The sequence below is a fragment of the Panthera uncia genome, assembly GCF_023721935.1.
Source record: "Panthera uncia isolate 11264 chromosome B2 unlocalized genomic scaffold, Puncia_PCG_1.0 HiC_scaffold_24, whole genome shotgun sequence".
In the NCBI taxonomy this organism is placed as follows: domain Eukaryota; kingdom Metazoa; phylum Chordata; class Mammalia; order Carnivora; family Felidae; genus Panthera; species Panthera uncia.
The window spans coordinates 104,393,737-104,465,417 of NW_026057580.1; the positions used below are offsets into that span (position 1 = coordinate 104,393,737).

The 71,681-nt window shown below is 42.2% G+C and overlaps 2 protein-coding genes across 3 annotated transcripts; one reads left to right on the forward strand and one right to left on the reverse strand.

The window, feature by feature from the left end:
* Positions 1-501: 501 nt before the first annotated feature.
* Positions 502-46,313, reverse strand: RMND1 (required for meiotic nuclear division 1 homolog). The gene is made up of 12 exons (XM_049653059.1): positions 46,204-46,313; positions 40,069-40,586; positions 29,687-29,795; positions 27,852-27,927; positions 24,394-24,433; positions 22,120-22,220; positions 19,104-19,210; positions 18,133-18,197; positions 17,346-17,422; positions 14,867-14,987; positions 1,184-1,300; positions 502-716 (listed from the first exon to the last, which is right to left on the reverse strand). The coding sequence occupies exons 2-12, from the start codon at positions 40,570-40,572 to the stop codon at positions 675-677; spliced, it is 1,359 nt and encodes a 452-aa protein (XP_049509016.1). The 5' UTR covers positions 40,573-40,586; positions 46,204-46,313; the 3' UTR covers positions 502-674.
* A 314-nt stretch (positions 46,314-46,627) lies between these two features.
* On the forward strand, positions 46,628-60,032 carry ARMT1 (acidic residue methyltransferase 1). 2 transcript variants are annotated; one of them, XM_049653060.1, is made up of 5 exons: positions 46,628-46,771; positions 48,766-48,871; positions 49,283-49,527; positions 54,775-54,940; positions 58,282-60,032. In XM_049653060.1, the coding sequence occupies exons 1-5, from the start codon at positions 46,728-46,730 to the stop codon at positions 59,047-59,049; spliced, it is 1,329 nt and encodes a 442-aa protein (XP_049509017.1). In that variant the 5' UTR covers positions 46,628-46,727; the 3' UTR covers positions 59,050-60,032. The 2 variants fall into 2 exon arrangements, with proteins under 2 accessions (XP_049509017.1, XP_049509018.1); XM_049653061.1 differs by lacking the exon at positions 48,766-48,871.
* Positions 60,033-71,681: the final 11,649 nt, after the last annotated feature.

Sequence of the window (71,681 nt, forward strand, 5' to 3'; positions counted from 1 at the left end):
CCTCTTCTGCCCCTCCCCTGCTTGCACTCTCTCAAAAATAAACAAAAAAAATGTTTACCAGTTCAAGATGGTAAGCACATAAATGTCAAGTTCTTTATGGCATTTTTTCATTTCCCCAAAATATGTGTGAAATGAAAAGTGTTTGTGGGAAGAATATTCTGACTAGGTAGGTAGTGAAAGGATGGACAGTACTGATTAATGAAGAGGAGAAATGTCAATGAGCAGTTATCCTGAAATTATGTCATCCAAAGTAGGTAAAGAACATTCCACTGCTGTCATCACAAACCTGTATTTTATGTATTTACTCCCAACACTCCAGAGTTCCTGTATGGGAACTTAGGGCTAGGATTGGGATTTCCTGGAGAAAGATGATGGGTAGTGTCCAAAATCTAAGCCTTTTGGCTTTAATAAGTATCTGCCTAGATTTCTTAGGTACTAAGCTTTCCACAGTTCTTTAAAAATACCTTCCTTTCAGCTTCTCAGTTAAAGACCTCAACGCCAGATTTGTCATAATTTTTATTCAAGCAGCAATACATTTAGGAGCTAAAAAAGATCACAACTTTTTGATTAAAAAAAATTAAATACCTACTAAATAAGAGATTCCCCCAACAGTGAGCATTTATTTTTGATTGCAGAACTTTAATATCCCTTGCACTGATGCTTTTCTTTGGCCATCACTTGATCAGGAAAAATACTCGTCCCAATTCAAACATTACCTTAGGGTGATAAAATGAGATTTATTAATTTCATAGCAAATCATTTGTACAAACTAAATGACTTTCCAAGATTGTGATTAATGAAAAATGCTCCTGTAGTCTTTCCCATGTGGCAAGCTGCAGATCTGAGGCAAAGGGCCTATAAATTTGCAGCTAGAACATTCTGTAAATGCTGTCTTTAAAAATGGAACTTCTCCAAAAATCACACTTGGTGCATTTGCAATATTGCCATAGCCACTTGAAACTTGCCTCACTTCCAAATAAACTCAGTAATTAGGACAAAGCCATGTTCTTCTCCACTATCATTTTCTATGTCACATTATTACTTTTTTAGATTTTTAATTTTTATTTTTTTAAGTAATCTCTACACCCAAAATGAGGCCCAGACCCACGACCCTGAGATTGAGTTGAACGCTCCAGCAAGAGTCAGCCAGGCACCCTTATTTTCATTTTGAAAAGATCCTTACCTCGATGGTGATCAGAATGACGATCATCCACTCCAGGCGGAGTGCCCTCTTCTCAGTCAGGTGATTCCTCATTAGATCGGTCAGCTCCATGCAGTGTTGAAGTTTCTCATTCATGACCTGCATCAGAAAAATCTTAGGAAGTGTCCTGTACTTATATTTCAACAGGCCTAAGAAAAGGGTCACATCTCAAAATTCTAAAGGCTAGAAATAGGTATACTCTTGTTCCTTAGGCCTCTCCCCTCCCTGCCTCTTGTGACTCTAGAGACATTTTGTAAAGCACGGATTTGACTGCAGAAGTACTCTGCATACTGGAGCTCTTACAGCCCAAGATTTTGGAGTCCTAGCTTTTGGTAGCTGCCCTTGGGTTTTTAGCAGTTAAGAAAGGCAAACCCGAAACATGCTCTGTGGTCAGAACATGCTTTGTGGCCAAAACATGGCCTGAAGATGACAAACAACCATTACCTTCTACTAAAGCTGCCCATCCCCCCAAACTTGACCACTTGACCTGCTGCATACTTGCCACTAGATGGCACTGCTTTCAGTGCTCAACTGCAGAGGTCCTGGTTTCCGATGCCTCGCCACAGGCTGGTTGGGGTGGGTTCAGAGTCTTTGAATCTAAGACTTGGATGTGACTCCTGGTAGTTATACCTCCCTAATCTCTGTATTTCACCTTCTTTTGGAAGTTGGAAAATCTGGAAACCTTTAAAAAATCGTTTCCCTTTGATAACTTTACGGGGTGGTGTGGATCTGGTCTGGAAATTTGAGGCCATCCTCACAGATGCATGTTTGGGGATTAATGGAAATGTGTCAGTGTGCCATATGTATAAGGATTCTGCACAGAGCGTCACATCGCCTTAATCATGAGAGCACGTGGGACCACACTCAAGCATACATTTACCATGTTTCCAGGCTGGACATTATGTAGTTTCTCATCTGTATAAATGTTTAGGACAGTGCCTCCTTTCCTCTCCTTTCTTTCCTACTTTCTTTCCCCCCTGTTCCTACTGGCTGTTCAATCTTGGTCTGTAAACTTGCTCATCCCCAGGCTTGCTTCTCTCAAGACACTGGCCCCACCCTCTTCCATTTTCTTTCACCTTTGACTAAACTGGCATTTCCTTCCTCCACCACCTCATCACTCAGTTTATTCTTCAGCCCTTAGAAGCTGCGTATTACAACCCCCCTGAAACCTCCAAATGTCCTAATTGGTAAATGGCAACTTTTCTTGGTTATAAACCTGTTAAACATTTGACGCCACCTTGAAATACACACTTCCTTTGACTTTTTCTCCCCTAAGAACTAAGTTTTCTACCTCTGACCATCATTTTTTTCTGGGGTTTCTCTACCTCCTCTTGCTTTTAGATAGCATTTCCCTAAGTCCTGATCTTGTCCTCCTCGTCTTCTAGCTCTGCACTCTGCTTGCACGATCTCACCCACTTTGGTTTGTGTAGATGCTCCCTAAACTTTGGTCACTTGATCCCACCATCACCCCCCCCCCATCACTATATGTGATGTGTGTGTTCCAGCTGCACTATTACATGATTTCCAAAGGCTCTGCTTAATATGTCTATTTTAAAAGCAAAGGGTCACTGCCATAAATGGACAACAGTTCGACGTGAAACTATGCTGCCAACAGGAGGCTGAGCCTGACACCTGGGGAAGTGGGAGAGTCACATCCGTTAGACGGCCTATCGAGAACCGCGACAGCCAAACTAAGTGTTTCTCCTGAGAGAAATTGCTCGGACTTGCTTCGATGTTAATTCAGGGTCCTTGTATCACCTAAATTCATCTCTCGAACAAGTGTTATGTATCCCACATTTTGGGAAAGACTTAACTATTTTCTACTCCCAAATATAAATGTTTAATGCTGGTCTCTTCGACTGAATTTCCTTTTTAAGTAGGCTTCATGCCCAACGAGGAGCCCAACTCAGGGCTTGAACGCGTGATCCTGAGATCAGGACCTGAGCGGAGATCAAGAGTCGGACACTTAACCGACTGAGCCGCCCAGGCACCCTTCTCTGACTGAATTTCTTTCTATAAAACATCTTCCGGGTCTCCTGCCCACACCTCAAATTTAATGTTTCTCAAACGAAAACTGACATCCTGTTCAAGTCTATCCCTCGCCTTGGGTTTCCTTTTTCCAATCAGGTCCTTATCTTCCCAGTCACCTGGGGTGGAGATGTTTGATCTCTAATCCCCACTCCCTACAGTTAGCCCCTCCATGGACAGTCTTGAATCTACTCCCTACTTAGCATTCCTTAGTACTACAGAGGGAGGTCTTCATCAACTATTCATTATTCAAGAAAGGATCCATCGCCGTCGCGCCCCCCCCCCCCCCCACCCCCCCCCCCCCCCCCCCCCCCCCCCCCCCCCCCCCCCCCCCCCGCAGCATCAGTTTTCATTCTAAACGGCTGTTCAACAGCTTTGTAAGCATTTTACCGTTCACTGCCTTCTTGATAACATTATCCCAGATCATGTGGTCCAATCGCATTTTAGACGGTGGGGTCCTGAGCAGTGTTCAGAAAGCCTTCCAGCCTGCTCTTTCCTCGGTGCCCCTACAGCACCTTGTCCCCTGGTGTCAGGCACTTCATTCTGCCTCACAATCCTCTGCTGTCCACGCGGCACCCTCCCCTCCTGCCCCCCACCTTGGGGGGTTCCTCTTGCACGAGTTTCAACCGTGCGATACTGCCCGTCATGATGTCAGCACCCACCTGGCACCTTCCCCAGACCTCCTCCCCAAGGCCCCAGGGTGGAAGAGCTGGGGAGAAGACCCAGGCTTAGCCGACCATAATGCCCAGTTCTCTCACCGCACGGCTGGTCAAAGCTTGGACACCTGTCCCGATCCCTTGAAGTTGCCAGGCAGACCGAAATGTCAACTTGGACATTCCCTCTCCCCACACCTGTTTCCCCCCATTCCCCAGAAGGCCACGGAGAGGCAAGGAGGAGGCCAACCTGGCACAGAAGGTGCTCAGGAGAGAGAGTCCCGAGTGACCCGTTTGGGTCTGTGCGAGACATGCATGCCTTGCTCCCACACTCCGGCCTGGTTTTTCTCGGCAGTACACGGTGATAAAGCAGCGCTGAAACTTTTCCCGTGGTTTGTGCAAGGGAGTCCCCACTAGCGCACGCTTCCTACTTCATTTCGCTATAGCGTCCTTCACGTTACATGCACACACGAGGGAGAACACAGGCATGGCATACAGAGGTGGTAAATGTGAAGTGGGCCCTAAACAGGTAGGTGCTGGGAGGACAGGGCGGGGAGCTACAGGAAGGGGGCCTGGGGAAAGCATGTCACACAGGAAACCGCATGGACGCACAGCACGCTGGATACTTGGAAATACTTGGAAGTGAGGTTAAAAAGGTAAGTTAGTGCCCAACTGCGAGAGATACCGTAGACCGTATGCCGTAGGCACAAAAACGATCCCCCAGGGGCATTCACACCCTGATCCCTGGGACTTACGCACACGGCCTGGAGAAGGAGAGTTACGATGGCATATAGAATGAACGCTGCTGATCAGCTGACCTTAAGACACGGAGATAAACCTAGATTATTGGGGGAGGTGGGGTTCAGCGTAGTCACGGTGGAAACGGCGAGAAGAGCTTCAAGTGATGCCACATGAGGCCCCAACTCGCCTCTGCTGTGTGGCAGGGGCTGCAGGCCAAGGGACGTGGGCAGCCTGTAGGAGCCGGAGAAGGCAAGGAAAGCCTTTTCCTGCCCGGGCGCCTCCTGAAAGGAACGCAGTCCTGCCACACCTTGATTTTGACTCAGTGACTCTCCCGTCAGACTTCTGACCCACAGCGCTGTAATCCGATGCGTTTGCGGTAAGCCAGTTGGCGGCAACTCGTTACGGCACAAGAGAAACCTACTCCACCACGAGGTAACGTTGGGATTTTATTCTGTAGGCGCTGCGGGTCCTTTGTTCCGTCTTCAAATGTATTTACTACACTGTGCCGGGCAGAGGAGACATCTCTGCCTTCCAGCTAAAGGGTCCAGCAAAGAAGGTATCGGAACAGTCCGGGAGTGTTACAGGTGGGGCCTAGAAGGGAGGCGTCAGCATTGTAACCACCCACCCCCCCCAGTGTGGTCACCAGCCCAGGGCCTGTCATCTGGACTTTCAAGAAGTATCCGTCAATGAATGGATTCGTAGGACAAAACGACAGGATGGTGTGCCTGGACGTGGAGGGTGAATGAAGCAGAAAGAGGAAACCACTATGCATTTCAATTTTCTGCTTGACTGACAGAGAGATGAGGCTGGTGGTCCCGCCACGAGCTGAAACGGACAACAGGGAGGTTCAGTGTGCTCTGAGAGAATGCCACGGGTTGCATTCTGCCATCTTAACCACTGAGTAGTTCTACAGACATTTACTGCGCATGTGCTCTGGGTGAGGCCTTGCCGAGAACTGGGACTATAACGGGTAAGAGGACCATCCTGGTCTCCGACCCCAGGGAGCCTACACGCTGGCGGGCAGCGACACACAGAAGTGACTCTCGGAGGGATGCTAGGAGATCCGTGAGTGTGGAGGACGTGTGGGATTTCGCAGGCGATGAAGCAGCAATGGTAACAAGGCAAACAGGAAACTGAGGTCAGATATACTTATTTGGAAATCGTCAGGAAGAAATGGGCGCGGAAGTCACGGAAGGAACCCGCGACAGGACTCGGGGCCGCCGACGGACCGGTGTGGTGAGGGGCCCACCGCAACCTGGCTTTCCTGGCGCGACTGCACTTGTGCAACCCCTCTCCGACTTCCCCACTGAAGCCCTAATAGCGGCTGAAAGGACTTCGCCTCCACCCTCAACTTTTTGGATGGCTTTCCGCACATCTCGTGCCTATCACTCTGATTTTTCTCAAGACTCTTTCCCCTGGGAAAAAACCCAACAACAAACTGGAAGAAGGAACAGCTTCTTCGTGACACCACCACTAACTCTCTTTGTCCTGTACGTCTTCTTGGAACACTGTAAACCTTGTTCAAGGGCAGCACCGGTTCTTAATTTTTTTGGTTTTTTTTTGTATCACACACAGTGCCAGCATTGCATTGAGCGCGCTAAGGAACGTTAAATTCTTTTATCTCCTTCTAAATAATCTTCACATAACTAGTCTTAACTGCCTTTGGCATGCTAAGAAAGTACCCTGAGAAATGTAGTTTGGGAACTTTCAGGAATGCTTGCTAACTCACGTGGAAGGTTTGACACCAAAGAGATGGCTCAGAGTGGGGCTGGGAGATGATGAACAATTAGCTGTAATGACTCAATCAAGCCACGTAGACGACAGTGGTAGTAACAGGGCACCTATGCTATTGGGGAGACTAATTTAATGGAATGAGAGGAGAGTTCCATAAAAACTGTCAGTTACCAAAGGAATTCTGATGCGCGTTGTAGTTGCTATGTAAGGAGTTTTCAGAAACAGAACATCCAAATCCATTATATACAATGGAATATAGTTCAAACCCACGTGGCCACCATGCTTAGAAGGCATTTACCTACTAGAGGTCCCAGTCCACCTACCTTGCTTGCCCTCTGGGCCCACGAGCCAAATCATCCCTCTGTCTCCGGTGTGCCTACCATATATTCAGATATTTGGGGAAAGCAGCTTCTATCCCCTTTGCTGCTGTGTTGTAAGGAAGGAGGGGGAATCCCACGAGTATAGCTCCAATTTCATAGAAGTCCCTTTCCCCCTAATACATTGCTACTTCTACTTTTAGCTGTCTTGCCCCAGTTCCTAACATAGAATCCAATAGAGATGTGGTAGAAATATGTAATTTATAAAGATAATTAAAATCAATCTTGAATTTTAGCTCCTAAAGAAAAATTAAAGTGAATTTTCAGGGACTGTTGGTATTACACAATGTTTGTATCCCCCTTAAATTCTTATGGTGAAGCCCTACCCCCTAAGGTGATGGTATCTGGAGATGGGGCCTTTGGGAGGTGATCAGGTGGAGGTGAGGTCACGAGGGTGGGGCCCCTACGATGGAATTAGTGTCCTTACAGGAAGAGGAAGAGACACCGGACAGCACTTTCTCCTTCTGCCACGTGAGGCCACACTGAGAAGGTGGCCACAAACCAGGAAGAGGGACCTCAGCAGGAACCCAGTCGGCGCACGTGAGCAGAACACTCAGATGCAGCGTGTGAAGTGCTGCCCCTGGGACATACGTACAAAGAACTCCAGAAGCACAGAGGCACAGACCCGATGGGAAACCTTTCCTAGGAGGCGACCTTTGGGCTCCTCAGGCAAAATGCAACCAGAGATGGTCCTGGCCCAAAAGCATCAAACGAATCAAATCACATCGACTTGAAAGAACTTAAGCTAGAGATAGATGATGGTGCCACATTTAAACAGACCCTTATTCTGATGAACTGCAACGTATGCATCCTCCCTGTGTACTCAGTTAAGGACTGAGAAGCCAGTAGTACTGTAGTTAAATATAGTTCGTACGAGATTTAAAAAAAACAAACAAAACTGCCACAGAACGGACCTGTTCCGGGACTTTTCCAATTTGGGGACTGACTGGACCCTACCCCACCTGCTCTCTGGGCTGCACAGTCAACCTTCCCATGGTGTCTCCACGGGAGGAGCTCTGTGCCCAGGGAAGCCCCGAGATACCCCTCCTGGTTTAACAGAGTATGATGCACTGGCACTCTCTCCAGGTTTTCCCTTCCTTCTCAGCATTTTGATTCTTGTCCAGCTAGTTGATTATTTCATTGCACTTCTGTCTTCATTACTGACCCTCCTTTGACATTTCTCATCTTCAACTCTGGCTTTCCTGTTGAATGCCGTGTTCATATTCAGTTCTTGAAAGACATCCTTATCTTGATACTTCGGTGAGCCATATGCTCAAACCACGTTCCTAATTGGTGACCATGATATTGTTTCTCCTTTCCGGTACTCCTGTCCACAAAGGATACGTGAAAGACACCTTTGGCATCAATATCACAGAACCGTGGTTTGAGGGAAGACAGGATGGGGTGGGGGGAGTGTGCCTGAGCTCAAGCTTCCAAGCAGCTGGTTATCTTGGTCACTGCTCACTTTACTGACTCAATTAAGCACAGCAGGCTGGTTATCAGAAGAGGCAGAGAAGGTCTGCATCTGCTTGGTGGCAATGGCTTTGGACCCCATCACAACGATCATGATTCCACCAGAAGTCTCCATTCCAAGAGAAAAAAGAGATACCCAAGAGCAGTAACTTTGAGTGCTCTCCGATTTGCCCCCAGTGAAGTTTGTCTCATCAACACTGATGTTTTCCGTTAGTGTGTCATTAAAGAATTCTCATAAGAGACTTTATTTTCAAGTTAACTTTACTGAGGCATAATTTACATACAATAAAATGCAGCCTTTCTAACTATACATTTGGAAGACTTTTGACAAACAGATATCCTTGCAACTGTCCCTGCAATGTTTCCATCATCCCAAAAAGTTCCTTTGTGCTCCTACAAAAACTAAGGTCCCATCCACCCACCCATCCCGAGCTCCAGGGAATCAATGATCCACTTTTTGTAACTACAGATTCGATTTGCCTTTCTAAATCCCATAAATACAGCACATCTGTTTTTGTGTCTAGATTTTTTCCATTCGGCATAATGATTCTGGTATTTATCCATGTTGTGGCATGTATTAGTAACTAACTTATTGCTGAGTGGTATTCCGCTGTATGGATATACCACAATTGGTTTATCCATTCACTTACTGATGGGCACCACCTGACTTCTTCTAGTTTGGGGCTATTATGAATAAAGCTGCTACGAACATTTGTGTATAAAACAGCGAGAGGACACGTTTTCGTTTCTCCTGGGTAAAATACTTAGGAGTGGAATTGTTGAGTCTTCTCGTAAGACAATGATTGGTTTTATGAGAAACTGCCAAGCCATTGTACCAATTTATATTTCCACGAGTAATGAAAATTCCAATTGCCCCCCATTCTTACTAATACCTGGTATCAGTCTTTTAAATTTTAGCCATTCTAATGGGTGTGTAGTGATATCACATTGTAGTTTTTAAAGTTTTTTTGTTTTTGTTTTTGAGAAAGAAATATAGTGAGCAAGCGGGGAGGGGCAGAGAGAGACGGAGACAGAATCCCAGGCAGGCTCCACCCTGACAACGCAGAGCCCGATGAGGGGCTCGAACTCACAAACCATGAGATCATGACCTGAGCTGAAGTCAAGAGTGGGACGTTTAACCGACTGAGCACCCCTCACACTGTAGTTTTAATTTGCACTTTCTTGGTGAACAAGGACACTGAACATCTTATTCATGTTCATACGGCCACTTGCATTATTTTCTTTTGTGAGGTGTCCAAATCTCTCCCCCATTTCAAAAATTGGGCTGTCCTTTTATTACGGAGTAGAAAGACTTCTTTAGATTTTCTGGGTAAGTCCTCTGTCAGGAATACATACTGAGAACATCTCCTCCCAGCCTGTGGCTTGTCTTTCATATACTTAGCAATGTCTTTCTTTCTTTCTTTCTTTCTTTTTTTTTTTTTTTTTAGCAATGTCTTTCGAGGAGCAGTAGTTTTTAGTTTTGACCAAGTTTTCCCCCCAAGGTTCATTTTTTTTTCCCTAAGAAATCTTTGCCTGCCTGAAGGTCAGGAGGCTTTCTCCTATTTTTTATTCCTAAAGTTTTATAATTTTAGTTTTTATATTTTTAAGTCTCTGATCCATGTGTGTGAAGTAAAGAATAGAGTTCTTTTTTTTTTTCTTTGAGAGAGAGAGCAAGATCATGCAAGTGCAAGCAGGCGAGAGGCAGAGAGAGGGAGAATCCAAGCAGGCTCTGTGCTGTCAGCACAGAGCCTGGCTCGGGACTCGAGGCGGGGCTCCATCGCACAAACAGTGAGATCATGACCTGAGCTGAAATCCAGAGTTGGATGCTTAAACAACTGAACCACCCAGGTACCCCTAGAGTTTTTGTTTTTTTTTTTAACTTATGGCTATCCAATTATCCCAGCCATTTGTTGAGCTGATTTATATTTGTCAAAAATCAATCACCTAAGAAAAAACATCAATTGCCTATAAGTGTACAGGTCTGTTTCTGAAATCTACTCTGTTCCATTAATCTATATGTCTATTCTTATGCCAAGAGTCAAATGTCTTGATTACTGTAGCTTGATTTACCGCAAGCCTTAAAATCAGATAATAAAAGTCCTACAACTTTGTCCTTTCTTCAGCGTTGGTTTGGCTAGTCTAGGCCCCTTGCATTTACATTTTATAATCAGCTTGTTACTTCTAAAATACATTTTTGAAAAGCCTGCTGGCATTTTGCTTGGGACTGAGTTGGAATCTACAGGGTAACTTCCAGAAGTAACTTCTTCATAATACTGAATCTTCTGTTGTACATACATGGGATATGTCTTCATTTAATTTCTCAGCCAACATTTGTAGTTTTCAGGGTACAGATCTTTTCTTTTTAATTTATTCCTATATAATCTGAAGTCTTGACCATATTGTAAATGGTATTTCAAATATTTCATTTTCCAATTGTTCATTGGCAGTATAGTTAATTTTTTATATAGTGACCCTGGATTTTTTAACCTTGAGAAATTCGCTAATTAGTTCTTGTAGCTAGCTTTTTTGTAGATTCTTTAGGACATTCTACATACAAGATCCTGTTGTCTGTGAATGAATTGTTTTACTTCTTCTCAAGAGATTTTAAATCTTGGAGCTATAAATACAGCCACCCGCAGGGACTGGTGCCTTGTCTAGCTGGCACGGCACAGGGCTTTCTCCACATGTCTAGGGTTCTAGAGACTGGGTTAGCAGCGGATTCTCCCAACGGCCGCTGTGTAACAGTGGTTACGTGTCAATCCTTTCACGGAGAGACTCAATCTCAAACCGGCCTCGCTACTGGAAGAAAGAGTACGCTCAGCATCCTCCGAGTAGAGGGGGACGAGCCTACACAGCCCTTCTGTTCTGAGAGTTTTATGCTTGCACTTGACCATTTGGTTGTCCACTTGGTTGTCAAGGTATTCTTCGTTCAAGGTGTCCTCGGTTGTAGACCCGATGCCAAGAATTCCATCTTGAATAGTGAGAAGAGACACAGAAAAATGGCCACGTTCCAGGTTAGAGATCAGATGGTTAGTCTGTTATCATCCTTCTTGCCCAAGCCAAGTGGCAGCGGCAGCTGGCTTACGGAGGATCCTGCACGTGGGAGCAGTAGGTGCTTGCTGGCAGTGCCTTTGGTGGCCTGAAGCAGGGGATCATTGAAGTCGCAGCAGCAAGAGGATGACGTGGGTCACAGCGCTTACCAAGTAGGCTTCTAAAACGTTCTCTTTCAAAACCTGAAGTCTATGTTAAGCAGACTTCTAAGACGTCACCCAAAGATCCTTGTCACCTGGAATTTACACCCCTGTGCAGTCCCCTCCCCTGGACCGTGGGCTCCCCTTGTGACTTGTGTCTGACAAAAATACCGCAAAAGCAAGCAGGCTGTAATTGCTGGCGAGGCTATGAGAGACTGAGTCTGTCTTGGAGGTGCTCTGCCCCCTTCCTCTCACCCGCTCGCCCAGACGAAACAGGCTGCCTGCTCTACAGAGAAGACAACGGGGCCGGGAACGGAGGGAGGCCTCTGGCCACGAGCTCAGGAGGAGCTGAGGCTTCAGTCCAACGGCCTGGGAGGAACTGAATCTTGTCGACGACACAGGGGTGAACTAGGAAGTTCGCCTTCCCAGCTGGTCCCGGAGATTACTGCAGCCTCGTGAGAGCCGGAGGCCCGGGCTGAGCCGGACCCGGATTCCGGACTCCTCAAACTCTGGGACAGTAAGTGCTGTTTGAAGCCACTCAGGTTTGCAACAAGTTTTTCGCAGTGGTAGCTAACGAGTATAACCACAGGAGAGCCCTCAACTCTGTAAAGCTTTGGGCATCCCTTTTATAGCCCCTGGACCTTCAGCCTGTAGGCACAGTCCACAGCTATGCAAGTCCAATGTTTTTCATGTCAGACCAGACATCTGGATTGCCAGATCCTGTCTAGGTAGACTTAGTACCTAAAACCGTATTGGAGGCCACTGAAATTCGAATCTTATGGTATCAATGATCAATCTTTTCGCGGTAGCTAAAAGCAACACGGTTTAGGGTGGGCCTCGTGCCCTGACCACTGGCAGCGACCTCTACTCACCTGTGCTGGAAGACGCCCATACAGACAGAGGTGGTAGCAAGTTCAGGGACAACTATAGTTGGTACTACACAGGTCAGTGACAACTACACAGACAACTTCGATGTTGTTCTTCAGGGGGAAGTGTCTGGTGTGGGGGAAAATATGTAGATACCAGAGCTGCCATAACATTCAATGAGCCATGGTGGGTTTCTGAAGTTGTAAGTCATTTATTTTTGACTGGGCATCGGATGCACTGGGGAAGTGGTAGGAAAGAAGACTGAAAAAGAGGAGGAAACATGAAGGTCCTTGTATATGAAAGCAAAAGCACTTGAACATAACCCTTTAGGCAATGAAGGAAATTAAAGGTGCTAAACTGGCTGGAGGGAAGGAGAAAAGGCAATCCACAGATAACTAACATCAAGATAAATCAGATACTGAAATTATCTGACAAGGATTTTAAAGCAGTCATCACGAAACTGCTTCAATAAGCAATTATGAACATGCTTGAAACAAATGAAAAAAAAGAAAAAAAAAACAAAAACCAAAGTCTCGGCAAAGAGAGAACATAAGAGGAATCATACGAAAATTTTAGAACTGAAAGGTACAATAAGCAAAATAAAAAAATTCAGCGATGTGCTCAAGAGCAGAATGAAGGTGATAAAAAAAAAAAAGAATCCGTGACCTCTAAGGCAGAGCAATGGACATGACCCCACACAAATGACAGAGACAAACCAGAACAGAAAACAAGCGAACAGAGCCCTGAATGTGTGCGGGAACGGGAAAGGAGCTTATATTCGGGCTTTCTCATCAGAAACCAAGCAGCTCGGAACTAGGTACCATGGCAGTTTTCGGGTGCTGACAGAACAGTCACCCCAGAACCCTAGAGCTGGGGGCGGCGGGGCGGGGGGGGGGGGTTACTGAGACAGTCTCACATGAAGGAAAACTAGGAGGGTCTGTTTCTGCAGACTTATCCTAAAGGAATAACTAAAGAATGTTTGTGAAATGGAAAAGACTAAAAGAAATCTTGGAACATCACGAAGGAAAAAAAGAACAACAGAAAGAACAAAAGTAGAGGTAAATGCAATAGAATTTCCTTCTCCTGAGTTTTCTAAATTACATTCGACGGCTGAAGCAAAAATTGTAACACCGATGGAGTTGTCACAATGTCTGCGGAACAGTTAAGACAATGGTACTGTAAATGGTGGAGGGTAAAGGGATGCAAAGGGTGGTAGATTTCTACACCTGACTTACTCTAGTCAAATGTCAAAACCAGCAGACTGATAAGCTATGTATGTATAATATAGTATCTAGAACAACCACTAAATATCTGTGCTGAGAGACACAGTAAAAAATACACAGATAGATAAACCAAAATGGAATCCCCAAAAATGTTTTAAGGAATGCACAGGAGGGCAGGGACTGATACAGGCAACAACTCGGATGGATCACAAAGGCATTATGCTCAGTGAAAACAGTTTTAAAAGTCGCATGCCGTGCGATTCTATTCACGTAACGTTTTCAAAATGACAAAATTACGGAGACTAGATCACTCACGGGCAGGGGTTAGGGATGGTGGGGGAGGGGAGGCGGTGTGACTAGCAGGGGCAGCACAAGATCTCTGGTGACACAACAGCTCTGCATCCCCGCACTACATGGTCATGTGGACGTCAATGTAATAAAAGGTCACAGAACTACGTGCGTATGTCGCAAAACATCCATTTTCTTTTCCACCCTCCTTCCCCACGTCGTTTCTCTCTATCATGACCACCTCCACCCATCCCATCATTCTCTTGATGCCTATGTCTTCTCAGTTTTGCTTCATTTTGCTTCTAAATGCTTACGTGATGGTTCTCACTGGATGGCTTCTTGCCCCGTACTCTCAATGTATCTTTTTTTTTTTTTTTTAAGTGTATTTACTTTGAGAGAGAGAGAACGACAGCAAGTGCGTATACATGGGGAGGGGCAGAGAGAGAGGGAGACAGAGCCAAGCAGGCTCCAGGCTGTCAGTGCAGAGCCCAACTCAGGCCTCAGTCTCACAAACCATGATATCATGACCTGGGCCACAATCAAGAGTTGGACGCTTAACCAACTGAGCCACCTAGGTGCCCCTCAACATATCTTAAATTTCACTCCTCCACTCCCCTTGACCCCACCTGTCTAGGTACTGCCATGTTTCTACCGGGCACTGGCAGGCAAACATCAGTCATCCTTGACTCTTCCCTTTCCCTGGCCTCCCATTATCAATTACTTGATTTGTCTTGGAAGGTTCTTTCTTGAATTCATTTCTTTTCTTGCTGCCACCAACACAGTTCTGGGACCCAAGAACTCTTGCTTGAGACTTGATGAGAGCTTGGAAAGGTAGGCCTCCAAACTCTCACTTATCTCATCTAGTCTGCAGAGCAAGTATCAGAATTTCCTTTGATGCAATAAAGAAAATTTCTGGAAACTGTGCACAGCAGATGGGGAAGGGGAAATCTGGAGATCTGAATACAAGTCAAACAAGGTATTTCTCCCAAACAGTGAAACACATTTACTTAAATTTCAAATTTCTCTTCACACAGTCACACAAATTATAAACAGTGTTGTGTCTTTCTCAGTGAAAGCATAAAATACATACCTTAACTCTACGAGCAATGCTAAGGAACTGGCAAGTTTTATCATAAAGTTGTTCCAGGTTTTCTCTGTCCCAGTAGAAATCGGGAGTGATCAAGAAGTCTGAACTCAAGTTTATACGGTGTCTTAAAAAAACAGAAATTATAAAACTTTTTTTACCTTGAATGAAAAATCACAGTCTCTACTTTATTTCTTTTTACCTAGTACTTTATGAAAACATTTGTTAATGCTGTGTTTCTGAGAAACATGTAAATAAAAAAAAATTTACATAAGAATTTCAAAATCTGCAACCAAATTACCTCAATCTTTAATATTATTTATGAAGTAATTAGAAAAAAATCCCCTCATTTTGCTTTCATTCTGAGCTTTTTTCTGTTTTCATTAAAAATTTTTACAATATATACACTTTTTTTTTGTGTGTGGCTAGGTAATCATGTGGCTTAAAAATGACAGAAAAGGTACACTGGCAAATCAATCTCACTCCTATTCTTATCCCTCTTTCCTTTTCTCCCACCCATAACGGGTAACCAATGTTAGCTTTATTCTTCCAGTGTTTGTGCAAACACTGGACAAGTATACACACACACATCCTTCAATATCTACCTTTTTGCATAGGAGCCCTAAGCTTACTTTTAAATGAAAATTTAAGGCATAGAAATAACACATAAATGGTTATTCGCTATAAAAAAGAAAAGCCCTAGAGAAGAACTCAGAAAACAGTAGTCAGCCCTCTTACCCTAAAACACAACTCAAATCCTTCAGGCCCTGCGAATGCTTTGCTGTGTCCTTCCAGACCTTTCCTGTGCATACATTCATGTATGCGTGTGCACATATAAACATATATTTGTAGTACGATACATATCAAGATAAAGATGAATATTTATTTTTGTTTGTTTTACAAACTGGATAATACTATACATAATTTGGATTTAAGTTTTCACCCAATGTAACTTGCCATGTATCTATCAGAGATTTACCATGTTCCTTTTACTAATACACAAGCACTTTTATTATAAAGAGAAGAAAACTTAGGATAAGGACAGTAGGACTCTATAGAAACTGCTCACAAACCTAAATATATTTAACTCTAACTTCTGAGTTTTGATATGATTATAATCTGCTGTATCAAATTCTGCTTCTGTTACCAGAGAAGAGGATAGAAGAATCTCTCTACCCCACTTCTTGGAAAACTCAAGGCTTCACATGCGCTGCCTGGATTCTCCCGATGAGTGGGCTTTTATTTTGCTGGCTTCCTGAATAAGGGCTGCTGAGCTACGAGAAATGCACAGGTGATGAAATCCTGGAGCACTTCTCTCCAAGCCAATCTCTACGGAGAATGTGGAAAACAGCTCTCAAACTACGTACAACGATCTCGAGTAGCTCACGCCATATACTCTGAGGGACAAAACACCACTGCCTGGTGAGAATAAGGCCAGGATTCAGGGTGTTTCATTCCATGAATCCTGGGAGAATGACAAAGATGAAATAAACGGGAAACCTTTCCAGAAACTTATTTAAAATGATGCATTGATGCATTTTGTCAATTTTAAGATCCAGTTCTTTCCCATCTCTGAAAACGGAAGGCATCTTTAAAAAATGATGTCTTACGGGCGGCAGGTGTGACTTAGTGGCCATTGCTTTGATTTCCCGTATGCTTCCTTTTTATGTACGCCCAAGAGGGAATGCGACGGAATCTACACCCAAGTAAGGCTAAAAGTCATTTCGGTGTAAATGTTAATTCTGTGATAAAAAAGCATCGTATCATAGTTTAACTGGCAGCACTTGTCTCTGTTTCCCGCATATATAGGAATTCAAGTAAAATATATTATTTACTTTAAAGTAGTATTTATAATATTTATAAAATAAATATATTTTAATTCCAACGTAATTTGTAATGGTATATTAGGTGTACAATACGGTGACTCAACAATTCTATACGTTGCTCTGCGCTCATCGTAAGTGTACTCTCAATCCCCTCACCCAGCTCCTCTCTGGCAACCATCTGTTCTCTACAGTTAGAGTCTGTTTTTTGGTTTGTGTCTTTCTGTCCTCTGTTCATTTGTTTTGTCTCCTAAATTCCACAAATGAGTGAAATCATACGGTATTTGTCTTTCTCTGACTAGCTTTAGTTTGCTTAGCGTTATGCTCTCTAGATGCAGTAAGATGGTTTTCCTGAGAATTCCTGTCACCCAAATTCTAGAATATGCCTTTCTCCCTACAGAGAACATCTCCTGTGCCCCGTACGCAGGTTGACTGTGGATGGATCAGGATCTCTGTGCACATGCAGAACCTCATGCAGTGCGGTCCCTGATGTAGCCCCAGGGCTCCTGACCGGGAGGGTTCTGCCTGCTTATTTATCCAGGAGATAAATATAGCTGCAATTCCCATAAGGGTACGTGGTTGCTTTTTATTCTACAATTACAGGAGTGTTTCCTTCAGACTGTTAAATACATAAATTACTTTATTTACAGAGAAAATTCTACCTCAGGGCAAAGAGTTCACCCATTTTCTGCATAACTTCTTGATGAGATAGTTTCACTTTCTTCCCAGCTTTTAAAGCCTATTTGGGAGGGAAAAAAATACATTCGTACATACATGTATATCTCTCCAACAAGGACCAAACAGCACATTCTAAAGCAGTCACTGACTCCACGTAAATGACTGTCTTGGATGCCACTCTCAATCATTTCTCTTTGAAATTTCAAAATCTTATTAAGTAGAAATTTTACACTCCCTTGTCCCACCTCTAGGATCTACATTCCTAACCTCTTACTGAGAAAGCAGGGCCTCTTACCCTAAGAATAATTCAATTATTCATTCAAGTAAAAAACAAAATCACAGTAAACATGAGTGTTAGTGTACTTTGATATAACTTTACACGTATTTTTCAAGCCACTATTTGTCTCATAATTCAGCAAAACACTTTTCAATCAAGAAAACTGGTCATAATCCTACTCCTTAGAGGGGTCAGAGCTCACTTCTCAAAAAACACAGTTACATTAAAATTACTACACCATCAGAAGAAAGTAATTAGACTTTTAAGTTTTAAAAAGTAAAAACAAAAACAAAAGACAAAAAACAAAAAAAACAGCATAAAATTTTTTTATTTTATATGTAATGAGTGTTCTGTTTTTGCTTAAATTCAGTGTAGGTTTTCTAGTGTTTGTTACTACTTTATTGTACTCCTAAATATATTGTTGGGTGGGAAATTTGTATTTTTCCCAAACAGAAATCAATCCTTGAAAACAATCATAACATTGATATAATTACCTCTGGAATTGACTGAATAGACTCAACAAATTTGTCCAGTGATGCCTCCCAAATAGCCAGTTTCACTGGGGAAAAAAATAACAATGAAACTTTTTTTTTATCATCATACTCCTATTTCTACAAAACGCATAATGAATTGCACAGGACCTGTACCACCATTGCAGCCAAGTTTAAGAAGCACATGTGTTAACAATGTGACACTGAAACTTAAGAATAGTTACCATCATACAGGGGAGCACTGAGCGCTCTGCCATGCTGGCAGACCAAAGTGACACCTGGCAGAATTCCTGACTTTCTAACACTGGATCTCAGAAACCCAGGACTAGGAGGTCCACCCTGAAGGGAAGTGTGGCTGTGCAGAGGGGGCAGGACCCAGGCCTTCCTGGCCATCCTGCGGGCCCCCTACTCTTCTCGGGGCAGTGTGTAAAGCTCACGAGTCCCCGAAGACTCCGGGAGCAGTGGACAGGCCAAGCCAGCCACAGCGGTGGACAGGCCATGCCAGGCATGGCTGCAAATCTCTCAGAGAACTTCTAGTTTTATTCAGGTGCATGGATCTTCCAGAAAAAACTGAGAGCCACTGTGGCTCTCTGTCCCACTCCCGTGAGGAACTGGGTGCACTTTTCTACAGAGGCCTGCGCCCAGTCACAGCAGGCTTTCTCTGCCCGGATTACAGACAACCTGAGAGTAACGACCACATAGAAGAAGAGAGGGACGCAAAGGGAAAAACAATACCACAAAAAATATTTTTGGACAGGGCAAGCTTTATTGAAAGAATTAATAAAGAATGAGTAGCCTCAGCAGATACTCTGTTCCCTATGTACTATACGTTCTTTTCTCTTGGAAGGAAAAGAAATGCTAAAGCTCTGCCGAGTGTTCTGTGAAACATGCCTAAATCCTTACTAAATGGTTAAGCTTCCTTTGATGAAATGAAAACTATGCAACATATTCTCGGATAAGTAGCAATAACTTACCTGAAAGACAAAGAGCATTTGAGAAAGCAAATTTCTCTAGAATGGCGTCATCTAAATCTAGCTCCGAATTTAACCTGATTTCCCCTCTATGAAGTTTTGAGTGTCCCCTGTGAGAAGAAAATTAAAGAAAAAAAAAAGGTATAAATCTTAAAAAGCACTTTAATTTTTTTTCATTCTTTCTTCTTCAATTTTTTTATTTTGAAAAAGTCACTTTACACTCTTTCTAGAGGTCATTTTGGCAATTTAAACCAAGAGTCTTATAAATGTTCTTATATCCTTTGATCCAAGTAATTCCATTTCTAGGAATTTATCCTAAGGAAATAATAAAAAATGCAAAGGAAGATCTGTGTACGAAAAACTTTTATGGTTAAATGTTTAACAGTAAAAAACTAGGAAAAAAAAAAAAACGTTCAATAGGAGAATGGTTCATTTATATGAAGTCCACAGAGCAAAAATCAGCAAGCATGTTTTGATATTTCGTAGAAAGGGAATGCAATGATCACAATAAATTGCTAACTGATAAAAGGCTGCTCATACACACAGACTGTGATCTAAAATCACACTGACAGGGTGGGAAGGGCGAGGGAGATGGGGAAGCGGTGAAAACCTGAGGTTACATGTGAGGATTTTGGGGGGGCTGGGGAGTGACGAAAGGGTGGGAATTTGGGAACATACGCGTCACAAGCAAACAGGGAAAGAAGAGGGTAAACCATCACAGAGGATGGGAGGCAAGAGACAGACAAAGCGGTGGACAAGGAGGCCTGACGGGAGGGCAGCGAGGCAGAATCTGCTGACAAGCTCAGGTGGAGGGAGAAAGAAAAGACAAGAAAGCAGAGTCGAAAGGATGCTTTAATGAAGGAGCTCGGCCAACGTCACAGCACCGCACAAGGCAGCCAAGAGCTGGAATCACTGGCAGGACTCACCAAACAACTTGTTGACAAAACCCAATTACGGAATCTGGGATCCAAAGAGATCCCAGTTGGGGATTTCACTCCTCCGCAGACCGTAAGGTAACACCCGTGCACACGTGTGCGTGTGTGTGTGCGTGTGCGCGTGCGCGCACAGGGGCACACACGTCTGTCGGTGCCTAGTAAGGAACGGTTTGGTAGGGAAGTAGAGCACAGAAGGGAAGTTCGTGGGAACCACAAGACCGAGTGCTTAACAATAAAAATTAATACAACCCTTTAAAAATTTTTAATGTTTATTTCAGAGAGAGAACACATGAGCGCACACACGTGCACGCGCCCAAGTCGGGGAAGGGCACAGAGAGGGAGACACAGAACCCAAAGCAGGCTCCAGGGTCTGAGCCGTCAGCATAGAGCCTGATGGCCCGAAGTGGGGCCTGAACTCTTGAACCCTGAGATCATGACCTGAGCTGAAGTCGGACACGCAACTGAGTCACCCAGGCGCCCCTCAAATTAACAAAATTCTAGGGCTCCTCGGTGGCTCAGTCGGTTGTGTGTCTGACTTCAGCTCAGGTCACGATCTCACAGTCGGTGAGTTCGAGCCCCAGGTCGGGCTCTGTGCTGACGGCTCAGAGCCTGGAGCCTGTTTCAGATTCTGTGTCTCCATCTCTCTCTGAACCTCCCCCGTTCATGCTCTCTCTCTCTCTGTCTCAAAAAAAATCAATAAAGGTTAAAAAAATTAAAAAAAAAAAATAAATAAAAATAAAATTAATAAAATTCAATTAGTTCTTCGTCTGTTGTGTCTCTCAGGTTCACGTCCTCACTTTCAAGTGCGTCCACTCTGGGCCCAGGCCCTCACTCACTGGTCCGGTGCCCTTGGGCAGGACAAAACATCTCTGAACCTCGTCCCAAAAACTAGTTAACGTCATTTGGAGGGTTTTTGTCAGGATACATGAAAGGAAGCGTGGAAAGCACTTAGAACAGCGCTGGGCACAGGGCGAGTAGTTCACCTTTGCCGGCTATTATTACTTAGCTCTGATCCCATCTGGTCTTTCTAACGCTTGCTGGTGTCTCTTCCAATTTTCCTAAAGCTCTGCTTTCATCGCTTCCTCTAATACACAGGATTCTTTCTCCATATTCCACTAGACAGGTAACTCCAGGCCTTTCAATCCTGTTCACACAGCCTTTTTCTCTGTTCTGACATCTTTTCATGTTTCCCTGCTTGCTGAGACAGGAAAATCAGCTGGTACATTGCCTACCCACTCATCTTCTCTGAGGATGCTGTCAGGCCCCCACCTCCTGCAGACACCCCCATCTCTATAAGTAATTCTCTTAATTCACACCCTCGTCCAAACTCAAAACCAACAGGGAAAAAAATGGACTTACTCATGAGGACCTTTACTATAATAACCTCATAGGTTCTTTCTGATGAAGGCATAGTACTTCTGAGGAAGGTTATGCTATCCACTTGTTTTTGTTTTTGTTTTTTTTTAAATATTTATTTCTGAGAGACAGAGAGACAGAGCACAAGCAGGGGAGGGGCAGAGAGAGAAGAAGGCACAGAATCCGAAGCAGGCTCCAGGCTCCGAGCTGACAGCACAGAGCCGGACACAGGGCTCGAACCCACGAACCGTGAGATCATGACCTGAGCTGACGTCGGACGCTTAACCAACTGGGCCACCTCGGCGCCCCTCCACTACGTGTAGCCTGACAAGTTAAAAAAATTATGGGGGCGCCTGGGTGGCTTGGTCGGTTAAGCGTCCGACGTCGGCTCAGGTCATGATCTCACGGTCCGTGAGTTCGAGCCCCGCGTCGGGCTCTGTGCTGACGGCTCAGAGCCTGAAGCCTGTTTCAGATTCTGTGTCTCCCTCTCTCTCTGCTCCTCACCTGTTCGTGCTCTGTCTCTCTCTGTCTCAAAAATAAATAAACATTAAAAAAAAAAATTATGTTTACCTACGAATATTTATTATATCGTTTAGGCTTTGTATCTGTACCAGTAACTTTTTTTCTTAAAATGAGTCTCCAAATGTGTAAGTTGTTTCTTGTCTCCACTGCTTCCAGTCTAGTAATTCCAAGTGGCCTTTTTGTAAACGTGATAAAATGTTGCTCACTCTGTTTTGATGTAGTTAAGCTCTTCATTCTCCCAGTGCACCAGTGCGATTTCATAGGGCTGGATTTCATGTTTTTCTAAGACTTGCATCACATGCTTCATCTAGAAGAAAATGAAAAGTAAGTAACCTGAAATTATACCCGATTCTCTCCGTACAAAACTGTGTCATAGTGTTAAGGGTTATGACATTTGTCATTACGTTTGGTGACATTTCTTCTGTTTAGTTTTTACTTAGCAATAATCATGCCTCGGATAAACCTCACTGGCCACTCACTGCCACTGTGCAAAGCTCTTCTGATTAGTTTTTAAGGAAAAGGCAAATTTGTTGTGATATTAAACTCATTGGAATATTAACTTGTCTTCACATTTAGAAAACACATTAGCATAAAGAAAATTAAAATTATCACGTTCCACAACCGAAAGAAAACCACGAGTTTTATGGTTTGTATCTGTGAAATCTTTTTAAAAATGTGTAAGTCCCGGGGCGCCTGGGTGGCGCAGTCGGTTAAGCGTCCGACTTCAGCCAGGTCACGATCTCACGGTCCGTGAGTTCGAGCCCCGCGTCAGGCTCTGGGCTGATGGCTCGGAGCCTGGAGCCTGTTTCCGATTCTGTGTCTCCCTCTCTCTCTGCCCCTCCCCCGTTCATGCTCTGTCTCTGTCTCAAAAATAAATAAAAAAAAACGTTGAAAAAAAAAAATGTGTAAGTCCCATACTTATAAAAATTTAAACAACATAAAGGTATAAAGTAATAATCTCTCTCTGCTCTCCTGAATTCTTAATCCCCAAAGAAAACCCTAATTTGCTGCATATCCTTCCAGACTTTTAAAAATATGTGTTTTTTTTATATAAAATTAGATCATACTATGCATGTAAACATGTTCAATGCTACTCTCCTTAATGCAGAAACCGCAATTTATTTAACCTTCCTCAATGTCCCTCCACAGATTATTCCTACTCTTGAGACACTATTACAAGGTTGCAAATGCACCACCCTTATGTATCTTTGTGGTCTGATGGGGGTATGTCCTCAGGAATTGCTAGATCAAAAGACATGCACACTTACTATTTTGATAAATGTTGCTAAACTGCTCTCTAAAACGGTTTTTCCAATTTTAGAATCTAAACATTTAAGAAAACATTTTTTTTTTTTTTTTTTTTTTTTAAATAAGCTTCATGCCCAGCACAGAGCCCAAAGTGGGACTTAAACTCATGATCCGGAGGTCAAGACCTGAGCTGAGATCAAGAGTCAGATACTTAACCGACTGAGCCACCCAGGTGTCCTCAGCAGAGCATTCTTAAAAAATACTGGGTATTACCAGCCTTTTACATTTCTGCCACTTCAAACAGCCAATTTTTCTTATATTTATTAGTCATTTATATTTCCTTTTCTTCAGGAAACCCCACCTTACCACCGCCGTGTGTGTGTGTGTGTGTGTGTGTGTGTGTGTGTGTGTGTGTTTAGTGGGGGTGTATTTCCTTTTAGTAAAAGTGGGATTTTATGAGGCATATTTTTTTTTTAACTAGCCCTGATATTATAATGGTTATATTTTATAATCTGCTTCTTAAATTTAATTAGGCAATTTCCTAGGAACAGATATTTTTCTACATAATTTTTAAGAACTGCGGTATCACCCAGGGAGGTATCTGACAAACTTCCTACCATTACGTACTTCGGTTATTTCTCATTTTGCTACTGTAAACAGAACGCCGATGAACATTTCTGTACATCACTTATCGTGCATAAATGCAATTACTTCCTCTGGATAACATTCTAAATGTAAAACTTTGTTGAGTTAAATATAAAGCTTTGATCTGTATTATCAAACTACCTCTAAGAAGGTTATAGTAAACAAACTGTGATCGAGATAATGAAGAAACTGTTTCCTGTGAGTGAGAAAGTTCTAGAAAACTTGATCTGAGGTAAGACCTTAGTGCAGTCAAATGCCAGTGAACTGTGATTCACTTTGTAGATTATCATGTACAAAGTGTAACTAACTTCTTTCTGTCTGCGTTGTAGCTAGGCTGTTCTAATTCTTCACAAATTACTATAAGCCCAGAGGATGGAAAATGGAGGAAACTTATAAGCCAAAATATAATCATTTTAGAAGACAAATGTGCTAGCATCAATCACATAATGCAGAGCAAGTAAGCTGTGGATTTTCTGTTAATTTATCTTCCAGTGGCTCAGATTACTGACAATTAACAATTACAATTAACAATTAACAATTTTTTTCTCAGAAAAAATTTTACACTTTTATACTTTATATATACTTACAGTTTTGTCTTTCACATTCCAGAACACAGCAGCTCCTTCTCTGATTTAAAAGAATAAAAGAATCAATTAAGTTAACAGTGGAATACGTTAAGGCCATACGTAAAGCCATGCTTAGGTAGCTTCTAGAATATATCCCAAAGGCAATTTTTACAAATGTGATTACTTATTTGACATTATGGTCCCTAGATGATTTGCTAAAACAAAAGAGCTATTATTGAGCTTCTGATACAACCTGAGCTCCCCCAAATTCATGATTTCTCACATGGTTTGCAGAATAAATAACTCTTATTTTAATACTATATAATTTCATGGATCTGAACTGTTTCATACCTGGTTCAATTCTGATGTACAGAAATCAGAATAAGGAAATTTTTGAGACCCGTCTTAGCTCTCATTAGGCAGATTCTGCTATAGGAAAAGAATAAAGGATCATGCTTTTAATAGTTGTGGAATGAAGAGACTGATATAAATTAAAGCCAAAGATGGCTAAGAGTGCCCACAGAATAATGCCACCCATCCTTACAGCACTTGGACAACAGTGAAGCCACAGGAGGCCTCTGGACCTAGTTCTGGCTTTGAAAGAATTTAAGGTCTAACTTGTTTCGATTCCTGAAGTCTGACACACTGAGCTATTTTTGGTAGTAAATAAAAAGAGAGCCAGAGTGAGAGCAAGAGAGAGAGAGAGAAAGGTATGGCTCTTTTCTTCCTGGAGGAAGGAAAGGTGGAATTGAAAGGCAGGTAAAAATATGGTGGCTTCCTACCATTCTTCAAACATTTCCTTTTTTTTTTTCTAATTTAAGAGAATATTTTTTTGTTTATTTTGAGAGAGCGTGCATGTGTGTGCATGACAGGAGAGGGGCAGAGAGAGAGGAAAGAGAGAATCCCAAGCAGGCTCCATGCCGTCAGCCCAGAGCCCGATGTGGGACTTGGTCCCACGAACTGTGAGATCATGCCCTGAGCCGAAATCACCCAGCCGACTGAGCCACCCAGGCACCCCTCATTCTTCAAGTACTTCTTAAGCGAAGTGCTTAGCCTATGTGTGTGTCTGGGCTTAGCATCTGGGATACCAAGATGAGTATGGTCTGGTTCCTACCCTCACGGAACTCCCAACTTAGAAAAGGCCGACCGACAGGCCTCCAGCTGCAGCCCCACGTGGTGAGTGCCCTGAGAGGTATGCAGGGCACGCGCTGAGACGTACACGGGAGGACACAGTTCCCACGGATGAGCAGGGCTAGCCGAAGGAGCAAACGAGAAGCGGCGATATGGCCGAGGGAACACCCTGGGCTCAGGCAGAAGGCGTGAGGGAGCAGGGCAACATCTCAGAACAAACAGCTAGTTGTCTGCAGTGCGGTTGTGGACATGGGCAAGTACTGGGCAATCAGGTCGGAGAGGCAGGGAGGAGCCAATCTTGTGCCATGATAGGAGTCTGGTCAAGCTCTGCAGAATTTCTGGCAGGAGAGTGTAGTGATGAGAAAAAACGATCCTGCCCACAGACTGGCGGTGGGGTGAGATGGCAGGCAGGGGGTCGGGCAGCAAGCTGCGGCCACCAGCCGGTGGAGGGGACAGAAGGTGGATGCGATTGCCCCTTAAGCCACAGCCAGAGTATTAGCAGTTCAGAGCAGCCCCTCCAGGCAGATGAGAGGGGCTGGGAAGAGCGCCCCTCTTTTGGAGCTGTGCTGTGCGGTGCGGTCTCAGGCCATGCGAGCTACTGAGCACTTGAAATGTGCCCGGTCCACGCTGAGAGATGCTGGAAATGTACAACACACACTGGGTTTCAAAGGCTTAGTATGAAGAGTGTAAAAATCTCATTAATTACTGACTGATTACATGCTGAAATGACAGCATTGTACACATGCTGGGTTAAATAAAATACATTATTAAAATTAATTTTGCACAATATATATTGTTACCGGTGTTCAAAAGTAAATCTTTTTTTTTTCAACTTTTAAACATGTGGCTACTAGAAAATGTATCATTACATACGGGGCTTGCATTTGTGGCTTGCATTGTATTTCCACTGGATGGTGCCGATCTAGAGGCCCTCAGACAACCAAATTCCTCACCTGAGTCAAAGGGGATGCTATTCTACTTGGACCAAATGTTGAACTCTTGATTATCTCCTAAGTTACTTAATAAAGGAAGGTAAGGTTCAGCCACCTGGCTGGCTCAGTCAGTAGAATGCACGACTCTTGGTCTCGGAGTTAAGTTCAAGCTGAATGATGGGTGTAGAGATAACTTAAACATACATAAAAAAGGAAGGTAAAGGGGCACCTGGGTGGCTCAGTCGGTTAAACGTCTGACTTTGGGTCAGGTCGTGATCTCACAGTTCATGGGTTTGAGCCCCACATCGGGCTCTGTGCTGACAGCTTGGAGCCTGGAGCCTGCTTCGGATTCTGTGTCTCCCTCTCTCTCTGCTCCTCTCTGCTCACATGCTCTCTCTCTCTCAAAAATAAATAAAGATTAAAAAAAACTAAAAAAAAAAAAAGAAGGAAGGTAAGGCATTGACAGGAACCAAGCTGGAGCTCCAGTTACCAACTACGAAGACTGGTATCACAGACATTTCATCAAAGTTTGGGTTCTTATAGATGTTCCTTGTGTTTCTGTTCTACACAGAACAGTCCCATGACTGTGGGTAATCCCCTTAATCCCTCTCACCCTCAGTTTCCTCAGCTGCAAAATGAGAATAACAGACCTTCTTTAAGAGCTGTGGGGATAATATGAAATTATTTTCAGTGGTTCCTATTATCATAACCATTCTCACTCAGCAACTCTGGACAATTTGGTATTAAAACAACCTTTAAGCGGCACCTGGGTGGCTCAGTGGGTTGAGTGTCCGACTTCAGCTCAGGTCATAATCTCATGGTCCATGAGTTTGAGCCCCACGTCAGGCTCTGTGCTGACAGCTCTGAGTCTGGAGCCTGCTTCACATTCTGTGTCTCCCTCTCTCTCTCTCTGCCCCTTCCCTGCTCATGCTCTCTGTCTCAAAAATAAGTAAATATTAAAAAAAAGAAAAAAAAACCCTTTAAATAAAATGAATAACTATACGTGAGTCAGGGTCCCAGGCTAAAGTCTCTGGAGAGGTAAGGTGGTCTAAAACTTTAACCAAAGAGCTACAGAAGGAGGAAAAAAGAAGAAAAGACAGCAGAGTAGTAGCATGAGTCTGATAAGGGGCACTGAAGATGAATGGAAGGCAAGGTACTTCTCTGTATTCTTAGTGAGCAAAAATCCAGATTTACAGACAAAGGCAAGCCATGAAAAAACTGTTTCATAAGAGACTTCACCAGAAAATTCCTAAAGCTGACAAAGTCTCCTAGATGAAATAACAATTAAAGGAGAAGTTTAAATCACAGGTAAATTTTGAACGCATTTACTAATAAGGGAGGAGGTGCATCCTCAAGTTTAAAGACCAGTGTCTGCCCACAAGCCCATCTCCCAGTAGAGCTGTTCTCTTGTCTTACCTGAAGAAGAATATTGTTCCAGGATCACCTTCTTTCGCAGAATGTTCCACACCCATCACCAAAATATTTGCTGCATCTGTCATATAAAATAAATGAGTGAAAAGCTACCACCATAAAGTGACCCAAGGTTTATGAGTCACCTAGAAACTTTTAATAAAGTACGTATGATCATTCCTTCATAAGCCATTGAGTGTTCTATAACATTCTGCCCATCTTTTTTAGGTTTCTGAAAATATTTAATATGTGAAAAGGAAAAGACCATAAAAAATTACTTTTACAAAACACCTGAGGCACTATTATTAGTACTATTTAAAACCACTCACTGACAACCATTTTCACTCAGTAATCATTAGTCCAGTTAATAATTATTGAAGTCTTAGTTTCAATACAACCAAGTTTCAGGAATTACATTGTTTACAAAATTCTCTTCCTTTAAATATGATGTTATTAATATGATTTTAATATTCTCAAAGTACTCATTTTGATGGATTTAAATCATGTGAAATGTGGGACAACAGAAAACGTATAGACACAAAGATAATGACCGTTTCAAAATGTGGGCTCAGAGTTAACCATGAGAACGACCACTGTAGCCACCGCCACCTATAGCTAAGTATTTTAACCTTGTACGTATTATTAAATATATGTTAATATACATGTTATCAATAAGTATATATTAGTACACTTAATATTTCTAAGTATACAAATATTCTATAACATAAATTATAAACATATTTTAATGTATCAATTAATAAGTACACTCCTATATGTAAAAAGTTATATATAATTTCTTAACTTAAAATTAGGACCCACAAAGCTTCAGAGCTCCTGGTAGAGGTTGGGGAATGGGGTGTTCGGATTAAAGACCAAATCCAAACTACCTTTTTTGGGTCAGCTCTAACATCCCTAAGCACTATATCCTCCAGAGGGCAAAGTTCACCTACGTAGCCAAGAGCAACATAAATGCAATGGAAAAGACCCAGGGCACAGGACTGGGACAAGAAGTCCCCCACAGTGCAATGCACAGGTCACCCTGCTGACAACTTTTGGGATCAGCCAAGGATACACCTGGAAAATTTTTTATCTTCGGGGCTCCGGACAGAGCTCTGTTTTCCCCAATTATGTTTGTTTCTGCCATCAAACAGCACAAAGAGTCTGTTCCGATCACCAAAGAAGAGCACAGTGGCATTTCAAGTGTTTCTTATGGGGTCAATGACTCTTTGAAGAATCTTCTATGTAGCAGGGAGGTTTTCAACCTATTATTGCTTCTTTGTGGTAAATTTATGAACTTCCATCAGAGTGTTTTAAGTTACTTATTTTTTACTATAAAACAGGCTATTTTTTTTTTTTCAAGAATCTTTCGGGATACTATCCTAAAATCCTGTTAAGTTTATTTTGATTCTCTTTTTTAATATGATTTGTATTCCTCTTTTAGCTAATTTTGTTAGTTTGAAAGTACTGAATTATACTGGTAAATTTTTCTTTAAAGGCTCTCCCTAATTATTTCTATCAATTGTATGGCCTTTCTGTAAGAATAAAACAACTTTTTTATGCGACAGAAATGAAGTGCATGGCCTTTGATTATCCCAAGTCACAGTGATCCTATAAGTAAATCTTAAAAAATCACACTGATTTTAATCTGAGAACTAAAAGTTCTCTGTAAATACATTTTAGTTTCTTATCTTTGTCATTTGTATAAAGAGATTCAACATCATTTTTTGTGATAGATCCTTTAAATAGAAAATGGAGCGTAAACAAATGAATATTTACGATGTATCACAGGAAAACTATTTTCTGATACATTTTAACATATTTGGCCCAGGTTCAAGATGTACCTCTAGGCAAGCTTGTTACTTCAACATATCCGTGGGAGGCCAGATCTTGAGAGAGAGTTCCAAGATGATACTCGTCTGCAGTTGCAAACGCTGTGCAGTGCATCAGGTCCTGTTTCGGCAAGATCGGCACGACATGGGTTACCAAGAGGTTGAAGTGTCTGTGATGGCTATTGCCTTCGGGGACTCCATTTTGCAAAGCAAGCACTCGAGAGTTTTTGTCAAACGTCTCAAAGGTTCATACAAGGCATATGCTGAGAGTGAAGAAAAAGAAGCTAAAGGGAGATAGAGTTCAGCCCAATCCGTGAAAGGACTTTCTTCCGCCAGCCACCAAAAAGGTGGAGTGGGCTCTCCAGAAAACAGAACTGCCCCCTCCCTGGTGGTAGTGTTGCAAACACAGACTAAAACAAAGTTACAGAGAGGATTAAGGCACAATATAGGCCCGGGTGCCGTGATATTTACAGTCTCTCCAAACCTGAGTTGCTGTGACTTTTTCACCAACATTATTATTTTAAGGTCATTTGATAATTTGCTGCTAACCTTTACAGCAGAGATTATTGTTGTTTTTTTTAAAGTTTTTATTTATTTTGAGAGCGAGCAAGCGAGAGCACAAGCAGGGGAGGGGCAGAGAAAGAAGGTGAGAGAGAGAATCCCAAGCAGGCTCTGCGTTGTCAGCTTGGAGCCCCATGCAGGGCTTGAACTTAGGAACCGTAAGATCATGGCCTGAGCTGAAACCAAGAGTCAGACACTTAACCCACTGAGCCACCCAGGCTCCCCCAGAGATTACTTTAAATCTATAAATGAAGTACAGCACTTTTTACTCTGGTTAGTATTAAACAAAAAATTCTGTGTATCTGAGTGGCCTATGTCTGCCCAGTGCACACACAGGGAGCAGTACGGCACAGCACTTTTGTCAAACTGTAAGCCACAACCATCCATGAATCCTGCTACCGATCTGGTTGGCCCAAACCAGCTTAAAAAAAAAAATTAAAGGGGCACCTGCATGGCTCAGTCAGTTAAGCGTCCGACTTCGGCTCAGGTCATGATCTCACAGTCCGTGAGTTCGAGCCCCGAGTCAGGCTCTGTGCTGACAGCTCGGAGCCTGGAGCCCGTCTCAGATTCTGTGTCTCCGTCTCTCTCTGCCCCTCCCCTGTTCATGCTCTGTCTCTGTCTAAAAAATAAATAAATGTTAAAAAAAAATAATTAAAAAAAGATTAAATACAATAAAATAGAAAACATTAGAGTGCATCATTCATAGTAAGGGTAAATGTTACTTTATCGAGTTTTCTGTCATTTATATGTATGTATGTGTTAGGTAAAATACATTCCTCACTAGGGGATGAAGTCAATAAAGTTCAAAAGCTATTGACACAGGCCTTAAAGAGTTCACAGAATTTGAATAACTTTTTTTTTTTTTTTTTTAAATCAGAATGACAGGTGCGCCTGAGTGGCTCAGTAGGTTAAGCACCCGACTTCAGCTCAGGTCATGATCTCACAGTCCATGAGTTCAAGCCCCGCATCCGGCTCTGTGCTGACAGCTCAGGGCCTGGAGCCTGCTTCGGATTCTGTGTCTCCCTCTCTGCCCCTCCCCCCCACACGCTCTGTCTCATCTGTCTCTCAAAAATGAATAAACATTAAAAAAAAGTTAAAAGAGAGGCCGGGTCGCGTGGACAGGATGGGGGTGGAGGGGTGTGGCTGGCGATGTGGCGTTCCTGTGGGCTCGAGCACGTGACTTGGCAGAGTGACCTCATGCGGGAATGGTTTGGGACGCCGGCAAACTCGCCAGAAGGGTACGGTAGGGGACAGAGGCCGGGTGTTCTTGGGGGCCGAAATGGTTTAGTCTGTTTTGTATTACCAGGACTTTGGGACTAAATTTTGCCCTGTTAGGATTTATCCCCACCAACCACGTATTTAGACATGAATTGTTCACCTATAAGGTAAAATCAGGTAGAAACATAAGTTTCAGAAACCCCCTTCCAGCCACGTTGTACCCTCACCGCAAATCCCTCCAAGAGAAATTAGCAACCACATCCCGTGTGTCCTAAAACTTTGGTCCCATTCGTTTCCCACAAAAATATTAAATGTGAAGATGCAACAGCTTGGAAATGTTGGAGGACCCCCAAATCACAGACTATGGAGTAGGATCAGGGACTCAGAGATTGGGAAATGCACAGACGTGTCCATTTCTCCCTCTGGATGTCTCCCCACTATACTACCTGCACCAGCCACATCTGGTTTGTAAGAGGCAATTGAATAGGGCGGGAAGCATAGGTTTCCTATTAAATTCACTCTCCTTCCCAACTCCATTAATCTGTCTACAAGACTCCCCAACAGCCCTGAGGAATTCATTGGATAAAGAAATGATTAGGAAATACCACAGGAAAGGAATGTTTGTAAATTTTATTATTTGATTCTCCCCAGTTGGTGCCCATAGCAGAACCAAGTTAGGGCTGGAACTTCCAACTAGCTCCTCTTCCCCAGGCCCCCGCCAACACAGACCTGATGGGAAGGCAATAAACCTCAGTCAATGCCATCTTCACGATTTTTGCCATCAAAGTATCACTTGAACTACTATTACTTAAGATTGTATCAATCTTAAAGGACATAAGTCAAATTTCATATTCCTTTAGTAAACTGAAAATCAGTTTAACCTGACCACTAACGGAGAGTAACTATAAAAGTCAATACAATGAAAACGAAATGTATTCTCAAATTCTACCAAAGTAAAATCATTGTCAAAGATAAAGAAAAAAAAAAAAAGTTAAAAGAAAATCAGAATGACAAAATGTCTACTTAGAGGACTGCTGTGACGTTTAGACAAGCTGATGAATGTCAAGTGCTCAGAACCATGGCTAGCACAAACAAATGGTCAATCACGGTTAGATTATAGTTGTTCTTACCGTGTGTACGGGTATGTTTAAATCATCAAAATTTATGGGAGGTGAACAAGTGTATCAAGTAATTTACATCTGAATTTTCATATGTTCACAGTTTTATATTTCTGATCAGAACGAGTGATTCTACGGCCATTTGATACGTTTGGTGTCTGACCCACCGCTGGTTAAGAGAGGCTTAGGAGTCACTGAATCAGAATTTACTCTTAGGAGTTACTCATGTCACCATTAAACTCTCTCCCTTTCTGTTATGCCCCTACTACAAAATTTCAGAAAAGTAGTATATTGATTCCTTTCCTCCTCCCACTTCTGTTACCTAACTCCTGGCCCTAAAGTCAAGAAATGGCTTAAGCCTGCCCTGCCTTTTCTTCAATCTGTTATGCCATTCTAATGTGTGATTTAATTTTTTTTAATGTTTATTTTTGAGAGGGAGAGACACAGAGTATGAGCAGGGGAGGGGCAGAGAGAGGGAGACACAGAATCCGAAACAGGCTCCTGGCTCTGAGCGGTCAGCACAGAGCCTGATGCAGGGCTCGAACCCCTGCACCGTGAGATCATGCCCTGAGCCGAAGTCGGACTCTTAACTGACTGAGCCACCCAGGTGCCACTCTAATGTGTGATTTAAAAAGCAGTAGGGGCACCTGGGTGGCTAACTCAGTTGAGTGTCTGACTTCAGCTCAGGTCATGATCTCATGGTGCGTGAATTCGAGCCCCATGTCAGATTCTGTGCTGACAGCTCGGAGCCTGGAGCCTGGAGCCTGCTTCGGATTCTGGGTCTCCCCCTCTCTCTGCCCTCCCGGGCTCATGCTCTGTCTCTGTTTCTCAAAAATGAATAAACATTAAAAAAAAATTTTTTTTAAAGCAGCAGAGGAATAAACAGAGTCCCCGAAGAAACACACAAACTGAAAAACCTAAAATCAACCAAATGTCCACTCATCAGCAAAATGATTTTATCTCAATTAGAAAAAAAAAAAAAAGGCAAGTCAGACAAGCAGAAATTGTTGAAAGTGAGGATAAATGTCATACCCCTCCTTTTACAGATGGGTAACTGATCAGCGGGTTCCCAGAGTCACTATGAAGGTAAGCACATGCTGATACACAGATCATAGGGATCCACAGCCAGAGTATAGATAGTTACTGGAGTACAGGAAATCAGTTATGTGCGTAAGGCTTAGAAATGCTAACCCTATCTGTTCTTTTAAGGCTTCCTGGAGTTAGAAAGAGCTGAGAGGACATGAGATTAAGCTGCATGAAAGAAAGGAATCCTGCCAACAGGAGCCAGGTAAGGCCACAGTGGGCAGGCTGTGTTTGGCAGGAGACCCAACAAATTTACTGAAACTCACTAAGCAAAATCACAGGATATTAGGTTGGATGTCAGAATTACTTGTGTGACTACTACAGCTGACACACTTTGTCTGGGCTGTAGCGAGAAGAGCAGGAGGAGTCACAAAAAAGAAAAGATGAGGAGATAAGGGGGCCTCAGTCCAAGAACTATTCCAGTAGAGGATCTTCCCGTAACTGTACTGAAAAGGGCAGAAGCCACCTGTTCTAGAATCAGAATTGTAAACTGGCAGCTCAGAGAACTATCCAACTCAAAAGTTGACCCACATTTGGGGCACCTGGGTGGCTCAGTCGGTTAAGCGTCCGACTTCAGCTCAGGTCATGATCTCGTGGCTTGTGGGTTCTGGCCCCCCTTCGGGCTCTGTGCTGACAGCTCGGAGCCTGGAGCCTGCTTCGGATTCTGTGTCTCCCTCTCTCTCTGCCCCTCCCCTACTCACACTCTGTCTCTCTCTCAAAAATGAATAAACATTAAAAAAAATGTTTTTTTAAAGTTGACCCATATAGTGTTTTTTTTTTTTCAATGTTTATTCATTCTTGAGAGAAAGCATTGGGGGGGGGGGGGGGGGGGGTGGGGGATGGAGGTGGGGACAGAGGATCTGAAGACGGCTCCGTGCTGACAGCAGTGAGCCTGATGCAGGGCTCGAACTCACAAGCCATGAGGTCATGAAATGAGCCCAAAGTCAGACACTGAATGGAGTCTCCCAGGCACCCTGACCATATAGTGCTTTTAAGATTTGAATTCATCCTCAACAACAAATTGGGGTTTCACACAAAAGCCAGATTTCCACCGAGATCTGACCAAGTGGAAGATCTGGCAATAATCAACTACTGAATATAACTGGAATAGAATATAATTAGGAAAGAATATAATTAGGAATAGAAATAATTCAACTAATGAATATATTATTCACTAAAGCTGAGGAGGTGGTCCCAGTTCTCCAGCCCACGCAGCCCCTCCCACCCGCTAGGTCCCTGCCTGCCTCACCATCCTTCGTTGCTGATCAGACCCGTCCGCGCTAAAAACACACATACTATCGTGCACTCAAGTGCATTCAGTCACTACTTCCATGAGAAAATACATTCTGAGTTCCAAAAAATTATAAATAAATTTTTAAACACAATCTGTTTTTGCTTAGCCATTCCAAGGATTTTTGCAGACTTTCTGACGACTGTCACCTTTCCTTCTTTCCCTGTCTCCTGTTTCGTTTGGCTCAAAGTTCTGGCCAGCATCACATAAACTTACACGGCTTGCCACACTACTTTCTGTATCCTTAAGCCTTCTGGGACTCACTCTCCCTGTAAGTTATGGCCTCTTCCACTAATAAATGATTTACAAAGTTTTCCAGATTGATTTGTTAGATCAATCTTTTTTTAGGTTTATATCCTTTGCTATAAGTTTCTTTTTTTTTTTTTTTTTTTTTGCTTTGCTTTAAGTTTCAAGATCGCCCTGAAATCCATTTGGTAAAGGGAAAGAGGCCCACGGAGTGTGCTGTAGTCCTGTTTTTTCCGTATTAATTATATTGTTATATTGTGAGAAGCTTCCGTTTTCATACGTCTTTTGCTGGATTTTTATAATGAACCATATATATAGTGAGAGCACACATTTCAGGCTCTAGGACAGGGATCAACAACTTGTTCTTACGTAGATGTGCCAAACCAACCTCAAACACTTACTCGATTTAACACTTAAATGTAGGCCTTTCTATTTTAAAATGTTAAAAAAAAACCAAAAACCTAAAACCGAAAGCCAAGAAAGCCACAGTGTTTCAATATGTGTTTTGTTTTGCTGGCCACAGAAAACATGTTCCAGCAGATGGGGCTAGAAATCTATATACGATCCTCGCTTCAGTGCATCACACGCTCTGATGGAACACTTTTCTTAAAAAAGAAAGCTTATTTTTATTCACGTTCTAGTACTGAAGAAGAGTAATGCATTACTGTAATGTTGCCTCTAAATACGAAAAGAAAAATGCATGTTTTCCTGTTATGTATAGACCGTAGATAAAAGTTATACAACACAGATACGTTTTACGTCAGCAGGACAATGCTTTCGCTTTTAAGTTTCTTGACTCCATCCCACAGCGAAAAAGCCTTCTGTACACACAGTACACAGATGCACGTGGGCACACATACCAACACGTGACACAAAAATTTCACGAAATAGTATTCATTTCTACCACGATTAATGCATTCTGATGCTTTCTATTATATCTCGCTAAAAAAAACCCCAAAAAACAAAAAAACCCATCGATTAGTAACAACCCACTAGTTAACTCTGCAGTACAAGGACGTGCCCGTCTCCATGCTGATCAGAGCAGTGGCTGTCGTCCTCTAGCATCCTCTTCCTGAGATGAGACGCACCAACAAGGAACACTGTTGCTGCCAAGATAAACTACGAGCCAACGGCAAGTGGGCTGAACATCTTAGTACGTTACGATCTCTGCAAGTGACACCAGGTAAAGAGTCGATTCTAGTACAGCGGGTAGTGACTAACCTCAGTCAATTCTGGGAGCTTGCTGTGTGGCACAGGAAAGAGGGCGAGTCAGGAGCACGTGGGGGGAATGAGACAAAGCACACCTGCTCTCTGGTGCAAAGCAGAGTCCTTCCTGTCTGTGTCCAGAGTGGGAGAAAGGGCTATCCCACCACTAGGGACTCCCCAGCCCCAGGATGCCCACGTGGAAATGCGGTGGCCCTCCATGTGGGGCAGATAAAAGCCAGTCTTCGGCCCTGGGGATATAGGACTTAGCTACACTTCAAGACTGCGCTCGCCCATGAAGAGTAAGATCATCAGAAATGATGTTCCAAGGGGGGGCCTGGCTGGCTTCCTGGGAAGAGCACACACTCTTGATCTCAGGGTCATGAGGCCGAGCCCCACATTGGGTGTCGAGGTTACTAAAGAAAAAATAAATGCTTTTAGAAACATAAGATTTTCTATTATTTCCCTGTGCTCTTCAGAGAGACCACATGCTGCTTCTGTTTTTGCAAAACTGCATCTGAGGTCACGCCTATTATGTTACATAATATCTTGTGTCTAAGAACCCAGCACTATATGACTCCTTAAATTTGGTGATAGAAAACCATAGTTCCTCATAAAACATTTTTAAGTTTTTTTTTTCCCCCGTTAAAGAACAAAAAAAGTATAACCCTGGAGGATTCCCTTCTTTAACCATTGGGCTTCTCAGAACTAAATGTTCACCTAGATTATTCACACCAGGTAACAGTTATTTCTCTGTTCATGTCAATTGTTTGCTCCATTTCAAATGTAATACTTTCATTATCTCATTTAAAACTACATTAAATTTTGAAGATCTACTTCAAATCCTTTCCTTGAAGCAGAAAAAATATCCTTAAAAAAAAAAAAAAAAGTAATAACGAATTCAAGAAAATTGCCTCCAACGGGGCGCCTGGGTGGCGCAGTCGGTTAAGCGGCTGACTTCAGCCAGGTCACGATCTCGAGGTCCGTGACTTCGAGGCCCGCGTCAGGCTCTGGGCTGATGGCTCGGAGCCTGGAGTCTGTTTCCGATTCTGTGTCTCCCTCTCTCTCTGCCCCTCCCCCGTTCATGCTCTGTCTCTCTCTCTGTCCCAAAAATAAATTAAAAAAGTTGAAAAAAAAAAAAAAAAAAAAAGAAAATTGCCTCCAAGTCGAAGGACAGCCCGAAGAAATAATGTCTCTTTGAGAGTTTACAACCAATAAAAAAAAAAAAAAAAAAAAAAAAAAAAAAAAAAAAAAAAAGTGACACCTCTGACCGTATCATCCTCTTCATTAAGAAACTTGATTACTGGGGCACCTGGGTGGCTCAATTGGTTGAACATCCAACTTCTGATTTTGGCTCAGGTCACGATCCCAGGGTTGTGGGATCAAACCCTGTGTCGGGCTCTGTACTGAACATGGAGCCTGCTTGTGATTCTCTCCCTCTGCCCCTCTGCCCTGCTCACACTCTAAAAAGAAAAAAAAAAAAGACTATTCTCTGTGCTGCTAGGTGTTACAAAAGACAAAATGGAGATCTTCCTCTTTTTTTCTAATTTTTTTTTTAACATTCATTTATTTTTGAGAGACAGACAGGGCGAGAATGGGGGAGGGGCAGAGAGAGAGGGAGACACACAGTCCGAAACAGGCTCCAGGCTCCGAGCTGTGGGCACAGAGCTCGACGCGGGGCTCGAACTTACAAACTGTGAGACTGTCACCTGAGCCGAAGTCGGACGCTTAACCGACTGAGCCACCCAGACCCCCAGATCTTCCTCTTTCTTGGATCTGCCATGAATTCAGGTTTTTACACTTCATGTCATCTGTCACTTAAATACTGCATTTCCCAAATGATCACAAAGCTAAACAATACAATTAAAAAATCAGGACCTGTGGGGCCCCTGGGTGGCTCAGTTGGTTAAGTATCCGATGCTTGGTTTCAGCTCAGGTCATGATCTCATGGTTTGTAGGTTCAAGCCCCGTGTCAGGCTCCACGTCGGCCTGCTTGGGATTCTCTCTCTCTGCCCCTCCTCTGCTGGCTTGCACGCTCTCTCTCAAAATAAATAAAAAAAGCTAAAAGTAAAGTAGAAATAAACAAAGCTAGAATCCAAAGCAAAAATCATGAATCAATCCTAATGTCATAACCTGAGGATCAGTAATGAAGGTCTATCAACCTTTTTGAAGGAAGTGAACTATGCAGTAAAAACAACAACAACATGGGGCGCCTGGGTGGCGCAGTCGGTTAAGCGTCCGACTTCAGCCAGGTCACGATCTCGCAGTCCGTGAGTTCGAGCCCCGCGTCGGGCTCTGGGCTGATGGCTCGGAGCCTGGAGCCTGTTTCCGATTCTGTGTCTCCCTCTCTCTCTGCCCCTCCCCCGTTCATGCTCTGTCTCTCTCTGTCCCAAAAATAAATAAAAAACGTTGAAAAAAAAAATTAAAACAACAACAACAACAACAACAACAACCCCCCCCCCCCACACACACAAATTAAACATGCTCAGGGTCTACTCAGAATCAAGATTTTAAGACTGACATTCTAACCTGTTTTCTGAAAGATTCAGAAGGCCTGATTGTTTTAAATATTCTCAATTCTCATTTTTAACGTTGATGACCATAGACATGAAAGATCCCTTTGCCTCTCTTCTCTCCTTTCTAATTTAATAAGTATTTGTTACATATAAGACACAGTTCTGGGTACTATACAAGGTATAAAAGTTAGCAAAGGGCTTGATCTTAACCTTAAATAGTATTTATCATGTAGAAGGGAAATGCAGTTGTATCTGAAAAATTCTCATAAACCTCTAACAGTAAATAAAAACACCCTCTTCAACCCTTAAAGGCCAGAAAAGCAAAAACCTCTCACTGTTTTCTGACTATACCCATTTTCTGTCATTTCACTACCCCATCCCATACAGTTACCACAGGCTAATGAATGCTTACCTGTCTGCATAGCTACTGAAAATGTTAAAAAATTTTTAAATGTTTATGTTTGAGAGAGAGAGCGCGCGCGCGCCCACGCACATACATAATGGAGGAGGGGCAGAGAGAGGACAGAGGATCTGAAGCCTGCCCCGCACTGACAGCACGAGCCTGATGTGGGGCTTGAACTCATGAACTGTGAGATCATGTCCTAAGCTGAAGCTGGGCGCTCAACTGACTGAGCTACTCAGGCGCCCGTTTTTTGTTTTTTGTTTTTAAATTTGATGAAGAATTTCTACAGTTTGATTTTGTTTAATGGGTGTTTTTTATAACACCATTCCAACACTGGACTTAACAGTAGTCTTTTTTCTCAAAGTTTCCTTAGGCCAATAACTAATCTTTTCATAAATTATATTTTTATATTTAATTGCCTATTTTTGCCTTTATATGTATTATTATCATTTAAGTAGCCTTCACACCCAGCGTGGAGGCCAACGTGGAGCTTGAACTCATGACCTCAAGATCAAGACCTGAGCTAAAATCAAGAGTCAGATGCTTAACCAACTGAGCCACCCAGGTGCCCCTCTATGTATTATCGATTCCTAAAATGAAGATGCTGATTCCCTTTGGGTGTCACAGGTTTTACTATCAGACTTCAAAGCCCTTGCTGCCAGATCTCTTACGTTCACAGCAAGGCTGTGGCGCAGCGGGCACTCGATTACAGTGCAAGTAAGGATTGTACGCACAAGGCACCATCACACATTTACCTCATTCACAGAGAGAACTGGAAGGTTGGTCCTGGATGGCTGCCTGGTCCTCGACGCTTTCAGTGGTCTCTTGATTTGCGGAAAGTCTTGTTTAGGAACAACTGTTTCTGTTGATATAGATGAGTACTGCCGCTCTAATATTTTTATAAACCACTTAGAACCTAATAGATTTGGTTTGTGAGTCACTTTCCTGTGAGTACTAAACGATTTCCTGGTCGGAAGGTGCACTTTTTCACCCTGGCAATGTGCAGCATTTAATGGAGACAGTATGTTTGTATTTGGTATTTTCTGACTTGTTTCCAGGACCTGGGACTTACTCAAATCACTTGCTGCTGTCTCAGGAAAGAATAAATCCAAGTTCTGGCTTCTCGTCACGGTGCTGCATATTGTAGTCTCAAATTCCTTAAGCGGTTTTAACGTTCGATGAGCAAGTCTTTGGCACTGATACACTTTTGATAAAATACAGTGAGATCCGGCCAGGGCTCTGAAAAGTCTGGCTGACATTACCACATCCCAAGCTAAAAGAAAAAGAATTAGAGGTTCAAGGCTTTTTTGTTTTTGTTTTAATGTTTTCAAATATATACAGTATCTTCCTAGGCAATAAGCATATTTCTGTAAAACCATTTGCAAAACAAATACACCTTAGCCTAAGACTAGAAAAAGAATGAGGTTAAAAAAAGTCAATGCAAGTGCTCCCCCCACCTTTCCTTTAATCAACCTCTGGCCTTCTTTCTGGAAGATTACAACACTAGAAAGCTAGTGACATGACAAGGACCTAAAAAAGAAAAATAGAGTGATGGGATCTTTTCGTTTACTTCATTAGCATTTACCATTAAATGCTTCATTAGCATTACCATTAAAAACAATCTATACTTCTAAATTCCTTTACTCAAAATTTATTCAATGAGATCAACAATGAGTTAGGGTCATGAAAGGACAGAGTTCCTGCCATCAGGTGCTAATGGTCTAGAGGAGAAAGGCATTTTCAGCTGCCCATTACAACTCAGTGGAACAGGCCCTAGGTTCTATGAAAGAGCTACATACAGTACAAGCTGCGGAGGAAACACACTAGGAGCTCCCCTAATTCTACATGAAGAGTCAGGAAAGGTTCTCGGAAAGATTCCAGCTGCTTCTTGAATGGCAAAGGGCTCTTCAGGTTGAGATCGGCCTGGTAGTGGGGGTAAGGGATGTGAGAGACACGTGTTCATGCTCCAAAAGAAAGAGACTGCATATGTAAATAATCCCCCCCCTTATTTAAAAAAAAAAAATTTTTTTAGTGTTTTTATTTATTTTTGAAGGAGAGAGAGAGAGACAGCATGAGCGGGGGAGGAGCAGAGAGAGAGGGAGACACAGAATTTGAAGCAGGCTCCAGGCTCTAAGCTATCAGCACAGAGCCCGATGCGAGGCTCGAACCCACAAACTGTGAGATCATGACCTGAGCCGAAGCTGGACGCTCAACCGACTGAGCCACCCAGGCCCCCCCCCCCCACCTTATTTACAGCATAAAATATTTGTTCTGTGAAGGCAAGCCTATTAATAGGCAATCAATACTAATAATTCTTTATAAAAATAGCATGTTAGGTGCTAGAGATAGAATAATGAATCATTGATCTCAGAGTTCACAGTCTAGCTGGGGAAACAGAATAATGTGATTAAGTTCAGAACAGAGCTATGTGCCAGTTGCTATGGGGCCAAGAGAAGGGAGCATCTCAGGTGAGGGTGGGTAGGACATATTGACAGAGGTGACATTTGAACTGGGTCTCAAAAGGGCAGAGGGATCATCAAATCAAACACTCTAGGTACAGAGTACTGTTTGACCACCAAGGTGCAACTTGAGGGGAGGCAGGAGCAAGTTGCAGATTAGGACTGAAAAGGAGCCAGTGGCCAGTCAGTGATGCAAAAGTGTCTACTGGTAGGGGGAAGCCACAGCTTTTCAACGTGACACTCACACGGTCAGATGTATGTTTAAGAAACCTACGTTCGGTAACAAGGTAGACCGGGAACAGAGAGAGACCAGGGCCTTACTGGGTACTTTCTACACACTAGGCCCTCCGCTTTACCTCACTGTTACCCCAGGAGGCATTTTACAGACGAAGAAGCTGAGGCCGAGAGGCGGACTCCCTTGCTGAGACCTAATTACAACCCAGGCTTTTCCAATTCCAAAGACGACACGGTAACCACTACGATTTACCACCTACCTCCAGGAGGAAGAGGACAAGGGTGAGTCACGGCGAAGCGAGGGGGGCAGAAGCTGCTGTTTTCAAAACACCTCAAAAGCTGGAACTGGGTGTTTAGTTCTAGTCCAACGAGCTACTACACTTGACCTTTAATTAGTACTATCCCTGCCGGCTCAACCAGTGGGTGTTGAAGAACCTAATTACAACACATGTCGGAAATTTGTATACACAGAGCCTTCCATTCTCTTCGAGGAAATTCTTACCTTGAAACTAAAGACTGCCTTCCTATAGAGGCTACGCAAAGCACTAGGACAAAGAATGCAAACGCTACCAGACAAACAAGAAGTGTGTTTTCTCTTAATCTTTGCCGAGGAAGACAGATGTAGCATTTAAGGTGTCTCTCTCTCTCTCTCTCACACACACACACACACACACACAATTTAGGCTTTGTGAAAAACTGGGGCGCATCTCAGTAAAGTTAAATTTTAATTGTACAAACTAAATCTAAAGGTTGAAAGTATGTTAGAGTGTTAATGACTCTAAAAAGCTCTGCGTTACGTTTTGTGCCGATCCGTGGTGGACGCGGCTCTTCCAATTCCCCAGCCCGAGTTCCCCGACCGATCTTGCGCTCCACCCTTCCTGCATCGCTCCCTCCCACGGTCATATGCTCCCGGCGGCATAGTAGCCACGGAGCGCATACGGTTACTGAGCACCCGAAATGTGCTTCAATAACACTGAATGCTTTTTGTACTTTGCATTTTATACTTAATACAAAAAAGTAAAACATCTCCCTAATTTTTACACTGATAAGTTGTTGAAATAGTATTTTTAGATATATTGGGTTACATAAAGTAAATTAAAATTGATGCCACTTGTTTATTTTTACCTTCAAAACCTCTAGAAACCTTCAAATGCCGTTATGTGGCTTGCACTGTATTTCTATTGGAGAGTCCTGCTCTAGGCATGTCATTATCAGTAATTGTAACCGCATATTCTCAATTTCAAGCATTCTGCTCCAAACATCATGTCTGGTCTTTTTTTTTTTTTTTTTTTTTTTGAGGGGAAGGGCTAAGTGAGCGAGGGCAGAGAGAGAGAGAGAGAGAGGGAAAGAGAAAGAAAGAAAGCGAGAGGCAGGGCTCACCCGAAGCGGGGCTCAAGCTCACCTGAAGCAAGACTCGAGCTCACTCAACATGGGACCCAACTCATGAACAGAGATCATGACCCGAGACGAAGTCAGATGCTTAACAACTGAGCCACCCAGGCGCCCATGTCTGGTCTTTCAAGCTCACTCCTCCTCTTAATCCCAATTCTTCATCCCCAATAGGACTGAACGGTCCAATGATCCAGACACCCTTTCATTGTCGCTCACTCCCCACTCACTTCACTTCTGCCATGCTCAGCCTATATTCCGTGGTCTACTATCTCTCTCCCATATACCTCAAATCCTTTGAATCCCTCTCTCACCCACAGGCTCACATGACATAACATCAACCAGAATCAAATATACTTCCCCTTATTTGTGCCTGTACTGCATCTGAACGTGGCTAAAGGCAACCAACCAACCAACCAACCAACCATGCCAGCTGGTCTCACTCTAGAATCATGACCACTTCCTTTAGGAGCACCTTTTCCTGCTGCTCAACAACCTTAACCTCTTTCCCCACCATAGTCTACTCTGTGCCCTCTCTTCACACCTCCAATGCCTCCTCGCTTCCTCTTTCATTGACAAAACAGAAACAATCAGAAGAGAATTTCCACACACTCTCACCATGATCTGCCTGCCCGCCTACTGATTCCGTGCCCATGGATTCTGGCTTCCCTTCTGCTGGTCCCATCTGGAACCAGGTCCTCCACAGGCACACCAAGTCTCACCCCTTCCTGCCTGCAGCAGGAAAGGTTAAACTCTTTCCTATTTCGTGCTATTTATTTTTCCATCTTTCTGGCACATTCCTATTAATAGATAACTGTGATTTAATTTCTCTCATCTTATAAAAACAACTCTTCCCTTCCATATACTATTCACTCTTTCTTTGAGTTCCATTCCTTTAAAAGCTTTATTTACTGTCTCTAACTCCTGTTCTCTGAGTTTCTTGAGCCCCTTCCAATCAGGCTTTCATCCCTGCCACTTTACCAAAACCCACTTGTTAAGGCCACAAATGACTTCCCTATTTTTAAGTCCAATGGTCACTTCTCAGTCTTCATTGTACCCGACTTATAAGCAAGACCAGATTAGTTGATCACTCCACCCTCTTGGAAGCACCTTCCTCAAGTGGCTTCTAGAATACCACACTGGCCACTTTCCTCCTACCTCACTGGTGGTACCTTCTTTCTCCTCTGTATTTTCCTATCCCATCAACAATTGAAAGCACCACTGCTCAGTATTTGGGCCATTTTTCTTCTCTATTCTCAGCTCCTTAGATGTTATCTACACATCGATGAATAGCAGGTATCTATCCCTATGTGAAAAATGTAACACAATGCTCAAAACTGAACTTCCAAAATCTTCTCTCAGATTCTATTCTTGCCACAGTCTTCCCCATTCACAAAACAGCAATCACACCCTTACCTTTCTTTGTTAAAGGCAAATACCTATAACCCATCTTGCCTCTTCATTCCCCATACCCAATCTGTCAGCAAATCCCACTGGCTTTATTTGCACCAGGTCTCAACCCACACTGCTACCACCCTGGTCCAAGTGGCTGTCTTTCCCATGATTACCTAATGGGTCTCCCTGCTTCTGTTCTTTGCCTCCTACAGAAGCAACCAAAGTGATCCTTTGAAGACGCAAGTTGGATCACATCTTTCTTCCTGCACAAAATTTGATGCTGGCCTCTCATCTCATCACCGTAACATCTCTTGTAGCTCTATGTCTCGCTCAGTTTGCTCCAGTCACTCTGTCCTTTGGATCTTTGTGCTTTTTGTACTTACAGTTCGTTACGCTCTTTTCCTAGGACTCTGTAAGGCTCATTCCCTCACCTCCTTCAGATCTTTGCTCCAACAGAGTCCTACCCAGTGAAATCTTCCCCAACCACTTCATTTAAGATGCACAACCAACACCCACTCTCTATTTTCCTCCACTTTTTATTTTTCCATTGCATTTAACATCACTTGCGTACCTCGTATTTCTAATTTGTCAATTCATACAACAAAGATGAACTGAGTTCCTATCACGTGCCTGACATCCCCGACTTGCTGGTAATACACATGAAAATAAAAGACGAAAATCCCTATGTCTTGAATCTTACACTACATCGGACGTGACAGGCCATAAACGGGACAAGTCAGTAAGATAGATACTAAATAGCGACGAAGCTAGGGGCGCCTGGCTGGCTCAGTCCGAGGAGCCAACAACTGCTTGATCTCGGGGCTGTGATTTCCAGCCCCACATTGGGTGCAGAGATGATTTAAAGAGGAAAAAAAAAAAATGACAAAGCTGAAGAAGAAACCAGAGAAAAGAATAGATTTCTCTTTCTCTTCTCTAGAATGTAAGCTTTTTGAGGATAAGACTGGTCTTCCGTTCATGGTCTTCTGTGACCATAGTGCCCAATATACGGTAGGTATTCAACTCACATTTTCCGAATGAAATACAAGGCAGCTACTCAGTTAATTGGCATATTTTATACTTTTTAAGAACAATAATACCAAATAAGAAAACCGTATCATCCAGGCTGCGATTCAACGGATAAATGGCTCTAACCTTTGGGAGCATGCCTTCCAATTCCTTAAACTCAATTTAAAAAAAATCTTTGCGGTAACCGCTATGTACTGGCTCAAAAAAGGGCTCGCTCAGTGTTTATGGATTGCGTGCTTTTTTTTCACTCCCAGCTAAGTCAACCAAAGATCACCGCAGGGGTACCAGTGAAACCTGTGACCCGAGCGATTCAGAGCTGCCCGGGTGCAAAGGTTGGGGCCCCGGTGCAGGACCATACAACCAGCTAGGGAAAAGCAGTACACTAACCTCTCCGCCGGAAGACACGAGGGATGTGCCAAGCGAGCAAGCTTACGCGACCCTGCGGCAAGTAAAGTGCGGCCGCAGGTCCCGCTTCCCGCAGTCAGCTCTGCCGCTCGGCCGGCCCTCCCAGCGCCCGCACTGCGCAGGCGCACCGAACTCCGGGCCCCGCAGAGCGTGAGCCGCCCGCTGCACGTGACAGCCGGACCACGTGACCAGCGTCGCCGCGACCTTTTCCGCTCCCCAGTGCCTGGGACCTCCCGGTCCCTGCTTGCTTCCGCCTCCGCCCGCTTCCTTATTCCGCTGCTCTCGTCACCCTCAGCTGTCCCCGCCCTCGTCCCCGGAAGATCTCCGCGTCCCCGAGCGCGCCGTTGTTTGTCTCTCGTATGGGCACCAAATAAAGTTTTTTCATTCAAAAGCATTTTTTTTTTTTTTAAGCCACGTCCCTCCCTTTCTCAGCTCCTCCTTCGCGCTGGCGCCGCCTCTCTTCCTGCGGCGGGTGCGACGTGAGTTTAGGCGCCGGCAGCGTGGAGATGATGGCGGGGTCTCCGGCGTCCCTGTCGGGACAGGACGTAGGGTTCGTGTCGCTTTCCTCGCCCAGTCGCCCTGCTCCTCTTCCTGCTCTGTTTGCGGAAAGCCGGGCCTCGCCGGGAACCTGTGGGTTACCATCGGGGGAGCTGCGGCGGGCCTCAGGGCCCCGCTCCCCGGCGAGTCTGCTCGCCTTCCTCCGACGGCCGGGGAACGAGGCGGCCCGGGGCGGGGGCGCGCCCGCTGGTTGCGGCTGCCCGCCGGGCTCCGGGCTCGGCTCGGCTTCCCGTTTTCTTCCTGACTGCTGGGAGCGGGCTGCGCACCCCGCCGAAGTCCTGGGGTCACCCCGCCTCCTGTCCTTGTTCGGGCCTTTTAGTGGCTTATGTTTTAATTTGTGTTGTCTTTCAAGTGATCCGATGTTGCTGCTTTTTTACTCCTCATGACTGTCTTGCGAGTTTATGCCTCCTCTGTCCCCTTTCAGGGTGTTGCAGCGACATAGCTTTAATCATTTTTCACGTATTTAATAAACGCACTTTGGGGGGCTAAAATCTTTTACAAAAGCTAGGAATCTCAGCTCTATCGAGAAATGTGTCTCTTCCTATTGCCGGTGAGATTAATTTGTGGTCTCCCTATTAATGCCTGCAGCTTTTGGTTTTCCGCGTCCTGTCACAGATTTCTACATCAAGTTGTGGACGACCGTAAAAAAATACATATTTGTATAAACTGAATGGCCAAATTTATATTTGAGATATAGCCTACTGCAAAATATGGGGGGGGGGGTGTGCGGGGGAGGAGGAGCTCTTAGACGAAATTGACCTTATTCGGAGTGGATGGAGACCAGAGAGGCACCAGTGGCCCCAAATTTAAGCAGGCAATCATTGAGAGTCATGCAAAATATAAGGAAGGAAGTGTGTGGAACCTTAAATTTTGAGTCCTGGGTTCCTCTGGCTCCACCCTAGTCCTGACCTGGGACTTTACCCTCACAGATACAGGCCTCTAAGGAAATACTGAGGATATTTAGTACTTTTGACCCTTGGACAAGGTGGGGGTCGGTTGTGGTTAGGGGCCCTGACACCCCTCCTTCTCCCCTCCCTCAGTGGAAAATCTGCAATTTGACTTTTGACTCCTCCAAAACTTAACTACTGTACTTTGTGTCTGGTAATCTGAAGATACAGATGAACTGATCAGCTATGTTTTGTGCTCTAAAAATGCACAGAATTTCATCGTGTCCTAAAATCTGTCTTTTCTAATGGAATCCTGTGCATTTGCTTAAAAAGTTATTTCTGTATAAAATGATAATCTGTAAATCTTGATTTTTGTAGGTCTAAAATAAAAAATATCTCCCAGTTTTTTTTTAAGTTCAAGTATGCTCAAGTTTTTCTTCTAGCTTTTTTTGTTCTTTGGCACTTCTCGAAAATTTCTTGATTTTGGGGTTGCGAGAGTGAGATGGTAACATCTTGTTTGAGGGCAGAGTAGGAATCCTTATGCAGGTAGAGAAGAGAGCAGAGAAAACCTTTGAAAAGAAAAAAAATGGCTAAGGATATAGACTAAGAGAAAAGTGAGAAGCAGGTTCCTAAATGGTTTTCATTCTTTATGTTCCTCTAGTACAGTGGACGCTCTCAGGCAATTTTACATCCATTGCCTCGTTCATCTTTCCAAGCAGGTGAAGTCAGTAATAGCCCTGGAGTAGAGCCTGTTTGATATTTAGGATGATCTTTTTTCTGTCCTGTCCTGTTGTTAAACTAGTTTCTGATTCCAGAAAATAAAAGGATTAGAATGGGAAAGATAAGATTGATGGCACAGGCTCCAGGGGAGAATCTGGGATTAGAGGCACAAAGACTGTTAGCTTTCATGACACGTAACACCAGAGAAGTTTGCCGATTTTCCAACGTCTTAATGTAGTAGTCAAACAATGCTGGCTTACTTTATAATGCTTGTATGCAAAGGGCTTTGAATTCAAATGAGCTGTTCTAGAAACAACGATGGCCAATCTGTTGGTATTAATGCTAAATAATATACTGTGTATGTGGCTCTCTTTTCTAGATCGTTTGCATATCTTACAATTAAAGACAGAATACCACAGATCTTAACCAAAGCTATTGATACATTGCATCGACATAAAAATGAATTTTTTGAGAAACATGGAGAGGTAATATTGTGTTTTAACTTTAATTTTTTGTTAATCCTTTAACAGAAACACAATAGCTGTTTTTTGTCTGTGGTAACAATCATTCCTCCTGAAGATAAGAACTCTGGTTTTTAAGAAGCTTAAACAAAACAAAACAAAACAAAAAAGGCAGAATAGATAAGACAGGATAATGTGTGTGCTCTTTGATTTTTAACTTAAGAATTCTGAATATCAATGTTTATATTAGTTTGTAAAAGACAAAATGTAGCTTTGAAGTCTAGTATTTCCTTTCCTTCTTTAGGACCTTAAAAATGTTAACCTAGAGGACTTATTTGTGTATAATATTAACTGTTTGCATATGTAAATTATTTAAATATAGAGTATTCAGATATATTTTTGAAATATTTAAAATTTTTTTTCGTGTTTCTGCAGAAAGGCACAGAAGCTGAAAAGAAAGCAATTTCTCTTCTTTCTAAATTGCGAAACGAATTGCAAACAGATAAACCAATAATCCCCTTTGTTGAGAAGTTTGTTGATACTGACATATGGAATCAGTACCTAGACTATCAACAGAGTCTTATAAATGAAAATGATGGGAAACCCAGGTGGTTTTACTCACCTTGGTTGTTTGTAGAGTGCTACATGTATCGTAGAATTCATGAAGCAATTATCCAAAGGTAAGCATATAACATCAGATAATAAATGTTTAGAGAACTTAATGCTTTTACAAAATTATAGAATGATAAGTTTAAAGATTAACAGTGGAAGCCAGAATTCAGTTCAGCAGATGTTAATGACAGTATCGGATATTTCTGTAAATGTTACCGATATAGTAAATTCTTAGCAATTATAACCCAGTTGTTTAGAATAGACATAAGATCTAATATCTGAATAAAAGAATATAATATCTGAATAAAAATTCTTATGAAGAGTTTAGAGTAAAACGAATTGTACTGGGACACCTAGGTGGCTCAGTTGGTTAAGCATCCCAACTCTTGATTTCCTGAGTTAAGATCCCAGGGTCATGGGATCGAGCCCTGCGTTGGGCTCCTTGCTGAGTGTGGAGCTTGCTTAAGATTCTCTCTCCCCCCTCTTTCTTCCCCTCTCTGTCCCTCTCTCCCTCTCCCTCTCCCTCCCTCTCCCCTACTTGTGCGCTCTCTCTCTCTCTCAAAAATAAAAATTACTGATCAAAAAATGTTAATATGAAATAGTTATTTCTGTAAAAAAACAAGACAGGACAGAGTAAGCATGTTTTGTTTATAAAAATAGGTAATAGATCAGAGTTGATTTGGGGTAAGGAGTCAACAGTGAATCACTACAGGGTTTTATGTACTATCTTAATTTTTAGGCCTTTTTTTTTTTTTTTTTTTAATGGCTAGATTAGAAACAGACTTTAAAAGTTAAACACATGTCAGAATCACTTTTTGTAGGCTTGTTTGTACTAATTTATTTCTTCCTAGGAAAATTCAGGTATAGAACTGATTTAAAGAGCAGAAGAAAATTTAATGGGGATTATCCTTTTATCTCACTAGTTACAAAAATACAGGTTTGCTAACTGAGGAATTCTTTGGTATCTGTTCCTAAACATAGCAAAGGATAATTTAAAGCAATTGATCAAATCAGCACGAATAGTAAAATAAATAAATTATTTTGGGAAACATGCATAATTTGAGTCTATTCATTAGCTTTTTCTGACTTAATCTTCAGAAATTATCTTTTCAAGTCACAATTTGTTGTTTTTGCTGATAAGTTTATTTAATTAAAGTAATTATTTTTTCTGACCTCACACCCACTGCTGAATAAGTGTATTTTAGGACTTTTGCTCTAAAAGCAAAAAAATGCGCTGTTAAAAATCTAGCACATTGCCTGGCACATGGAAGGCATCTAAAGAAGGCTACAGCTAATACTAGGAGCTGCCATGTGCTGAACATCGGGTGTGTTCCAGTTACTTTGCAACCCAGTGAAGTATAGGTATTACTATGTTTCCATGATGTCTGAGGAAACTGAGGTTCAGTGGTATTAATAACTTTTCCCAGGGTTACATGACTAGTAAATGGTACAGTCAGTATTTGACCCTGTTCTGTATAAATCAGCTTAGAGCCCTCATGAAACCATCTTTTTCCAAGTAGTAGATTTGGGTGTCTTATCAAGGACTAAGGCGAGTCTGAAATTCGGGGTGATGGTGTCATAACTTGGGGAAATATCCATCTTATTAGTCAATACCATGCTGCAGAAGTGTCTGGGTGGCTCTCTGTAGGGAGTTGGTGGAGTTTGGAAGTTAGAAAGGTAAAAGGAATGTGTTTCTGAGTTTGCCTTTGGAGGTAGATCAGGTTCAGAGAATAAAAAAGTCCAGGTTAGAAGTTTACAATAGAAGTTTACAAACCTGGCTACACGTTTATAACTCAGTTGGGCGAGAAGATTTTTTTAACTTGTAGGTTTTGAAGTCATTATATTAAAATAAACACTGATGATTTAATTTGCGGTGGGGCCTGGGCATCAGTTTTTCTTTCCATACCTCAGAAGACTGCACACCCTGGATTGATAGCCACTGGTCCGGAAACAGCTTGCTAAGAGGAGTCATGGCAAATTTAGCCTTAAGTGGCAGGAACAAAACTACTAATCTCTCGTGGATGTAGACCTTTCCTAAGGTGATCTAAGGTGGCTGGGGCAGGCAATTTGTATCCAAACTCAGGTTTTAGGTCAGTGTAAGGAAGTACTATTCCACAGAAGTAGTAATGAAATCGTTTTTAAACGTCCCAATTCATAGGAGGAATTCCTGCCCTGGGCCAGTGATAGCTCCAGTGACCAAAGAAGGGTCTTAGCTTTTCTAGGATCCCAAAGCACACCTTCACTTTAAGACCTGTTTGTGTTGATTTTGCCCCTTATATTGAAACATACGTGTAGTTTTTTTTTTTTTTTTGTCAAGATGTTTGGTTTTAGTTTTTCTCCGCGTTAAATAGTTGAATAATCTGCAAGTCTGAAGACAAAATCTCAGCCATATGTGAAATTGAAGTAAATTATTAAGTAAATATACTTCAGATATTGAAAAGTGAGAGTATGGAGAAAACAAGCATTTTAAAACTTTTATTAAAGTAGAATATGGGGGTGCCTGGGTGGCTCAGTCAGTTAAGCATCTGACTTTGGCTCAGGTCATGATCTCATGGTTCGTGGGTTCAAGCCCTGCGTCAGGCTCTGTGCTGAAAGCTCAGAGCCAGGACCCTGCTTTGGATTCTGTGTCTCCCTCTCTCTCTGCCCCTTCCCCACTTGTGTGCTCTCTCTCGCTCTCTCGCTCTCTCTCTCTCAAAAAGAAGTAAAACTTAAAGTATAATATGCATTCAGAACATATCTTTTTTTTTTTTTTTAAGTTTTTTTTAAGTAACCTCTACACCCAATGTGGGGCTTGAACTCAACAACCTCAAGATCAAGAGTTGCATGCTATATGGACTGAGCCAGCCAGATGCCCCCATCCAGAACATATCTTAAGTGTTCAACAATCTTTACCAGAACACACTTATGTCCCAAGGGCCCCCGTCAAGAGTCAGAACCTTACTAGGACCCAAGAAACCCACCTTATGGCCCCTTTCAGTCCTGACATCACTGCCCTTCATAACACTATTCTGACCTGTGTTGGTTTTGCATGCTTTTAAACTGCATTTAAATGAAATTATACGGGATATACTTTTCTGTCCGGTTTCTTTCATTTAGCATTAATGTTGGTGAGACTCATCCGTATTGTCGCATATAAATGTAAATAATTTTCATTGGTACATAGTATTGCATTATATGACTATATCACAATCTGTTGTGGTTTTTTTGTTGATGGATATTTGAGTAGTTTCCAGCCTGGGGTTATGAAGAATGCTGCTGCAAACATCCAAACACATGTTTTTAGTGAGCGTATATGTGTGTTTCTGTTGGGTGTATATCTAGGAGTGAACCCCTGGGTCATAGTGCATGCACATATATGGCCTCAGTAGATTCTAAAATAGTAAACATTTTAAAACCAGGAATCAAATGTAAGTGTGTGAGTTTACTCTTAAATACAGGAATAAGGCTTTTTTTTTTTTTAATTTATTTTGAGAGAGAGAAAGTGGGGGAGGGGCAGAGAATCCCAAGCAGGCTCCCTTCGGTACTGAGCCCCGCATGGAGCTCAATCTCATGACTGCGAGATCACAACCTGAGTGGATGTCAAGAGTTGGACGTGTAACCCTTTTTTTCCCCCAAATTTAAGGCTCATTTTTAAAATGAGGTGTGACTTTAATGATGTGTTAATAAAACACCAGAACAAGGATTGGCAACATTTTTCTGTAAAGGGCAAGGTAGTAAATATTATGGGCTGGGGGGGGACATGTGGTCTTTATCGCAGCTGCTCAGCTCTGTCCGTGCAGTGCAGAAGCAGCCACGGACAGTACGTAAATGACTGAGCGTGGCTGTGTTCCTAAAACTTCATTTATGGACGCTGAAATTTGAATTCCACGTGTCAGCAAATAAAACCATTCAGAAGTGTAAAAGTCATTCTTCGCTCACAGGTCATACAAAACAGGTGACCCGCACTGGGTTTGCGAGCTGCAGTTTGCAGACCTCTCTGCTTGAATCTGTGCATCCAAGTAATTTTTATCTTTTTTTTTTTTTTTAAGTCACCTTGAAAGACTGATTTATTTCAGCAATGCTGCCATTGCTAAAAATATCTTAATTCTTTGGAACTTCTTTCAGAGCCAGTTTACAGGCCTCAAAAAGAAATTAGTCTCCTCCTTTTTTAGTCATTTTTCATTTTTGATAAAAAAAAGAAAAAGAATCTTTTACTCCATTTGATTTGCACACATCATTCTACTGAAATTGCTCTGAGTGACTTTGGGTTCCAAATGAACTCCAGAGGAGAAAGAGGCGCTGTCACTGACAGGGCGTGTAATAGTGTCCTGCAGGTTCTGAAGAGAATTCCAGAAGTGCTTGAGCAATGGCTGCATCCTCAGAATAAGGCTCTCGCTTCCCAGGGTGACTGACTGGAAGGAGACAGCAGTCATGTGGATGTGTAAATTCTGGTATGTTTTTGTCTTTTTTTTTTTTTTTTTTTTTTAAATCAGTTCCACAGCAGTCACATCGTTTTTATCCTAAGGTAGATGATCCAAGGAAAAAGTTGGTAATTTAGAAGATCAGATGATCTGAATACCTTTTACATTTGGTTCTGTGAAGTCTATGATGTTCTTATTTATACCTTGCTGGTTATGTTTCTCTTAGGCTTGTATTATTAGTTGATCTCTCATTGGACAGACAGCTTAAAGATGTAGCCACAGCGCGTGTATCACCGTTGGTCAAAGTCAACTTGGGAATAAAAGTTGACCTAAAAAACCCCAGGAAACTACATATACGTGACCAAAATTTGTCAGTATAATAAAACTTACGTTTGTATTTTCTGATATCTCTCAAGTAGTTGTTGGGTTCCCACAGTACTCTATGTTTTACTCTCGGTGATTAGCACATTGGATTCAAGTATTTATATGCATATGTTTGTAACTCGGAACCCTGCCACATTTAGCACCCAAAAACTGCTAAATTAAAGCAATTATTTTGAATTCTTGTTTCTCCTTTTGCTCTGGAAACCATACTGGGTGAATAATTACAGATAGAGTCACTACAACTATTTAAAATTCCAGTAAAATTTTGATTAGGGAACTTCTGACAGTTAACTAAAATGAGTTTGGGGATTTGTTTTTGTGTAATTGGATTAAATTGATTTAGTGTGTATAATTTGATAATTATTTGTTTTTCTGTAATTGATCTGTTATGTGTAGTATCTGTTACCACTAATTTTTGAGACTAGATGCTTCTATCCTCTTTCCTTTAAAGAATTGCAATTACCCAAATGTTAAATAAAAGAAGGTACAGAGTTCTATAAATGTTTCGCTTACGTTTTTCTCCTCTTGTAGTCCGCCAATCGATGACTTTGATGTATTTAAAGAATCAAAAGAGAAAAATTTCTTTGAGTCACAGGAATCTCTCGTTGCTTTGTGTACTCACCTACAAGAGTTGAGAACAACTATCGAAGACCTAGATGAAAATCAGCTGAAAGATGAATTTTTCAAACTTCTTCAGGTAAGCGTGATAATTAATCTCCTGTATTTAAACAGTCAAAAAGTAAACTGGGATTGATTTAGCAACAGAGCATGTGTATATCTATTGTCATTTCAGTTATAATTGATCATTTTTTATCATTTTAGTAATAGTGTTATTCAAGAGATAAAAATCCACTCAATCTCTGAAAATGAGTTTTGAAATTTCTTCGACTGGAGATGATGTTAGTGGCACAGGCGTCCTCTGGCTTCATGGCTTGTGTCATTCTTGAGAGGATACTTCACAGTCATTTGGTCAGCCTACCCTGACTTGGGCTTGAATGCTGGTTTTGTCACTTATTTGTTGTTGGATCTGAGGCAAGTTACTTAACTTCTCTGAGCTACAGTTTTCTCGTCTGTTAAATAAGGACGGCATCGTATACCTCGTCATTTGACATGAGAATAAAACTAGATTCAGTCCTGTCAGCGTGAAGCACAGAGCCTAGAACAGCCTCCTGCTACCATCAGCTGTAAACGCTCAGCTCGTCAGTGGTCTGTTTAATGTGACTTTATTACGTTCCTTCGTCTGTCTTGTATTACATTTTGCTTTTAATTCTCATTCAAAACATCCGAAGATTTAAGATATGTTATTAGAATCAGAACTATTTGAAAATACGTGGTTTTACACGACGGTATCCCCAGCCCTCATCTCCCAGAAAAAGTCAGAAGCATCCCCAGAAAAAGATGTTATTAGAAAATGCCACGAGGGGCGCCTGGGTGGCTCAGTCGGTTAAGCGTCCGACTTCAGCTCAGGTCACGATCTCGCGGTCCGTGAGTTCGAGCCCCGCGTCGGGCTCTGGGCTGATGGCTAGGAGCCTGGAGCCTGCTTCCGATTCTGTGTCTCCCTCTCTCTCTGCCCCTCCCCCGTTCATGCTCTGTCTCTGTCTCAAAAATAAAACGTTAAAAAAAAAATTAAAAAAAAAAAAAAAAAGAAAATGCCACGAAAGGAGATAAAGCAGAGCAGGAGAACCGGGGATGGTGGGGGAGATGCAGGGGTGTAGTGTAAAGTGGGGCTGCCAGGGGAGGGCCTCTGAGAAGGTGGTGGGGAGGGTGCCTGCCTCACCCGAGGCAGGTGAGGAATGTGGGTCCCATGCATGTCTAGGGGAACGTTCCTGCCTAGGGACCCGCGGGCGTGTGAGAGAAGGTGCCAGGTGATTCTGCAGGCAATGAGCGGTGAGGCGAGGGGGCTGGAAGGGCCACAGAGGCCTTGTAAGCAAAGGTAAGGACTTTGGTTTTTACTTGCATCGCAAGCACTGGGGAGCTATTGGAACGTTTTCGTCTGAGGAGTAACAAGGATGAACTTGTTTCAAGGGTTACTTGTCAGGACACACTGAAGGGGCACAAGGCTGGACACCAGGAAGTCTGTTATTAAAATGACCCACGTGAGAAGACATGTTAAATGTCACCAGCATTCTGGAGACACTGTGAAAGCAGAGACCGCAGAGTCCTAGTAAAACTTTGAGGGCAAGCACAGTAGGCTGCGTGATTAAGAGGGAACGGCTTGCTTTGAGTTTGGAAGGAAAGTTGTCAGGGTGTCGTTAAATAATAAGCCTAGTCATCTCCCCCCTTTGGAACTATTCCTTTATGCTGAGCTTTGACTTAAAAAAAAAGAAAAGAAAAAGGAAAAGCAGTAGTCACATCAGTCTTTATCCCTAGCTAGCCCATTGTTTCCGGGAATAGTCCTTGAATATATCTTTGTCCCATAAGTAATATAATAAGTTGTGAAGAAGAAAGAATACCACTCTCTTTTCTGTCATCTAGCCTGGCCAAGTAAAGGAGGCCCAAAGTTGCCTTCCATTAGCGCTCATGGATCACCAGCGGTTTAGCTTCCTACCAGAACCTGAAGGTGTTTTAGTTTGCAGGGAATGTTGGTCTGTTTTTAGAAGCCATAGAACTCCACCCCTGTCCGCACAAACATTTCATGCCTGCTCTGTCAAAGAGTGGATGCTGGGCGTGTGATGGTGAGGAAAACAGATAGAACTTGCTGTCACAGAACTTGTAATCTTGAGGAAATATAGACAGTCAGTTAATGGCACAAATTAGTGTGGAATTACAAACTGGAAGATGGGGTGCAGGAAACATGCAGGGGGCCGGCAGAGACCCTCACCTCCACTGAGGAGTGCCGTCATCGACCCCACTGTTTCTGTCAGGTGGACACTTAACTGTTTGAGCCTTGCACTTAAAAAATCCATTCATTTATCTTTGTGGGTTTTTTTTTTTAAGTTTATTTATTTTGAGGGAGAGAGAGCATGAGTGGGGTAGGGGCAGAGAGAGAGAGACAGAGAGAGAATCCCTGATGTGGGGCTCGATCACACGAACCATGAGATCATGACCTGAGCCGAGATCAAGAGTTGAATGTTTACCCCACTGAGCCACCCAGGTGCCCCCATTCATTTATCTTTTTAAAATAATATTCTTGGTTGGAACATGCATTTTCCTCTTATTTTGAATCACACAAGTAGAGTTTGTTTTGGCTAACATTTATTGAGTATTGGGTATATTATTTAGACATACTATGTCGATTAATTTTCGCAGTAACTCTACAAGGTAAGTGCTGTTGTTACGTCATTTTTCAGTTGTGGGACCTGAGCCTTAGAGATCATGTGTAATTTACCAATGGTCGGTAATTGGAAATACTGGGAATTGAACCCAGGTCTATCTAATTCCAGAGCCTGTGCTCCTAAGCATGTAATTTTAATTAGAGCTTTAAAAAAGAGGGGCTGCATGCCATTTTCTATAAACTAAGCTGGAGTGTTATTTCACTTTAAAATAGAATGACAGATAATTAGAGTTGGAGAGGTCTTTAGACATCTTGCCCAATTTCGTTATTTTACAAGTAAGAGAACTAAATGCCAGAGAAGTTGCCTGGTCCTAAGTTTTATATAACTAGTAAAAGAAACTGAGCAGTTTGGGTAGGAGTGGGAGGAGGGAAAAAGGGACTTATTTTTCTCATGACTTTGGATTTTTAAATAAATTTTGTAGCCTCTTTTCACAGTGTATCATATCCTCTTATCTGCAAGATGCAAAATCCTTCTGATTAAGCAACACGGATTGTTAAAATCATTCAGATCAGTTTTTTAAAAAGTTTATTACCTAGTGACCAATTAAATGTTTCATTGTCTTAATCTCGATTATACATCATGATATAAACAATCTTTGCATTATTAGAGAAAGTGTAGATCTGATGGGTATTTTGTATCAAGACTGCTGTAGAAGTAAATTTTATGAATAGTTTTAGCAACCCCTTGCCCCACATTTTACATAATAGAGGTTTTGTTGGTTATTCAAAAGAAGGGTAAAACTTGTGTACTTTTTCTTTTTCAGATTTCGCTGTGGGGCAATAAATGTGATCTGTCTCTGTCGGGCGGGGAAACCAGTTCTCAGAGAACCAACATAATAAATTCTGTGGAGGAACTAAAACCTTTCATTTTAGTGAATGACATGGAACATCTTTGGTCACTGCTTAACAACTGCAAAAAAACAAGAGAAAAAGCGTCTGTTACTAGAGTAGATGTTGTTCTGGATAATTCTGGGTTTGAACTCGTTACGGATTTAGTATTAGCTGACTTTCTGTTGTGCTCTCAACTGGCTACCGAGATCCATTTTTATGGAAAAACTATTCCGTGGTTTGTTTCTGACACTACTGTCCATGATTTTAACTGGTTAATTGAACAAATGAAAGGTTCTAATCACAAGTGGATGTCCAAGTGTGGGGCCGACTGGGAAAACTCTATTAAGATGGGCAGATGGGTGTACCATGATCATATATTTTGGACTCTTCCTCATGAATTCTGTGTAATGTCTCAGGTTGCTCCTGACTTATATGCCGAACTACAAAAGGCACATTTAATTTTATTCAAGGGTGATTTGAACTATAGGAAGCTGACAGGCGATAGAAAGTGGGCATGTACCATTCCCTTTCATCAGGCCCTGCGAGGGTTCCATCCTGCCCCTCTCTGCAGTGTAAGGACATTAAAGGCCGAGGTTCAGGTGGGGCTGCAGCCCGGGCAAGCTGAACAGCTCGCAGCCTCCGAGCCCAACTGGATGACCACTGGGAAGTATGGAATATTTCAGTTTGATGGTCCGCTCTGACTTGTTTTAGGATGTCTTAAGTTGTCTGGACAAATCTGACAGTCGCTTGGCATCCCCAGAAAGGCAGTGTGCGAATTGAGTCACGGGGCTGCTCTGCCTGGCTCTGGGAAGCCTGGCTTCTCGGTGCTCCCGTACGTGCACTCTGGACGCTTCTCTCTTCGAACGTTTTGCCCCACGACATTGTTTGGGAGATAGACGGAGTAAGCTAGTTACAGAGATTTACGTTTCTGTTGGCATTTTAGTAACTTATTTCAAGTTAGATGCATAATTTCAAGTGGTACTAATGAACTTATTTTTAATTGGGCAGAAAGTAAAATAATGCGTGAATTCTGCTTTTAAAGTTCGTTAACATTCTTTTAATGCTATGCTGCATGGTATTTACAAGCATGGGATTTTATTTAACTTGTTTTGGCGCTCTAAAAATAAGGGCTCTGGGAAGACATTTTAAATATGCTTTGAAAAGAGGGATTTCTTACAGCTGTGACATTTGAACAATGGACGTAAAGATTACTTACCTCATAAGTTAGTTTTAAATTTTGTTCTCCTTGAATTTTATTTCCTTTTAAATACCCTGTTTTATTTGCACGCATTTGTATTTTGATTGACCTGCGGAATGGACACTAGGAAGCCCAAGATTGAACAGAAACAGCTGGTATTTGAAGAACCGTGGTACCTTTTTACATTCTATTTGCAATGTCCGTGATCAACTGAAATATATTATTTTAACACGTAAGTGTTTTAAATGAACAGATTTTTAGATTGTTCTGCAGTTTAGAAAAAATGCTTTAGATAAAAAAAGATTCTTACGCATTGAATTTGGAGTAGTACCAACAAGTTAATTTTTTACATGCTTACACATTTTTTTGGTGACTACTTCATATTAAAGACTAAGTTTCAGGTCAGTTTGCTTTGAAACTGAAATTGGAAATAAACCTGGAAATGTTTTTCTTGAACTAGCATAATAAAATGAATTGTACTGAAAATCTTGTTGGTTTTATTTTTTCCAGTGGGTGAAAGTCAAGGAGGGACGATTAAGTATGAGGTCTAAGAAAGAAACTCATAATGTACATGTTGCCAAAGCAGTTCTTAAATTATGTCACTTATAAATGAGGTTAAGTCTAAATGAGGTTATAGTCTATGACCTTGCTAAGTGTTTTTAAAAAGCTATGTCAAATATTTATATAAAGCTGCACGTTTTGAATTTACTCTTACCTACGTGTGTTCCTGTTTTAAACATTAAGTTACTAAAATACCGAGCATAGTATAATTGTAGACACTTGACATGAGTTAGAAAATGAGTCTATTTGTGTTGACTTTATAGCCACAGTGTGGGAAAATGTAATAATCACATTTTCCAAAGCAGTGAATTTTGTTTTTATTATGTTGTTTTAAGAACATGAATTTAGGATTCGTGAGGAACTAGTTCACCCCCTCCTATAAGAGCACAGAAGCAAACGAGCAAGCAAGAAGAGTGGCACGACGGAAGGGGAAGTCATTCTAGATGGAAGTCTACCAAATGCTTAGCAGGGGTGGGACCCACCTGTAGCTTCCCCGGTTGGCTTTTTTAAATTGAAGTTTAGTTGACACACAATGTTACCTTAGTTTCAGGTGTACAACGGATTGGGCCGCTCTCTGCTCCCACGAGCTCAGCCACCATCTGTCAGCACAGCACGCTGTTACACTACCACTGACTCTACCCTCGGCCACGCCTCTCATCCCCCTGGCTAACTGAAGCCTGTACCCCCCACTCTCCTTCACCCCTTTTGCCCATCCCCCACGCCCCTCCTCTCTGGCAACCATCAGGTCGATCTCCCTATTCTATGCTTCTGGGGTTCCTGGGTGGCTCAGTTGGTTGAGCGTCTGACTTCAGGTCACGAACTCATGGCTCACGAGTTCCAGCCCCACATTAGGCTTCGCGCTGAGGGCGCAGAGCCTGCTTTGGATTCTTTGCCTCCCCCTTTCTCTGCTCCTCTCCCTGCCCTCTTTCAAAAGTAAACATGAAAAAAGATGAAAAATCTCTTTCTGCCTTTCTTGTTTCTAGATTCCACATCCAAGTGAAATGTGATTATCCGTCTTTTGATGGCTTATTTTACTTAGCATAATCTTGGTTAGGTCCATCCATGTTGCAAATGGCAAGACCTCTTTTTTTTTTTTTTTTTTTAATGGGTGGGTGATACTGTGTGCATGAGTGTGTGCATATAACATAACTTATCCCATCTATCAGTAGACCCTGGTTGTTTCCATATCTTGGCTATTATAAATAATGCTATAGTAAACATAGGGGTGCATATATCTTTTTCAATTAGCATTTTCTTACTCTTTGTGTAAATAGGGGAATTACTGGGTGTATTCCTATTTTTATATTCCTATTTAAAAAAAAAATTTTGTTTATGTTTATTTCTGACAGAGACAGAGCATGAGCTGGGGAGGTGCAGAGAGAGAGGCAGACACAGAATCCAAAAAAGGCTTCAGGCTCTGAACTGTCAGCACAGAGCCTGATGTGGGGCTCGAACTCACAGACCGCAAGATCATGACCTGAGCCAAAGTCGGACTCTCAACCAACTGAGCCACCCAGGCGCCCCATATATTCCTATTTTTTTAATGGTTTCAGGAGCCTCCGTACTGTTTTCCACGGTGGCTGCACCAACTTACATTCCCACCAACGGTGCACAAGGGTCCCTTTTTCGTTTTTGAATCTTTTTTAAAACCAGCTTTCTTGAGATGTAATTCACATACAATTCATCCATTTAATGTGTACGGTATTTTAGTATATTCACAGTTGTGCGACCATGACCAGAAATTTGATTTCTAACTTCAAAGCGTTTTTGTCACTCCTCAAAGAACCCCTGTGCCTGTTAGCGGTCATTCCTCATTCTCTTCTCAGCTCTTGGCAACTAGTCATTGACTTTTGGTCTCTGTGGACTTCCCTGTTCTGGACATTTCCTATATAAATAAGAATCAGAAAATATGTGGTCTTCGTGACTGGCTTCAAGGTCATCAGTTGTAGCTGATGTAGGTTTTCAGTCCTCTTGGGTTTCAGCCCTCTTGGGGATACGCCTAGAAGTACATGCTAGAGCCCATGGCAGCTGTGCTCCTGGCTATGAAGTGGTCTCTCGTGGTTTTGATTTGTATTTCCCTAAAGACTAACGGCGAGCATATCTGAGCGTATTTGAGCCGATTGGCCATTTGCATATCTTCTTTGGAGAAACGTCTTTTTAATTCATTGGCCCATTTTAAAATTCGATTATCTTTTTATTACCGAGCTGTAAGAGTTTTTATATATTCTGCGTACAAGGTCTCATTGGATACATAATTTGCAAATATTTTCTCCCATTCTGTGGGTTGTTTTGTCACTTTCTTGATGGCATTGTTGGCAACACCAAAGTTTTCTACTTTGATAAAGTCCTTCTATGTATTTTTTCTTTTGTTGCAAAGCCTTGGTGTTTGAACTGCTTCTTAACATCCACTTCAGGGCCGCTGCAGTGAGGGACTGAAACACCCAACGGTCAGGGCTCTGTCTCTAGTCTTCCGCTCCCTCACGTGTTTCAACCCACCAGGCTTGGAGGTCAGTTAGGGGTGGTGTTTCCCCTGAAGAGCTGAGTGATTTGGGGAAACTCCCGAAATAGCATCTGCAATTGTTTCAACTGCTGATGTCATACTTGGTTAAGCATGAAGTAGCTCTTGAACACAGGTTATACATTTCATGCAATACATTTTTATCAAGACATAGACCCAGTATCTTATGTACATTACGGAAATATGGATGAAGGGCAGGTAAATAATTAGGTGAGGTTGGTGGTTTATACTCCATGGGTTTATGTTACTTTCTGATGAAACAACAGTGGACAAGATTTTTTTTTTTTTAATGCTTATTTTTGAGAGACAGAGTTTGAGTGGGGAGGGACAGAGAGAGAAGGAAACAAAGAGTCCGAAGCAGGCTCCAGACTGAGTTGTCAGCACAGAGCCCCATGCGGGGCTTGAACTCACAGACCATGAAATCATGACCTGAGCCGAAGTCGGACATGTAACCAACTGAACCACTCAGGCGCCCCAGCAAATGGACAAGATTTATTGAAATGATCCAGCTTTTTTTTCTTTCTATAATTTGAGGTGTATTTTGTGTTGGATAAAATGCAGTAATGTTTTTGAATCTTTATCAAGCCAGACCTTGGTTGTTCAACCTCACGGTCATGTTTCTGTAAAAGAAACACCCATCACAAAAGACAATATCAACATAGTTCAAACTCTTTACTTATATTTTAAGAAACATAATTCAGAGTTCTATTTATTAAAATTCCCTCTCCCACCCATTTTTCTGCCCAAACCCCCCAATGAGTCTTGTTCTGGAATCTCTCCCTCCATAAAACTTTTCTTCTCCTCTCTCTCTCTCTTTTCTGAACTGGAGGGTAGGGAAGGGAAAGACTGAACACTTCTCCACATGCATCTTATTACTTAAATGAAGCTTTAGTGTAATGTCTGACTCTTATGGTAAGCAATCAGTGATGTCTTGAGATTATAGAAAATGAATAAAGCAGAAGGGAAAAATAGGAAAAACGAGAACATAATCCTATCACCTCTAAATACCCCTGTTGATTTTTATGTATGCATTTCTTTTTTTTTTTTTAAAGGTTATTTATTTATTTTGAGAGAGAGGCAAAGAGAGATGGAGACAAGGATTCCCAAGCAGGCTTCACACCATCAGTGCAGAGCCCCATGTGGAGCTCAAACTCATGGAACCGTGAGATCATGACCTGAGCCGAAACCAAGAGTCAAACGCTTAACCAACTGAGCCGTGCAGGCACCCCTTTATGCATGTATTTCTAAGTTTTCCTCCATAGACAGACATATTTTCTACATTTCTGAGATAAAAAAGCAGGATCATACTGTCTGAAAAGTAATTTTTTTTTTTTTCAATTCCGAAGTATTTTTTCCAACTCCTGAAGTTTTTGTCCGGTTAGTTGGTTCCTTGTTATTCTTGCTGTCATTTTACTTTTTTCTAATTCACTGATTAGTCCCTCCTGGAGAGATAGAAGTTTGTGGGGGCTTTTGTTTTTGTTTTTTCCCTTTGGGTAGCAGTCTGGCCTGGGACTCAGTAATGGCCTGGGACTCATAAATACTTGATTTCTAATCCCTGGTCTCCTATTAATCATGTAACCTGTCACATTCTGACCATTTTACTGGAAAAGGAAAAGTTATTTCTGGTCAACTTGAACTATGTTCAATCTCAAATCCCGGGTCCCCTAGGAAAAGGAGTCATGCAGAGATATTAGCATTCTGGCACCCCCTAGCGGCCATCTGGGTATTCTGTAAAACCTGATCTTTTCCCTTCCTGCAGGGTAACTTGCAGACAGACAGGTGCTGTTGTGAGTGGAACATAAATTTAAGCTGAGCCATCCCTTAGACACCACCATTCACCTCGTTCTTCCTTCCTGATTTTCCTTGGTGGGTCACATTCCCTCCTTTTAGTTTATAGAATATCCGCTTCATTTTCAGACCTTTTAGAAAATAGGGAGGAAAATCAGTTCGTACAGAAGACATTTCTAAAGTGTTGAATCGCATTAGTTGTGCATTCCTTGGGGCAGCTGCCCACTGTGGCTTCTTTGTATTTGCCCCACACACGGTTGGTGGAATGAATGGCTGATTAATAGGTGATACATTTTAGCATTTGAAATGCTTTTTTGGATATTTATTTATTCTGAGAGAGAGAGAGAGAGAGGCGGGGAGGGGCAGACAGAGAGGGAGAGAGAGAATCCCAAGCAGGCTCTGTGCTGATAGCAGGCTTGATCCCAAGAACTCTGAGATCATGACCTGAGCTGAAATCAAGAGTCAGATGCTTAGCCAACTGAGCCGCCCATGTAACCCTTAAATAATTTTTTAAACCTCTGAGTGATTGAGGTCACCAGATTGAAGTCTGAAGGATGAAATGTTCTGTTAGCCTGATCAATTAGATCATTTAGTACTTGTTGAATGAATAAAGAAGTATATATTATATAATTGGGAGTTTTCCATAAATATATACATCTTTGAATACTGTTTTATTCCTTCGATATTATATTGTGATCAATTTGCCATTGTTGAAAATTCCTCAAAAATGTGATTTGTAATGGTTACAAACATTTCATCATAGAACTAGATCATATTCTCTTTTGCTATGTAGATTGTTCAAAATTTTTGCTATTATAAAAGAGGCTGAAATGAACATCTTCAGACAACTAACCCTCATTAAGATTTGCAAGTCTTTGGGGCACCTGGGTGGCTCAGTCGGTTGGGCGTCCAACTTCAGCTCAGGTCATGATCTCAAGGTTTGTGAGTTTGAGCCCTGTGTTGGGCTCTGTGCAGACAGCTCAGAGCCTGGAGCCTGCTTTGGATTCTGTGTCTTCCTCTCTTTCTGCCCCTCCCCTGGTTGCTTTCTGTCTCTCTCAAAAATAAATAAACGTTTAAAAAAATATTTGCAAGTCTTCAGTTACTGCAAATTATTTGAAGCCACTCAATTATTCTGGTTTTGCTAGAATGGTATTAGACTTGTAGCCCCAAACCCTCAATATTGAGTAATTGCTTGATATGATATGGGAAGTCACTTTTTTCCTTACTTTCTTTTTTTAAAGTCATGCCATATATCATGACTTTCAATCCTGCTTAAGTTCAATACAGAGTTTAGGCACAAGGGGGAGATCCTTTAGCATAATAAAGTGGCTGGATTTTCCTTCTACTATTTAGCAGAGATTTTAGCAAGAACTGGCACAGTATAATTTTCATTGTTGACTGCACACATTCTTGTGGTTTCAACTTCATTCCTTTCTTGGCCAAAATTTTATGTATACATATAATCCTTGCCACAAAATATTATAGTGGTTTATCATAGAAATATAGCAAAATAGATGAATTTGAAAATAAAATGAATACTTGGAGAAAGTAGAAAAAAAATAGAATTCTGTTAACAATATAGAAAAGTCACACTAGAAAAAACTTTGTAAGAAAGTAAAAATAATTGCTTTCTGTTCATTTAACCTTTGCTCGAAGGGAAAAAGCACTACTACATTTGTTTCCTTGTTTTGTAAATTTTAATACAGCAAATTAATTTTTACTGTGATTGAGAAAATTTAAAGGAACTAAATATTCCAAATGTACCTTACGTTTAAGAAGATAGGAATGTGGGGCGCCTGGGTGGCTCAGTCGATTGAGCATCCGACTTCAGGTCATGATCTCACAGCTTGTGAGTTCAAGCTCCGCGTCAGGCTCTGTGCTGACAGCTTGGAGCCTGGAGCCTGCTTCAGACTCTGTGCCTCCCCCTCTCTCTGCCCCAACCCACTTGCATTCTGTCTCTGTCTCTCTCAAAAATGAATAAACATTAAAAAAAAAAAAAAAAAAGAAGATAGGAATGGGGCATGGTATGCTTTCAGTGTAGAAATTTTTCGAGTGGTGTCCAAGGGGTTCATCAGAAATATCCAGGTGGGGGGCGCCTGAGTGGCTCAGTCAATAAATGTCTGACTCCTGATTTTGGCTCAGGTCATGACCTCACGGTCTGTGAGTTCGAGCCCCTCATCCGGCTCTGCATTGACAGTATGGAGCCTGCTTGGGATTCTCTCTCCCTTGCTCTCTGCCCTGCCCCCACTTGCTCTCTCTCTCTCTCAAAATAAATAAATAAAGTTAAAAAAAAAAAAAAGAAATATCCAGGCGGTCTGCAAACGTGGTTGGGAAAAAATGTCATCTTTATTTTCATTAATCCCGAATTGCAGTTTAGTATTTCCTTCCGTTTTTTATGTCAGGTTTAAATTTTTTCATGGTTTAATGATCTTTAATGATTTTTAATTGTAGCAATATTGGCAAAAAAAAAAGTTTTAGAATGTCTATAATTCAATCTCAAATTTTCAACTCATTTCCTTTCATATTATTCTGTATTTAAACAGTTGCAATTATAATGAGCACATTTTTAGGTTTTTACCTGGCTTCCTCAGGTATTTCCTTCCATTTTGTATATAAGACCTGAGCTTTAGCAATATTTTTTTTTTAATTTTTTTTTTTTAACGTTTATTTATTTTTGAGACAGAGAGAGACAGAGCATGAGCAGGGGAGGGTCAGAGAGAGAGGGAGACACAGAATCTGAAACGGGCTCCAGGCTCTGAGCTGTTAGCACAGGGTCCAACGCGGGGCTTGAACTCACCGACCGTGAGATCATGACCTGAGTTGAAGTCGGACGCTCAACCGACAGAGCCACCCAGGCGCCCCTGAACTTTAGCAATATTAAGGGTACCTGTACCTTTGTCACCTGTGGAAATCATACATCTTTCCTATTGCATTACAGTTATCTTAAATTATTGTTTCATTATTATGTCAAAAATCAAGACACTTTATCTGGGAAGTTGATGGCACAAAAACAGTTAAGAACACCTGCTCTGATTTTTCTCCTTTCCTTTTCATAAAGCTGGCGGAAGACATAACAGGATTTATTTATTTATTTTTTAATTCTTTAAAAAATTTTTTTTTTTTTAATTTATTTTTGAGACAGAGAGAGACAGAACATGAGCAGGGGAGGGTCAGAGAGAGAGGGAGACACAGAATCCGAAGTAGGCTCCAGGCTCCGAGCTGTCAGCACAGAGCCCGATGTGGGGCTTGAACTCACGAACTGTGAGATCATGCCCTGAGCTGAAGTCGGACGCTTAACCGACTGAGCCACCCAGGCGCCCCATAACAGGATTGATTTATTAAATTTTTAAAAAATGTTTATTTTAGAGAGAGAGAGAGACAGAGTGCAGAGTGTGAGCAGGGGAGGGACAGAGAGGGAGAGAGAGAGATAGAGAGAGAGAGAGAGAGAGAGAGAGAGAGAATCTGAAGCAGGCTCCAGGCTCTTAGCCTGATGCCAGGCTCGAACTCACGACCTGCAAGATCAGGACCTGAGCCGAAGTCGGACACTTAACCGACTGAGCCATCCAGGCACCCTGACAGGATTTATTTTTATAGGGTTTGGTTGGTTGGTTTTGGTTTTGTTTTGTTTTGAGCCGAAGAGGAAACGCATTATACAGCATTTTTTCTTCCCATCTCAAACTTCACTTAATGCTAATCCTCTACTATCCAGCTTGGTACCTACCAGGGGTCCTTAAAAAAAATAAAAGAAATGAAAGATATGACATGTGCACATGGGTTGAGTTGTCCTTAACTTTACTATTAGGAGATTTTTTTTAAGAGATAAAAAAGTACTCGGAATGTTTTTTCCTATTTAGAACTCTTAAGAGTATTTTATTTTCTTTATGTATTTTAAAGTTTTTATTTATTAATTAGAGAGAGAGAGACAGCTGAAGGGGAACGGAGAGAGGGAGAGAGGGAGAGAGGGAGAGAGAGAGAGAGAGAGAGAAAGAGAGAGAATCCCAAGCAGGCTCCACACCATCTGCACAAAGCCCAATGCAGGGCTTGAACTCATGAACTGTGAGATCATAACCTGGGCTGAAATTGAGGGTCAGACGCTTAACCGACTGAGCCACCCAGAACTCTTAAAAATATTTTAAAGATCCTGACAACCAGAAGTCAGAAAGCCATTTAAAGTATAAAGCAAGAAGTAAAATTCAACACAATTTCTTTTACATGTGTTTTCAATTTTATGATAATTATTGACAGTCAGTGAATATGAAGTATATATAGATGTGCTATAATCAGAATACGTATCATTTGTGGAGTACTATGTTCCAGGCTCAGTATTAAGTGCTTTACTCATAATGTGGAATGACATCCTCCTAAAAATCCTGGAGGCAAATATTTGTATTCCATTATACATACGGGAGCACTGAGTCTCAGTGATTTCAAGTGACTGGGCACAAGGCCAGTTAACTAGTTAATGATAGAGCCGAAGTTAAACTCCAATCTGCTAAACTCCAAAACTCAAGTTATGGCTTTAAAAAAAAATTTTTTTTTGTTTATGTATTTATTTTGAGAGAGACAGAGACAGTGCTAGTGGGGGAGGGTTAGAGAGAGAGGGAGACAGAGAATCGCAAGCAGGCTCCATGCTGCCAGTACAGAGCCAGATGCGGGGCTCGAACCCAAGAAACCGTGAGATCACGACCTGAGCCAAAACCAAGAGTCAGACGCTTAACTGACTGAGACACCCAGTCGCCCCAAGTTATGGCTTTTATTGAATTTATTATTCCTTTAGCATAATTAATTAGCACGTAATTAATTTTTTTAAAAAATGAGTAAATATACTATCATTGGAAATTCGAGTCACGCGATTATGCCCATCATAAGTCATACTACAAATGATTAGTATGTTGAAGGCTTAGTAGAAGTAGAAAAAAACCTGAACTCTAAATATCAATGATAACATTTTAGAATAATGATCAGGAATGGGCGGGGCAGAAATAGGGATTGTTTTTCTGTATCATTACATTTTGTACCATTGGACACATACGAACTCGTGGAATTTTACAACAGGCTGCACATCACACTGGGAGAGTGAGCCGTCTCTAAGAATTTGGTGCAAAGGGCTGAGCATCAGCAGATCCAGCAATGAAATGGAAGCCTCTCATCTTTCAGGCCAGCAACCAGCTGAAAACAAGTGGGGAGTTATTTTGAAGGGAAATTATTTTTGTGAACAGATGGAAGTGATTTCACAAGAATGCACTGGCTCATTCTTCCAACCAGAGGGATGATATAAAAATGGTTTTGCTATCTTGGTGGAATCCCAAATCTGTTCAAATCAATGATCTCAATTCTTGCCTTGTCTTCCATAGCAAATGAAATGAGGCTCACTTTTATATTAATCTGTAAAAGTAGGCCTTAATTCTAGACTTCTGTTTCCTTTCCCATCAGTTCCTAAACAGAAAGGGATTTGAATTTCTGAAACCCCAATAATGGTGATCTTAGAGAAGATCCATCACTACCTTCCATTACTGAGGTGGGTTCTTGTTCAAAGCCTTGGTAACTGGGGCAAGGAAACTGAATGCCTGTCCCAACTCGGTCACTAATTAACCATGTGGTTTCCAGTTAGGTGTTTGATTACTCTGCTACTTAATGTTACAGATAGATTGATAGAGATATAATTGGATATGTTGGTAAGAACCGAAGGATATGATTTATTTTCGGTTACAACAATTGAAAATATTCCATAATTGTAGACTGTAGATACTACAGACAGAAATTCTTCATGGAATGGAGAAATATTTTATTATATTGAGGAGCCTGGCTTCCCAACAGGACTCCAAGGGTAATATCTGGAGGGTGTTAGAAAAAAAAAAAGAGGCTTATGGAAAGAGATAACCCTCTTCTTCCTCTGGAGGTTTTCATGTCCTAATGTGATACTGTATTTCCTCCATTTTACACATGCATTAAGACTCTGAGAGAATAAGAAACTCCAATGGCAGCAACAGAACCTGTACATGAACAAGGTCGAAAGGGCCCAAACCCATAGTTTTTGCCACCACTTACATTGCCTCCCATAATAATATTCTATCACGCATTTTGCAAAGCACTTTGTACTTTACAGAAGAATTCACGAGCACTCTGAGAGGTTATTATTACCTTAACTTGATCTGTGGGGCAACAGAGGCTCAACAAGGTCCTTAGAGCTGGTCAGTGGTTAGATTGGGGCTTGAATCCCAAATCTTCCAGTTCTCTGACCTTTCTCTGGTCCCATAAATTCTTTAGGACCAATAGTAAGAGCTTAGAGATCAGAAACCCAGATCTAAAAAGTTAGGTTTTGTCCTTGTGACTACTGGTCCTTCTCAACTGGTGACTCAACTAGTCCTTCTAGGAGTTCTTAGGGGTTCTGTGGAGATACTTTGGGGGTTTGGGGTGGTGTGTAAGATGGAAATCATGGGGTGTCAACTGGGTGGCCAGGGGAATCTCCAAATTAGTCTCTTCTGCATACTGGGCTCCTGAGAAAGACTGCATCTGACAAGGATTCATTGGCTTTAAAAGGAGAAAGGCTAAATAAACGTTAAAAAAAAAAAAAAATTAAAAAAAAAAAATAAAAGGAGAAAGGCTTGGAAACCACTGCTGTAGGTGATAGGGAGCCACTGAAAGTTTCTAAGGAGGGAAGTGGTAAAAGTCATGTTCTAGAAAGATCAATCTGGCAGTTTTGTTGCAAAAGACCTTCATCGTGGAGAGTCCAGTACAGACAGACTTAGCAAGGAGGGGATAGAAACAGGAGAGGTTATAGGAGAGGTTATAGCAGGGGCTGGAAAATCATAGCAAGAGATGGGGGAGAGCAAAAACTCAACTTTTCTGGATCTTAGGATACACAGGACTAAAAAGTATTTTTCTTACATATCTATATTTTATTTATTTTTTAATTTTTTAATGTTTATTTTAATATTTTTAATGTTTATTTATTTTTGAAAGAGAGATGGAATGCCAGCAGGGGAGTGGCAGAGAGAGAGAGGGAAACAGAATCTGAAGCAGGCTCCAGGCTCTGAGCCATCGGCACAGAGCCCGATGCGGGGCTCGAACTCACAAACCGCGAGATCATGACCTTAACTGACGAAGTTAAGACGAAGTTTAAGAGCCGAAGTCGGACGCTTAACTGACTGAGCCAGCCACTCAGGTGCCCCCATTTTATTTATTTTTGAGAAAGAGAGAGAGAGATGGACACACTGACAGAAAGCGAGCGTGAGTCGGGGAGGAGCAGAGAGAAAGGAAGACACAGA

Bases quoted from the DNA above. Each gene is read 5' to 3' on its own strand.
- ARMT1 (XM_049653060.1), top strand. From the start codon at position 46,728: ATGATGGCGGGGTCTCCGGCGTCCCTGTCGGGACAGGACGTAGG. The intron at 49,528-54,774 runs GTAAGCATATAA...CTCCTCTTGTAG, and splicing joins CATGAAGCAATTATCCAAAG to TCCGCCAATCGATGACTTTG. The intron at 54,941-58,281 runs GTAAGCGTGATA...TTTCTTTTTCAG, and splicing joins AATTTTTCAAACTTCTTCAG to ATTTCGCTGTGGGGCAATAA.
- RMND1 (XM_049653059.1), bottom strand. From the start codon at position 40,572: ATGTCAGCCAGACTTTTCAGAGCCCTGGCCGGATCTCACTGTATTTTA. The intron at 22,221-24,393 runs GTAAGTATATAT...ATTTTCTTCTAG, and splicing joins GGAATGTGAAAGACAAAACT to ATGAAGCATGTGATGCAAGT. The intron at 1,301-14,866 runs GTATGTATTTTA...TTTCTGATGCAG, and splicing joins GCATTGCTCGTAGAGTTAAG to GTCATGAATGAGAAACTTCA.